Source organism: Pinus tabuliformis, chromosome X (assembly GCF_031772625.1).
Source record: "Pinus tabuliformis cultivar Carrire ecotype Pingquan chromosome X, CPIR1, whole genome shotgun sequence".
Taxonomy (NCBI): Eukaryota; Viridiplantae; Streptophyta; class Pinopsida; order Pinales; family Pinaceae; genus Pinus; species Pinus tabuliformis.
The window spans coordinates 691,033,387-691,105,475 of record NC_142308.1 but is presented as its reverse complement, the minus strand read 5'-3'; the positions used below and the strand labels follow the sequence as shown (position 1 = coordinate 691,105,475).

General features: G+C 38.1%; 1 protein-coding gene across 1 annotated transcript; it reads left to right on the top strand.

Annotated features, from left to right (window-relative positions):
* Positions 1-14,989: 14,989 nt before the first annotated feature.
* On the top strand, positions 14,990-48,296 carry LOC149141858 (protein kinase STUNTED-like). The gene is made up of 8 exons (XM_089451350.1): positions 14,990-15,541; positions 45,694-46,120; positions 46,249-46,497; positions 46,669-46,829; positions 46,982-47,058; positions 47,150-47,297; positions 47,400-47,549; positions 47,756-48,296. The coding sequence occupies exons 1-8, from the start codon at positions 14,990-14,992 to the stop codon at positions 48,026-48,028; spliced, it is 2,037 nt and encodes a 678-aa protein (XP_089307476.1). The 3' UTR covers positions 48,029-48,296.
* The last annotated feature ends 23,793 nt before the right edge of the window (positions 48,297-72,089 follow it).

The window sequence follows — 72,089 nt, the reverse complement described above, 5'->3', positions numbered from 1 at the left end:
TTTCAGTGTAGTTAAATAGAACTCATGCATTTTGGAAACACTGATAACTAATTCTGCAAAGGATTATTCTGACAATGTAAAAGAAACAAATTTGAGTATTGCTTACCCAAAGGATACAACAGATCAAGGCATCTATATATGGTTCAATCACAGAGGACAATTTGACAGTTTTCAAAATGCATTTCCATGCATGGAGTTATATTTACTATATCTATAAAATCCGTGAATTCAATGAATATACTCCAATTAATATCTCTTATCATCTCCATCAAGTTTGCATGTGGCTCTTGGATCAATGATTTTCTTGAGAAAACATTGACCCAGTTGGGTTGTCATATTTAAATGCAGATATGTATCCATGGACACTCTTACCTTTGTTGGTTTATTGAACCTGGCATGCTATATGTTTTGTCACTAAAATTTTTATAATTTCAGACCTAAGCAATTATGCTAGTTTGTATTTTATTTCTCTCTTTGTAGCTTTACAACTAGATGTTTCAGAGATGCAATGAAATAAAGATGCATTTTCATTACCCTGGAATTTTTGCAAACTATTATGCTAACTCATTTCAAATCAATACGTTGAAACATGGACGAGAAGAAATTCCATCAAGAAAACTTGTTGGCTATTGTTTGTAAATGATTTTATCCCTTTTGAGAAGAAATTCCATCGAGAAAACTTGTTGGCTATTGTTTGTAAATGATTTTATTCCTTTTGAGGTGGACCAGTACTTGTTTAAAATTGGTTTGAAAAGAAATGAATGTAGGAAGATAAAGAGTTTTATTCTCTCCCTTTAGCTCAATTTCTGCGTTTTAATAATCACTAGTGAATTTATTAGTGGTTTTGTGTTCTGACGATTTATTTGGCTTGCAAGTCTGCCTTTGAAGTGCACATTTTATCTTTCTGGATTTGTGAAGTGGATTTTTGTTGGGCATGTCCTTCTATGACACATACATCTGGATTTAACCTATTCAATATTGGTTCTTAGTGCAGTTTAGGTATCATAAATTTTGTTAGACATATAATGTTATGTCTTATATGTGTGAGCTTAGTCTCTTGATTATTAGCTTCTTATGCACTCAGTTGTAATGCACAACTTACTGGAGTTTGCTGACCCAAAATAGTGATGGGTTTACTTGATACCTTTTAAATTGTTTGCTTTTAATGAAGTTTTCACTTCAAACCTTTGAAATTGTTTGTTGGCAGTCATTGTGTCGGCCTTAGGGCCCAATGCTCTTATTTGATAGATTTTTCGTTTTGTGGTCGAGTGTGGAAGGAATCCTTTGACATGGTTGACTAATGTGAATTTAAGGTTGTCAAAGTGTTGCATATGAAATAACAATTCCACAATTAACCCTACTTCTAGGACTCGCAAGTTTTTCCCACATTGTAAGGTTTTGGAACCAGTGCCATTCCCTTTGTTTGGAATTTGTTGTAGCAGCAAGAGGGATTTTGTTTCAGCCTCTAATTACTCTTTATACCTTTTTTTTTCATCTCTTTTTCAGGTTTTGTCATGGTAGGCTTTGTTTCATCCTTGAGGGTCTCAATATGAATAGGTCAATTTGTACACAATATCAAAGTTGTTCTTGCCCTCTTTTCATCCTTTGTAGGGAAGTTATACCTTGGCAATTGAGGTTACACTAGACGCTGGTAACTATGTGGAACAAGTAAAAGCTCATGCGCACCCTTTGGAATGGACATTTAGGTGGACATTAATGGGCAGAACTTTTAGTTTTTCTTTCTTTGAATAGTAGTAATATTGTCACGTGATAGTTCTATTTATTTCAATTTGTGATACAATATACATGACAGAGGTATGGTAGGCCATGTTAGAAACTTTTGGATGGAAAGGCGACATTTTGATAGATTTCTTCTTCATCTTGTATTACACCAATGTATGGTTGTGTGTTAGTTTTTGTTCTGAATGAAATATGAATTATTGGTTGAAATAATTTAGAAATAGAAACTTTAACATATTTAAATAAATCAAGATGTTTTGATGATTCATTTTGTGCAAAAAGCATGCTTACAAAAAAAGCTAAATACACAAATGTTTCGGTTCGCAAGAAGTTGCTATCGAAAGAATGCTCAAAAATCCTAATATCATAGAGTGAAAGGTTTCCATTCCCTTAGGGCAAGGCTAGCAAACAACCATCCAAAAAAGAAATAGAAATTTGATTATAACTTTATGTAAGAAAAAAAAAACATGTAAATGTTGTAAAAATGTTTAGGTTTTGTTGTCATTCAAATTGTATAGACACCACGACAACCGCTCAGGGCGAGGGTGTCACTCTGATCCCCACCCACTCTGTTCTAGTTGTCTCCCTACAACAGGCTATGAGGGGTAGTCCCTATGGAAATGAGGTGAAGGAAACAAGTTGGGAACCAACTTATTTAGGAGACACGAATGCGTGGCCTGCCTACTTAGTTAAATTTAGTAAGATTAATGATTAGATTAGATTTTATGTATGAGACCAGTGCCTTATGGAGTCACAATTCTTTCTTAATATAAATTAATGCCAAGTAACTAGATGGAGACTCGATGTTTGATATGATAAACTAACTTATATGGGGTGCAAGTCTTAAGAGCTAGGTGTGATAGAAAAATGTCGGTAAATTTTAGATTAAATGTCTATTCTAAGTTGAATCTCTCCCTTAACTATTTTGAGAAACAGTCTTCAGAGTAGATTGTGGGATGGAATCCAATAGGAAGCAGACAAAGCCCTGATTAATGATACCTCCCCTTGTTCCAAGCACCCAGTGCCTCTAGCGCTATAGAGACTGTGGCTTTGACGACTGCAAGGTCACTGTGTTAATCGCTAAGAAGGGTTGAATCCTTCAAGTTAATCAGAAAAGAATTTCCCTAAGAGTCTATCAACCTAGCTTATGATAGGAGGTAAGTTTTTAGTGCAAGTTAGATCCTAGAATTCTCGTACAAAGATGATGAGTGAAATTACTTGAGTTAATATTGTTCAAGTAATCAAATTATGATTACTCCTTATGACAACAATTAGAGGACAATCTTAATACAAGGCAAGTGCAAATGAATCAATCGAAAAGATACTTAGAATAAATTATCCAATTTGTCAATTATCCAATGATTACACGATGCCAATAAAATTTACTCAAGATGTTCTTATCATAATGCCAATTAGATTCCAAGTGTCAAAGCAACTTAACCAACCACAAAATCAGAAATTTAGAGCTTAAATGTATGAGTGCTCTAAGTGTAAAATTCAAAAATTCTTGTGACTTGGAGCCAGACAAACAAGTGTTAGATCTCAAATATCCAAATCAACAATAATATTTCAGAAAATTCCAGCACTTATTAGACTTATGACAACAACAAGAAAATCACTTTAGATCATGGAATTTACCAAATATATTAAACATAAAATTTCCTGTATGATTAGCAGATGTAAACTTATGAATTTAGCCCACTTTAAAATGGAGCATTCAATTATATGTCAGATCTAAAGTAACTTATTACAACAGTAAACAAATCATCAGATCAAAAAGTTAATGATACTACAACAAATGCCCAAAACTAGGAAAAATTTATCAAAATTGAAAAAATCAAGTTTTTAGGGTTTCTAGAGTGATATTCAGAAAATATCAAATTTGAAAAAACATATTACAGCAGTGAGGAAATCAGAAAATTAGCGAGCTATTAGTACTTGAAAAAATGTCAAAAAATGCCCAAAATTTGGAAAAATTTGTCAAAACTGAAAATTTGAAATTTTGAGCCTTTTAGGTAAATTATTTAGAAAAAGTTCAAATTTGATATATTCAATTATGCAGTAAAATTTCAACAAGCAAAAAATCAAATATAGGCTAGATAACCAATGCTCAAAAGGCCAAAATTTAAGAAAATAAAAATCATGCTAGGGAAATCAGTGCTATTAGGAATGAACATTCCAACCACCCATTGAAGATAGGTTGCAGAGGTTGATTAAGACCATGGAAGTTGATCACATACAACAAATGAAAATTATGAAATCGATACATGTTGATGAAATTAATGCCATATGAATTGAACATACCACTCTTCAAAGTAAGCTACAAAAGATGGAAAAATCATAGGTTGAAGAAATCCATCCAAGAACAAAAGATCTAATGCATGAACCTCCTAGCTTGGCAAAGCAACTTTCATCTTATTATGAAGAATTCATTGATTCCATTGAGAAATGGTTAAACGGGGATGATACAGACATTCCAAATCCTCTGGACAAGCGTTGTCCAACTTAGATAGAAAGTTGCACACCGATCACATCAACATCAACATTGCATCCTGCTGAAAGCAAGCATAAAAGCAAAAGAAAAGAAAGAAGAAGTTTGATGCCTTTGATGATAGGGAGCAGCTCGATATTCAGATGAGTAAAAGTCCTAGCATTTTCAACCAACCCACGGACTTGCCAGAGGGTCAAAAGATGCTCAATATTCCCTATGTTGAAGACATATGATGCCTCAGGGCATCTTTGTAAAGTATCTCTAACCCCACTCTTTTTTATTTCATGTCATGAGATAGTTTTATTTCACGCATTTATATTATTTCTTTTATATTTCAGTTTGTTAGACTAGATTTTTCTATTCCAACAACATTTTCTATGTATACATGATGATTTCGATTTTGAATGGATATCTATTTGATGGACTTATGTTTTCTTAGATGCGGGATTTTGGGGTTCTGACGTTACTTCATGGAAGCAACTTGTTCCCATATGGAGCCAAATGTTGCACTCAATCTGTCAAAGTTCCAAGGAAGCAAAAGTACAATTTTTTTTCAACAAAATCAGATCATCTATCAACAATCTTATGTGTCTTTGGGGTCTAAGCCGAACTGGTGTTCCCTCTTTGAGGGTTGAATTGTAAAAATTATTATGTAAAAAGCATTTTAATACATGGTCCCTCATACTTAGACACCCTGGTTAAAATATTAGAGGATGAAAAAAACATTAAAAACCCTCAAGTTTCATTTAATTAATTTTTCTGACAAAATTAATTAAATCCTATGCCAGAAAATTAATTAGTTAGAGTCAAATTAATTTGTCTTAGGAAAATTAATTTTCCAAGTGGAAAAATTTGTGGGTCTTAAAAAAAAATAAAAAAATTAAAAGTCCTCTACCAAGGGAATATTGTATATTTCAATAAAAATCTGGACCCTTGGACTTTGGTGGTTAAGTCAAAGTCAAATTTTTTAGGAAATTACCTCAAAATGATTAATTTTGAGCTAATAAAAATGGAGTTAAATGATAAATTTAAAAATTCCTCAAAAATAAAAATTCAATGGCTAAAATTAAAAGATCTTCAAGAATTTATTAATAGTTGAGATTATTTTGACAAGAATCAAAGAAACTAACCGTTATTTTTCCAATTGGAGGATTTAGCTATAAATTAGAGAATCATTTGAGTCTCTAGCACAATGATATTTAGCTAAAACATTGTTGTTGAAACTTTCATATAAACTATTGTCCCGCTGGGAACTATTTTTTCTATCATAATACAGACTTTGGGGTGCAATTTCAAAGTGTTCTATGTTCATGATTTGTGGCATGTATTGACTACGAGCTTCCCTATGTTGTGTTGAATATTAGTAAGATTTGTTTTCATTAGATGGAGATAAAATAATGTTATTGATAGTTTTGGGCCAATTTTATGTGGTTTGATTCCCCATATGATTAATAGATTGTCTTGAGATAAATACATAGTGTTTGTAGGTACTTCAGTCTCTGGTCTCCAAATTCATAAACTTGAGCAGAAATTATTTTGCTTGGATCCCAAATATTTGTATGGTGGATTTAATTTTCACTAAGGCTATAGCGTGCTTTGGGTTTCTAAAGTATTTTTAGTCATTCATCAAAGGAAAAAAACTCCATAAAAAATTATTTCATTTTTTTTTCAAATCCCTTGTACATTTGTAAATATTGTGAATAGATTTGTAAATTATTTTTGCTAATTGGGGTTTTGAAATTTAATTTTTCTTTTTTGGGTATTTTGGTTTCTATTTTAATTTGTTTCAGAATTGCGGAAGAAATTGACATTGGAGACCTCAAAAACCCTAGACATCTAGGGTTTTCAGGTTATTTTGGCAGGTTGTGTGTTTTCATATTAGGGAAAAACCCATTTTCTTAAGGCCTTAGCCCTTACCCAACCTAAAAGACTAGTGTCTGGGACCTATTTTGCAAGCATTAAGAATGCCATAAGCCTTACAAGGGCTAGATCTCATTGCAAACAAAAGTTTTTCGAAGGATTGACATTTTCTCTAACAATTTGCTTTGCAGCAATTTTGAGGTTAACATTGTGTTTTCATGTAGTCATCTTCATTGGAAGTTTTCCTAGCCATCTACAAGGCCCCAAGGCCTCTTGGTTTACTATTTGAACCCTAGCTTTTCACTGTTTTACCACTTCTATAATTTTTATTTTTAACAGTGATATATAAATTCTAAAATCACATTTAATTTGGTTAAAATAACTCAAAATTGCAAAATTTGAATTTCCCTAAATTTTGGTCATTTGAGCATTGGTTATCTAGCCTAGATCTATTTTTTTGCTTGCTGGAACTTTATTGCATAACTTAATATATCAAATCTGAACATTTTCTAAATAATTTACCTAAAACGCTTAAAATTTCAAATTTTCAATTTTGGCAATTTTTTCCAAGTTCTGTGCATTTTTTGGCATTTGTTCAAGCACTAATAGCTCATTGATTTTCTGATTTCTTCACCACTGTAACAAGTTTTTTTGATCTAATATTTTCTGAATATCACACTCCAAAAACCCTAAAAACTTGAATTTTTCAATTTTGATAAATTTTTCCTAGTTTTGGATATATTGAGCATTTTTTGTAGCATCATTTAACTTGTTGATCTGATGATATTGCTATAATAAGTTACTTTAGATCTGACATATTATTGAATACTCCATTTTAAAGTAGAACAAATTCATAATTTACATCTGTTAATTATTCGGAAAATTTTTTGTTTCATATATTTGGTCAATTCCATGATCTAAAGTGATTTTCTTGTTGTTGTCATAAATCTAACAAGTGTTGGAATTTTCTAAAATATTACTGCTGATTTGGATATTTGAGATCTAACACTTGTTCGTCTTGTTCCAAGTTATAGGGATTTCTAAATTTTACACTTAAAGCACTCATACATTTAAGCTCTAAATTTTTTATCTTACGGTTAGTTAAGTTGCTTTGACATTTGGAATCTAATTAACATTGTAATAAGAAAATCTTGAGTAAATTTTATTAGCATCGTGTAATCATTGGCTAATTGACAAATTGGATAACTAATTCTAAGTGTCCTGTGGATTGATTCATTGGCACTTGTATGTTTAGGCACTTGCCTTGTATTAAGAGTGTCCTCTAATTACTATTAAGTACTGTTATCATAAGGAATAACCATAATTTGAGTACTTAAACACTTAAACAATCTTAACTCAAGTAATTTAACTCATCATCTTTGTACGGGTATTCTAAGATCTAGCTTGCACTAAAAACTTACCTCCTAGCATAAACTAGGTTGATAGACCCATAGGGCAACCCTTTTCTGATTAGTTTGAGGGATTCACCCCTTCTTAGTGGTTAATACAGTGACTTTGCAGCCGTCAAAGCCACAGTCTTTGTAGCTCCGAAGGCACTGGGTAGTTGGAACACAAGGGGAGGTATCGTTAACCAAGTTTTTGTCTGCTTCCTGTTGGCTTCCATCCCACAACCTACTATGAAAATTATTTCTCAAAACAGTTAAGGGAGAGGTTCAACTTAGAATATGCATTTAATCTAAAATTTACCAACGTCCTTGCATCACACCTAACTCTTAGGACTTGCATCCCATATAGGTTAGTCTATCATATCAAGCAACAAATTTCCATCCGGTTACATGGCATTAATTTACATTAAGTCGGAATTGTGACTCGATAAAGCACTGGTCTCATACTTAAAATCTAATCTACTCATTAATCTTGTTAATTTTACCCAAGTAGCTAGGCCACCTATCTGTGTATCCCAAACAAGTTGATTCCAAACTTGTTTTCCTTCACCTCATTTCCATAGCGATTTCTGCCCATAACTTGTTGTTGGGAGATAGTTAGAATGGAGTGGGCGGGGATCAGAGTGACAACCCCCACTTTGAGCAATTGTCACAGTGCCTGTACAATATGAGCATTAACAAGTTTAAAGGAAGTTACTATGGAAAAAGCATTCAAGGTTTCCATTTACTGAGGGCAAGGCTAGCTAACAACTATCCAAAAAAGAATTAGAAATATAGTTATAACTTTACATAAGAGAAAAAAATACTTACAAATGCTGTTAAAATGTTTGGGTTTAAACGAAGGTGTGGAAAAAACATTCAAAATTTCTAAGTCAGATAGTTAAAGGTTTCCATTCACTCAAAGTATGGCTAGAAGGCAACCATCCAACCAAAAAACTGAATTATGATCAAAACTTTGAATAAGGAAAAAATACTTTTAAATGGAAATCAAAGAATGCATAGGTGGAATGATTTGGAGGTTGTGTTTTTAGTTAATTCGCTCAAATAGACTTGTCTGGTTCATTCATCGATGGTTATGGGACATGCATCGGAACATTTAACACCTGAACTGGAACCAAAAGATGAGTACAATATTTCTTTGGAGGATCACTTGAATTCTTTGAGAACGACAAGACAAGATCGAAAACAATTTAAGTTGGAGCTGATATCAAGGAATTTATTGTGTTTTTTTCCTGTGACCAAATCAACCAATCTGTTTGTTACCATGAAATCATAATTTAAATTCTCTCTCTTTAAGGACGACAAATATGTCAGGACCCAGGCAAGTTAAATTATTGTATGCATTGAAATCTTAATACATGCACGTGCAGGTTGTAAAGTACCTAGAAATCCTCATAAATAGCATCCACAACATCCTTGTTTCAAAATGTTGCATAGCTTATACTACATCTCCACCCCCTTGTTCTCCATTTTTTAATAACTTTTCTCTTTTTGGGTTCTCCATAAACACATAAGAATGAATGAGAGTGAAGGCTATATACCTGTTCCTTAAACCAACTTCAAGTAGCAGGACTATTTGGCTTTTGTGCGTTTGAAAATTTAATATTACAATACTTTATATGCAATGGAATGGACACTGAAGAAACGAGTTGTATTGTGTAATCGAAATGTGTCATCCCATCTTTTTGTTCTCTGTCAAGAATTGCTAAAGGTACTTGTTGGTGTGGACACAGATTTCACTGAAAATCTAAATTTAATTGTTAAAAATTAATGCATGCTTGCTAATAACTACATCATAAAACCTAGAATTAAATCAATTTTAAGTTTAGGGTTATACATCATAGTGCATATTCATTAACAAATATTGAATCCAAAAATATAGTGTATAACCAAATAATCCTTTTAGGGTCATAAACATTATAAATCAACCATTCTCCAAGCTAAGCATACATGAAAATGTCTACCTACCATATTATCCAAAGAAGGTCTAGACAAACCACTCTTTGTGAGGTAGAGATGAGATTGCATAAGAAGAAGAAGGCACCTTGGCCCACTCTTCCGTTGTGGATTGGGTTATATGAGATCCGGAGTATCAAGCAAGCGGATGTCGAAGAAGAACAAAAGAGGAAGCATCATTTCGACCTCCGAAGCTTCAACTTGTATGACCCACATTGCATTGTGAAGGATCACAACGCAAGAGTTCAGTTCAACTGGATCCATGGGGCATGTCATTGGGCCGAGGAGGACTCATGGAGGTATTGCTACAATTCCTCCAGACCCAATGAACAGGTTGGCTTCACCATAGAGTGGTTAGCAAAGCGTCATGAAGTAGCACCATAGAGAGTACCAATAGTAGTAGTAGTAGCAGCAGAGGCAGCAGAGCCAAGCATATCTATGCACGACAAAGGGAAGAGGAAGATTGTTGACTGCATGGAGGAGGAGCAAAGCTGCAAGTTTCGAGTAGAACCACTTGTAGAACAAGCAACTATGGCTATTCAGGCGAAGAGGCAGTAGTGTGACAAGCGAATCACACGAAGGAAGAGGGATAAGAAGAGAATGGAAGAAGAAGAGAAGGAGTTTCATGAGCTAAGGGAGCAACTCTGGAAAAAATAGGAGCTGCAGCAACAGGAGCAGGAAGCACAACAGCAACAGATTCAACAGGGGGCACATCACGTGCAGACAGACAAAGCAACGCCCGTACAAGTAGTTTATTCATCTGAACAGCTAGGATAAGGCGAACATGGTGAACCATCATAGGGGCAAGACTTTTCTCATGAGATAGAATGGGCACTTGAACAGTTGGATGCAGACATGGAGCAGCAGGAGTTGGAACAGGACACTGACCTCATGCCTCAAAACAAAGAGGTCGACTCACCTGCTTCATTTCATCGCGATGATAAGCAAGTCTCTAATGAACAAGGCAGCATTGAGATCCTTGGTGGTCAACCGAAAGCAGAGATGCACAACATCTCCTTTGATGAATCTCATCATAGAGTTGTGCAGTCTCAGAGAGTACCGACTCCAGAGGACCAAACATCCCCTGCACAATTTGAAGAGCAAGTGATTTTGATTGATGTGCACAAGCATCTAGCTACTTTGGCCAATGCAATTAGACTGTATGTTGAAGCCACCAGCTCAAGTGTTCGTTTTCTCATAGCCGAGAATGAGAGAATGGGGAAGGAACTACAAGTGTCCAAGCAGGGAGGAGACTTGGTGACAATGTTCACCTGAGCTGAACTAAAGAAGTCAATACTAGATGAATTATTGTCCTTGGACATAGTTATGCGAGCATTGTACTCCAAGTTTGGTACCATGCATCAAGCATTCGTTCATCTCCACGGATGGCAACAGCAATTTGCGAGAAGAGAACGCATCTTGAAGAACATACATGCTGTTGTTGATAACATGCAAGCATGGATGATGAAGTACAAGGGAGCCTCGCTTCACTTGCCAAAGATGATGAAGATCAATGTGTTTGAGCTGCAAGCACGTATCCAAAGTCAGATCCAGAACTATGAAGACCTACCACAACTCATCACTAACATACAGGCTTCCCATGCACGAGTATTCAAAAGCATGGAGGTTAGAGTGCACACTCATACGATCCCATAACTTGGGACTCTCACCCAGGCAAAGACCAAGAAGCAGGTCCGACATGAGCTTGACTCATACTTCGACGAGTTGATGTGCACCGTCACCAGCCGAGACTTTCCTATCAGTGCAGACATCATGCACAAGTACGTTGCTAGTCCGGCCACACTAAAGACAATGATGTGCATGCTCACAGACGAGTTGGACAGAGGAGCTCAAGCAGTGTACCCAGATGCTATGGAGGAAAGGTTTAGGTTTCATATGGATGTCATAGCAAAACACACGGACACTCTCAAAGACTACCAATCTTGGCATCAATATGTCATTGTTGATCAGCATGAGGATGTCGAGTAGTTGGACTTCTATGGTTGTCTAAGTCCGAAGGATGTCTAATTTGTCTTTTCCAAGCCATTGTTCACATGGGTACATGTGTATTTGAGTCATGTCAAGTGTAAGTCAAGTGTCAAGAGTGGATGTAACAGTCATAGAGTAGGTGAAGAGTCATGAGTGTAATTGAATGGTCACAAAGGGGAATGTTGAGGGTCACCCCACCCTTTGCTATAAATAGTCCCTCATAACTCATTGTATAGGCTTTTTGGTCAGCCAAACTTCTACTAAGGTTATCTTGAAGAAGGCTTGGACAATATTGTAATGCACCTTGGCTTCTGCACTACACGGAGCTAGTACATCTCTTTGGAGGAGCAGGCAGATGTGGCTATAACGTTCCACTATCGGGGCTAGCAAGTTTACATGGATGTATTGTATGATTGTGACTTACACTTCTTTATATAATAAGAGCCAGCACATTTTCATGCATAAGTTGTTATTGTAGTTGCACTGCTCCGGTTGCTTTAATAATATATGTTGTTTAACTTACGTACTTGTGTGTGAACTGATTCACATGCAATTATATGAATCTTGTTGTTAATGTGTTGCATATGTTGTTAATGATGTCACCGTCTGTGTCGACTGCTCTGTAGGACATCAGACAGACCTTTCATTTGAACCTTGCCATAAAAACCATCGCACTCATCTCAGACTGATTCAAGAGTGTTGTACGTGTTATCTTACCTTGTATGATGTGACTTCCACATCCGAGTGGACTGCTCTGCTAGAAGCCGTGCATGTCCTTTGTATTGTGTGTTCCTAGCCGAGTTGGGACTGATCCCTTTCAACTTGGAACTCACCTTCACCTCCTTCCCCCTTTGAAGTGTTGGAACCTCTTATACACCTTCCTTGACTCACTGCATCTGTCACACCCTTGTTGCTGACAAAGTTATTCTACTTGCCTCTGTGCGACATTGCGGTCAAGGCATTACCTTACGACCCACTGCTGGGACTCCTACACCAAATGGTCTGAGGTCTAATTGGGACTTCTTACCAGGGAGATCCCCTTGACATGTTGGCGGGTCTAGCGCCATCGAAATTTCTGGCACTAGAAGGAGGGCCTGATGATAAGCAGTTTCCCCTCATCCAGTTTTGAACCTTTTCATATCTTTCATGGAGTCTTGCATTCTTTTTCCCTCGAGGTGTTTTTTGAACCTTGAAGATGTCTCCATCTCGGGGAAGCTTTTTGATCTCTTGTCCACTCACACGTATGGTGGTGAAGGCCAAGTGGCCTGGCCTGAGCACTTACATAACTTTCTTTCCATGATTCATGAGGAAGATGAGTTTTCTGACGAACAGGCTAGTTTGTTTCTTACATACACGCTTCGCAAATCTCCATTTCGTTGGGTGCTCAGCCTACCGGCTAACACTCATTTGAGCACTTTTGTGATCTTATTGAAGACACGTTCTATCATTTTGATCTAGACCATTATTGATTTTCAACAGTGCTTCCATGACTTGCATTTTCAAGCTTCAAGGAACCAGATGAAGTTTTCTTATCTTTGGGACTGGTTCAAGTATTGCCTTAAGAAATCTGCCCGTTCCAAGAGGAAGCTTGATATCAAGCCTCACTCAACATTCTTCATTGATGGAACTGCACAATCTCTTGTGGGAGCGAGCACTGTCTCAATTAATTGTATGCCTCCCTCTCATTCAACAACTCCACCATTGCCTAGTGATGTTGAGGATCATACTCACACACCTGTTCATCCTTCACACTCTCCCAACATCACTCCACTCAATTTTCACACATATGTGGTTGTGAGTCCTTTGAGTTATCATATGCTTTCTTTTCTTCGACCTTCATCTTCACACTCAGGTGTTCCTCCAGATGTTGTTGTCTTGTGTTCGTCCATTTTGGACTCTTCACTTGTTGTGAACGAGGAACAACCCACTGATGGAGTTGGTGTTTCACAACCAACATGCATTGTCATTCATGAGGAGTATGAGTGGGAGCTTGAACACCAATACTCAGTGAAGGATGACTCCCTTCCGTCTGAGCCCCCTCCGTTATTTCCTAACCTCTTTGGTGAACCTGCCATCCATGATTTTGCATGTGCATCTTCATCCACGGATGCACCCATTGTTGATCATTCGCAGGATTCATTGAATGTTAGTCCATCATTCAACAATGGAGAGGATAAGTTACTCATTGAAGATCCACTTGATCCTTCATCTGTCCTTTCCAGAAACACAAAGACCAAGTCCGTTCGCTTTCCATCTACCCCTCTGTTTGATTCATCTGATCATGAGGATGCCAAAGAATTCATTGATTTTTATGAGTGTGGCGGTCGTGATCCATTTGCTTCCAATTTTGATCACAATAATGAATCTATCACAGTTGATATTTCAAAGCCACCGGTGTATGATGTTCTACCTGATGAGGAAGTTGAGACACCCAAGGCTATCGAGGTACTTCAGCCTGAGCTGATGGTTATGTCAGGTCCTCGCTCTCTTGGGGTTAGCCTCACTTCCGATCATGAAATTTTTCAATCACCCAAGGCTCCTCATCACTCATCTGTATGTATTGAAGATCCATCTCACTCACAGATCACACTTCCTCCACTCGAATTGTACGATCCCATTGCTCATGCATTGGAGGAGTCTTACATTGCAAGCACTTGTTTGCGACACGAGTTATCTTTGTTTCTTTTGTTTGCTTACATGTCATATTCAAGAGTGTTCTTATGCTTCAAAGTTGCACGTAGTGTCACACAACACCACAATAATTCCACAGACCACCCGTCATGCACATGCACTCACTTATGTCCCGTGGGCACCTTGAAACACGAAGTGTGGTTGTCTTCATTGTTATATCTTTCTTGCTCACTAGTTCGCACCACTAGGTTGCTCGCAAACCAAGCCTTCACCAACATGGGTCTACCAATGTGCTGGTGGCTGCATTGGAAATATCAATTCACGTGATCAGGCCCATGCACCATTAGTGTAGGAGTAGGAGTAGTGTTTTCTTTCAATTGTTTGCTTGTATGCTTGTTTTCTTATATGTTTTGTTTTCTTGCTTGTTAACTTACGTGCTTTGCTTTCACTTTAGCTTCTGCTTTTGCTTTGCTTTCATGTTTGTTGGTTCGTTTGTTTCGTTCGTAGGTTAGCCTTGCATGAAACCATGTATCACCCCCTTGAAGTGAGTTGGGTAAAGTACAAGGGGACTTGTACAACTATCATTACTTGGTTATTTGTCATACTACCTTTGTATGATGAGCTTATTACTCTTAGTCCATGATAAGTCGAAGGAAAATGTGTACTGTTCGAAGTGAATCTTGGTGTAAACTCAACATTTGCACGCTAACTAGTGTCACCTTCTCTAGTCGATTGCTTTTAGGTTAACCCTTGTCAGCTCAGTCAAGTAGTGTAAGGTGAGGGGGAAAACCTTAATGGGCACATCAAAGATATAATAAACTACTTCTCTGCTGGAACAACCTCCTATACTCTCAATAAGTCAAGATCCCTCTTCCACCTCTGAAATGAATAAGTGCTATGCATAGTGAAAATGAAAATGAGGTCGATTCTGGAGATGGCTAGGGTTTCTGATCTCCCCTGCGCCGCAGCCGTCACACTGCAGATCAGCAAAGGAGCCGAGAATGCAGGAAGGCCCTGCAGGATCTCGATTGCTGGAATAGCCAAATCGGTAACTCTGTCAAGAATTTGCCCCCGTAATGAACCAGATCACAAACCTCCCATGGTTGATCGATCCCCTGCGGCAGATCGACCCACGTTCAAGCCACGGACGCGATCTTCTTACCTGTATCGGGGTTTTTATCACTGGGTTTCCCGTGGATTCACTGCAACTACATATGATATGAACAACACTCCCCAGCATCGACCAGATCAGCAAAATAATAGCAATTTCTTTCTCGGGTTTGATCTTCGTGCCACGCTTAAGGACGAGGAAGAAGGGCTCTGGCCGGAAATAGCTGTACGAGCAAGGGTAGAACAGAATGTCGCGCCCCTGCCTCCCACCAAGTTAACGAGGGGCATGCATCATCGGCCAGAAGGGCGAACAGAGCTTGGCACGACAGAGCCAGAGCACACGGTCCTGATCTTTAAGGTAGATTGACAACATAAGGGATATATGTGTGATACCGGGTTAGGCGGATCAGGATCACAGCCAGAACCCAGGCAACAGGTAACATCAACTTGTTTTCAGATTTTTATAAAACCCCCTGTGGGGAAAACCAGTCTAGTGTGGGTACATGCAGAAAGCACCATTATGCAGTTGAAACAACAAATATGGGCATTGATGGGATACCCTGTTCAGATCAAACATTTGGTGAGTGATAGGCGGTCCCTTCAGGACAATAGAACCCTGAAAAGCTACGATATTAGCCCAGAAACAACCATTGCTTTAAACCTTAGGCTGAGAGGAGGTGCTCTGCCCCAATGACATCCAAGCTCCTCAGGAGGAGACAAGGGGAAAAAGCCAGCAGCTCAACATCAACCCAAGGGAGGCTCCTCTTACAAAAATATCTTACAGGGTAACAGAGATCCAGGGTCCCCTCCAGATCAAGGTGGATATACACCTAGGCCATACATAGTAGATTAGCTAGGGCAAACCCCAGCCCTAAACTTTGATTCTACAGGACTTGAAGATTTCGTTAATTCATATGAAACACAGGCCCTAATCTGCCGATTTAACAGTTTTTGGCCAAAGCCAATGGATCTATTTCACTAGATCTTCACCAATTGGACCATGGAATGTGATATACATCTATGATCCAAGGGGTTTTTCATTGTTAAATTCGCATCCACGGAAGTCAGAGATACAATCATCAGTACAGGGCCTTGGTTTTGGGGAACATCGGGTCTTTTTATGACCCCATGGTTTCCAGATTTTGATCCAAACAAAATGACTGTCTCCAAAATGCCGGTCTAGGTCCGCCTATATAACCTTCCTCTTCACTTTTGGAGTGAACGAGTTTTGGAAGGAATTGGGAACAACATAGGGAAATACATCAAAACAGATCTGGAAGGACTGATGGGAGGATCTACACCTTTGCACGCATTTGTGTGGAAGTAGATCTAAGTAAAGGACTGCCGGAAAGCATAAGGCTGGTATACAAGCAACAAAACTAGCTGCAAGGACTAGACTACGAAAACACTGCTTTCAGATGCAGGAACTGTAGGCTGACAGGACACTTGCAAAGTACATGCCCAAAAGCCAAGAAAGCAAACAGTAAAAAGAAGCAGAAAGGGAAGCAGAGGAAAGGGTGGAAATTCCCCCCTCCTGACTCAGAGGACGATGAATCAGAAGCAGAGGAGGAAGTTACCCCCACAGAGAATACTGAGCCTACCCAAGGAAAGGAGACTCAAAAGGAAAACATATCAGCCAACAAGGTTTCACAACTCCATTCAAATCAGGCAGAGAAGACAAGCGAGGATCTGAGTATGGGAGGGATCAAACGACATCACCCCTCAGACACTTCAGACTCAGACAAGGATACAACTCCACAGAAAGCAGAAACACAGTTAGTCCTAGCTTCGATCGAGCCCACCCAAGGAGAGTGGCGCAAGGTCGAAAAGAAGAAGGGGAGAAAAACTTGAGGTGTGAGTCCTCTACTCACTCCGGGGAACCAGTTTTTCTGTCCTTTCCTCCTCTCTTTTTTCTTTTCTCTCATTCTTTCTAAATGCACGGTAGCCTCGCTACGTTGCATTGTGTGCGAAAGCACACGAGCCCAATGGGAAACTTCTGGAAATTCTTCAATGCATATGCTTTGTGTAACTTTTCATTTTTTAAATAAAAGTTTACCGCTTTTTTCCTGTGGAAAAAAAGTGAAAATGAAAATGAAAAAATGAAAAGTAAAAAAGTGAAAAATGAAAAATAAACAAGGTGAAAGAAGAGAAAGGCTTCCTACGTAGGGAGGTGATGCAAGTAACTCCGCTAGGGTACTGACCAGGCTTGCTGGCATCGGAGCCGTGCCTGTGTTCTTATGTGACTCCACCAGGGTACTGTCCAGGGCTTCTGGCAGTGGAGAAACACCAAAGATGAAACTAAGACTCTCACGACTATATTGCTTGTGCACCTATATACCCCTCAACCCCAATCGAAACCACTGTGTTTCCTTGGCTTGGAATTTGTATCAATCGACCAAGGGTTTGGCAGATGCTACATCTTACAATCAAGTTAGTGTGAAACCAAGATGAGTTGAGAACTAGACAATACTTCCGAAGTTGCTAGACTTGCTTTTCACAAACAAGGTCTATGCAGAGAGTTGGAGTTCTACCAATGTGTCGCCAAGTGTTGTAGAGGCTACAACGACCCTCCAAAATTTTTCCTTATCATGTTTTGGAGCCTCCCTACCAACCCTACGTAGCACTTTGTCTTTCTTCGTTGAGTACTCAACATTCAGTGTTTTCCTCGCACAAAGGCAGCCTGTCAATCACAGTTGATCCATTCCCCTCACATGCTGGTTACCCGGAATTGATCTAGTTGCAATTTGAGCAGCTTCTCCTTGAAAATTGCGCATTTCTGGAGGGCAACCAGTCTTCCCTCCAGGAATTGCGCAAACCTCTCTAACAGCCTACTAGGCTCAAGGATTGGATAATCCTTCCAGCCAACCCTCCTAGCAGGATTTGCCCAAATTTTCCCAGTAGTTGTCTGCTACCAAAATTTGCGCAAATATGGGCAACAGACATCTACTCTACCCAGAAATTGCACAAACCTCTCAGGCAGTCCACCCAGCTCCCAGCCAGGAATGTGCATTTTTCCCAAACAGTTGAGCACTTGCATGCAAGGACAGTCCGGTTGACCAATTCCACCCAGGACTGGGGAAACTTGACTTGCATGCATGACTTGATCTTCTCGGAATAGAAAGAGACAACATGCAAAAGGAATCCCATGATTTAGGGAGTTATTTTTAGTAGTTAGGGGTTACATGCAAATTTGTTTTAGAAGTTTCGCTCCAAGTGTCACTTTTTCCTAGATTTGTGGCATGCGCGTCATAAGACCAAACTTATTTATTCGACGCATCAGAGCTCATTCATTCACATCGATCTTGGAGCTCTGACATCCCACAACACATCCAGGACTCTTCAACACATCTGGCTCAGCTATTCATGGGTAAGTGGCCTCAACTTGTCTTTTTCAACATTTATGTCGCTTTTTGTGTATTTTCTTGTGTGAGTGTTGTTTTCTTGATTTCTTTGAATGCCTACTATCGTTTACATATATTCTAGCTTGTCCTATCTTTGTTTCAGTTTTCATTGCTATCTCACTGTTGTCACATGCATGAAACTGTTTTGCACGGACGTTCGCCCATTGACAAACTGCCTCACCCACATGCGTGTTGATTTGTCTGTTGAATCTTTCATTCATGTTTTGCATGCATTGTCAATCACTTCTGCTACCACTTAGTGTCACCATGCATTGCATTGTCTTACTTGCTTTAAGTTGCCCATCGGTGAGTCGGGCCAACCTTAGCCCGGGCTTTGCCTTCACCAAGGCTACATTGCGCAGTCTAGGGAAGGAAGGCTCACCTTACTCTCCATATTTGCGCATTCTTGACCAGCACTGGCCTCCAAGACTGTTTTGCACATTTCTGGAGGACAGTGGCTGCTTGGCCCAAACATTTGCACAAATCAATGCTTGGGCCAGTAGTCCTTCCCCGCTGGAATTACGCATTGCACAATCTCAGCAGCTAGCTGCCTGACTGGATTGCACATTTCGCAAATCCAGCAACCAGTCCAGCCTCCTAGATAGCCCAGATTTCCTTTTGCACAGTTTTGGTAGCTATTCACCCAGCCCCCAAGTGAAATTTGTGCAATCTTGCTCATTAGTTCCCCAGGTACGTGTTGTGTCCTTCCCCGGATTTGCTTTGTTTTCACTGACATATTTCTTGCCATGCATGCTGCTTGTTTCCAAATCTTTTAGGTGTTCATTTATCTCAATGGATTCCAAGAGAATAGGATCTCAGGACACTGATGGTATTGCAGTTGGAGCAGCAGTTGAGTAGGTGTCCTCTAGTCTATTGATCTACGAAGATACGAAGTTGTATCTAGATAAGGACATCAAGCTGAAGTGTCAAGGGGTGAATGAAACATTCGCAGGTATTTTTTGGGAAGACCTTGAATATCGTCATGTGTACGTGAACATTCATAAGTCTAGCTTGTACTAGATTTCATGCAGATACCCCGCGTCCCATGCACGGACATGATTCACTAGATCGTTTCTCACACTAACCCTGAGACGATGACCTTGAGCAGTGTCAGTGGGATGAAGCTTGCAACCTTTTGGGCATGAGATTATGATGAGATGTATCAGATGACCGAGCCCATGACTGTCATGACTCCTCCATTCAGCTTGCCCAACAACAGAGCTCACTCTAGAGACATTCTGAAGGATTGGGTAAAGGAGCCAACTCGCTTTAGGATGACACCCAACTAGATCTACAAGACAAATATATTGAGGAAGGCGTACCAATACTTGGTAATATTCGCATGTCAACTGAGTGGCCAAGCAATCACTGAGACCTTCCCTCAGAGTTGGGTGATCACGTTGGACCAACTAGCTAGAGAAGGAAGACTATGCAATTGGTCCGGCATACTCGATCACCAAGCTGAAGGAACAAGTCACGAAGGCTCGACAGTCACCCGATGGTATGCATGCATAGATTTATATGTTCGCTTACATTCTAGATGCAGTTTGTGCCCGACATGAGTTCCTGGGCTTGGATTGGGCATGGTCACTGACGAAGATTGTTGTGAACATGTATTTCAAGTTGTTGTTCAAATGCAGCTTCAAAGGAGTGATCATATGGTTGTCCGACCATTTTGTCACCCTTATGTAGAGGTTGATATTCAAACAGGATCCACCCTGCATGTCAGAGGAAGTGATGAAGGCATTGTTAGGCATTGCAGATTGGTATGCCTCACCATCTGGCAGGTTCATTCAAGTGTTTAGTGCGGAGAAGTCTCCACATGTTCTGCCAAAGTTTGCCTTGGACATGCTTGTCATGAAGGAAATAGTGTGCCACATCTCGCCAGGATTGATAGCTAGACTGCAATGGAAGAAGAAGGAACCTTGTCCTGCTCTTCCGTTGCAGATTGGTTTATATGAGATCCAGAGTATCAAGAAAGTGGATGTAGAAGCAGAACAGATGACGAAGTATCCTTTCCACCTCCAAAGCTTCAACCTGTATGACCCACATTGCATTGTGAAGGATCATAATGCGAGAGTTCAGTTCAACTGGATCCATGGGGCATGTCATTGGACCGAGGAGGACTCATGGAGGTATTGCTACAATTCCTCCAAACCCAATGAACAGGTCGGCTTCACCATAGAGTGGTTAGAAAAGTAGCATGAAGCAACACCACGGAGAGCACCAATAGTAGTAGCAGCAACAGAGGCAGCAGAGCCAAGAATACATGTGCGTGACAAAGGGAAGAGGAAGATTGTCGACCAAATGGAGGAGGAGCAAAGCTGCAAGTTTTGAGCAGATCCACTTGTAGAACAAGCAGCAATGGCCATTCAGACAAAGATGCAACATTGTGACAAGCGAATCGTACGAAGGAAGAGAGATAAGAAGAGAATGGAAGAAGCAGTGAAGGAGTTGCATGAGCTAAGGGAGCAACTCGGGAAAGAACAAGAGCTGCGACAAGAGGAGAAAGAAGCACAGCAACAACGAATTCAGCAGGGGGCGCATCATGTGTAGACATATGAAGTAGCGCCCATACAAGTAGTTTATTCATCTAAACAACTAGCATCAGGAAAATAAGATGAACCATCGCAGGGGTAAGACTTTGCTCATGAGATAGAACATGCGCTTGAATAGTTGGATGCAAACATGAATCAAGAGGATTTGGGATAGGACACCGACCTCGTGCCTCACCATAAAGAGGTCAACTCACCTGCTTCATTGCATCCTGATGATGAGAAATTCTCGAATGACCCAAGGAGGCACTGAGATCCTTGGTGGTCAACCAGAAGCAGAGATGCACAACATCTCCTTTGATGAATCTCATCATAGAGTTGTGCAGTCTCAAAGAGTACTGACTCCGAAGGACCAAACATCCCTTACGCAATTTGAAGAGAAAGTGATCGTGACTAATGTACACAAGCATCTAGCTACTTTGGCTGATGCAACTAGAGTGCATGTTGAAGCCACTAGCTCAAGTGTTCATTTTCTCATAGCTGAGAATGAGTGAATGGCGAAGGAACTATAGGTGGCCAAGTAGGGAGGAGACTTGGTGACAATGTCTGCCTGAGATGAACTGAAGAAGGAAATACTAGATGAAGTATTGTCCTTGGACACAGTTATGTGAGCATTTTACTCCAAGTTTGGTATTGTTCATCAAGCAGCCATTTATCTCCACGGATGGCAGCAACAATGTGTGAGAAGAGCACACATCTTGAAGAACATGCATACTATTGTTGATAAAATGCAAGCATGGATGATGAAGTACAAGGGAGCCCTGCTTCACTTGCCAAAGATGATGAAGACCAATGTGGTCGAGTTGCAAGCACATATCCAGAGTCAGATCCGTAACTATGAAGACCTACCACAACTCATCACTATCATACAGGCTTCCCATGCACGATTATTCAAAAGCATGGAGGTTATAGTGCACATTCATGTGATCCCATCACTTGGGAATATCTCCCAGGCGAAGACCAAGAAGCAAGTCTGACATGAGCTTGATTCATACTTCAACGAGTTGATGCGCACCGCCACAAGCCCAGACTTGCCTAACAATGCAGACGTCATGTGCAAGTACGTTGCTGGTCCGGCCACACTGAAGACAATGATGTGCATGATCACAGACAAGTTGGATAGAGGAGCTCGAGCAGTGTACCTAGATGCTATGGAGGCAAGGTTTAGGTTTCAGACGGATGTCACAGCAGAACACATAGACACTCTCAAGGACTACCAATCTTGGCATCAATATGTCACTGTTGATCAGCATGAGGATGTCGAGCAGTTGGACTTCTATGGTTTTCTAAGTCCAAATGATGTCTAGTTTGGCTTGTCCAAGCCATTGTTCACATGGGTACATGTGCATTGTAATGTTGATTCATGTCAAGTGTAAGTCAAGTGTCAAGAGTGGATGTAACAATCATAGAGTAGGTGAAGAGTCATGAGGGTAGTTGAATGGTCACAAAGGAGAATGTCGAGGGTCACCCCACCCTTTTCTATAAATAGTCACTCATAACTCATTGTATACGCTTTTTGTTCATCCAAACTTCTACTAAGACTATCTTGAAGAAGGCTTGGATAATATTGTAACGCACCTTGGCTTCTCCACTACATAGAGCTAGTACATCTCTTTGGAGGAGCAGGCGGATGTGGCTGTAACATTCCACTGTTGGGGCTAGTAGATTTACATGGATGTATTGTATGATTGTGACTTACACTTCTTTATATAATAAGAGCCAACACATTTTCATGCATATGTTGTTATTGTAGTTGGACTGCTCCGGTTGCTTTATGATATATGTTGTTTAACTTACATTCTTGTGTATGAACTGATTCACATGCAATTATATGAATCACATTGTTAGTGTGTTGCATATGTTGTCACCGTCTGTGTCGACTGCTCTGCCAGACATCCGACAGACCTTTCACTTGAACCTTTGCCATAACAACGATCGCACTCGTCTCGGACTTATCCATGCGTGTTGTACATGTTATCTTACCTTGTATGATGTGACTGCCGCATCCGAGTGGACTGCTCCGCTGGAAGCTGTGCATGTCCTTTGTGTTGTGTGTTCCTAGCCGAGTTGGGATCGATCCCTTTCAACCTGGAACTCACTTTCACCTCCTTCCCCCTTCAAAGTGTTGGAACCTCTCATACACCTTCCTTGACTCACTGCATCAGTCACACCCTTGCTGCTAATAGAGTTATTCTACTTGCCTCTGTGCGACATCACGGTCAAGGCATTACCTTACGACCCACTGTTGGGACTCCTACACCAAACGGTCTGAGGTCTAATTGGGACTTCTTATCAAGGAGATACCATTTGCATGTTGGTAGGTCCAGCACTGTCAACAAGATTCTCTCAAGTTGAGGAAATTGACTTTGAGGAGAACTTTGCTTGAGTAACTAATATAAATTATAAATTAATTAATTAATTAATTGATTGATTAATAAGGAATTAGAAATTAGGGCTTAATAAAATTTGGTGAATAAAGGAAAATATGGTAAATAAAAAAGGAATTATGAATAGAATTAAATAAAAATAAAATTAATTTATTAATCAATAAAATTAAAACTAATTAATAAAAATTTAAATTAATAAATTAAAACTTATTTTTTGAATTAAAATAGGAATAATCAAGCCAATTAATTAATTTAATCAATTAATTAAAATAAAATAACAATAAATTAAAATAAATAAGGTGCCGACTTCTTTATAAAAGTTAGGGTTCTTAGTTTATTTATACCCAAGTCCTTGGACTCTTCTCTCAATAAAGCTTTCATTCTTCTATCTGATTTAGTCCTGATGATGGACCCCCTTTGGGGTTTGAAACGTCGACATAATGAACACGAAACTGTGGATAATCCGGATCATGCCACTGCAAAGAACTACCACAGAAGCCTAAAATCTAACAGAAGCTAAATTATTGATTATTGTGTTATATTTCGACGATTTAATTTTAACGGGTTATTGTGTTATATTTCAACGATTTAATTTTAACCGGTGATGAGAAGTTGATCAGATCTTGCAAGGAGGATCTTGCAAGAGAATTTTAAATGAAGGACATGGGACTCACACACTCTTTCCCTGTTTTGGAAGTATGGAAAGGAGATGGGGAATTGTTTGTCTCTCAAGGAAAGTATTTCAATGAGACAATGGAGAAGTTCCACATGGAGAGCAACAAACCCATGGAGTCTCCTCTAGCAGGGAATTGTAGGAAAGAGGATGTCACTTGAAGTGAGGAAGTGGAAGCTACCATTTATCAGTAGCTTCTGGGTCATGGAAAATTTTAGGGGCAAATGTTCGCCCTTAGGCGAAATTAAGGGGTTTTAAATTTTTAGTGGGCGAATATTTTGTATCATAGTACATTTTTACAAATCGCCTCAAATAGCCCACCTTATTTTAAGGGAGAGGGTAAAAAAGGTAAATTTAGCCCTTGAAATTAGAAGTTACAACCTTCCATTCGCCTTAATTTTCAAGAATAGGTTTTATTTAAGTGAATCTTATGGGCCAAATACCATATTTATAAAAGAGGTATGGTAAATTAATAAAAATATAAATAAATGAGAGGTACGGTAAATAAATAAAACATTTTTTATATTTACTCCATAAGTCATCTTATATGCATGCAAGGGTGTAAACAAATAAAAATATAAATAAAGTGGAGGTATGGTAAATAAATAAAACCTCTTTTTATACTTACTCAAAAGGTGTGGTAAATAAATAAAAATATAAATAAACTAGACGTATGGTAAATAAATAAAACGTCTTTTTATATCTAGTCCATAACATTCTTTCTATTTATGAAGGCTCAAAAAAGAGCTTTATTTGAGTGAATCCTATGGGCCAAATACCATATTTGTAAAAGAGGTATGGTAAATTAATAAAAATATAAATAAACGAGAGGTGTGGTAAACAAATAAAACATTTTTTTATATTTACTCTATAAGTCACCTTATATTTACAAACATTCAAAAAATGCGTTATATTTAGGTGAAACCTATGGGCAAAATACTATGGGCCAAATACCATGGGCTAGATTATTATTCATACCATGCAAAAAAACATTATTAACCCTAATAGTAGTATTAATAAAAATAAAAATGGCACATGGTATTGACCCATGGTATTCACGTGGAATGTATAGCGTATTTAAATGGAGGATTTAAACCAGCATAGATCATCTTTACTCTCGATCTACTAAGCCACGAGAGGGATCAAATATCGTGATATGCAAACTAGCATAGAGTGAAAAAAAAATTGATCCCTCTCGGGGCTTGGTGGGTCAAGAGTAAAAATGGATGTTGTAATTTAATGTATGTTAAACATTTTAACTCGGTCAAAATAAAAAATAAAATAAAAATCAATTATTAATTTTTATAAATTATTAATAGTAATTTTTAAGCTGCAGGTTCATGATAACCCATGGTATTGACCCATGATAATACCATGGTATTCATGTGAGCATAGGCTATTTAAAGGGGAAATTCTATCATCTTAGATCCATATTAATTCTGGGTCTACCAAGTGCTCAGAGGGATAAATAGATTTCATCCCCCTAAGAGTGCTAGATGTGGAGTTAAGATGGATATAGGTTAGATTTTATGATAATGAAGATATTAAATAGACTTAGGAAATTATATTGTAAAAACATCTTAAGGTGAATGGTTAAAGCTACATTTAGTCACTTCACAAAATTTAATAAAAAATACCAATATCTCCATTAAATATTGGTTTTTAACTTTTTCTGATTTAACAAAAAAAATTCAAAACAATGAAACCTTATCACTCTTTTCGCATCACCCTCACAGATGATTTCTCACTATTTTTCAAACATTCTCAATATGATATCTTTATGAAAAAGTTTAGGTACTGATGTTGGATTAGTTGTTGGAAAAATAAGCTGGTTTGTATGACCTTTAATCTTCTGTGCTATTCTTAGTTTTTCCTAATGATTTGTAGGGGTTGGAGCCACTGCACCATATTTTCCTAAAAGGTGGAGATTGTTCACTAAAAAGGAAATTAATTTACATGTTACAACGCTGTTAAAAAATGCGAGACCTATGAGGGTAGTGAATTATGCTAATAAACAATTTAGATTGGGAGAGATGTAATTAAATTTTATTATTTAATTGAAGATTTCCAATCTTAATTCTGGGTCTACCAAGTTCTCAGAGGGATAAATAGATTTCATCCCCCTAAGAGTGGTAGATGTGGAGTTAAGATGGATATAGGTTCGTTTTTATGATAATGAAGATATTAAATAGACTTAGGAAACTATATTGTAAAAACATCTTAAGGTGAATGGTTAAAGCTACATTTAGTCACTTCACAAAATTTAGTAAAAAATACCAATATCTCCATTAATATTGGTTTTTAACTTTTTCTGATTTAACAAAAAAAATTCAAAACAATGAAACCTTATCACTCTTTCCGCATCACCCTCGCAGAAGATTTCTCACCATTTTTCAAACATTCTCAATATGATATCTTTATGAAAAAGTTTAGGTACTAATGTCGGATTAGTTGTTTGAAAAATAAGTTGGTTTGTACAACCTTTCATCTTTTGTGCTATTCTTAGTTTGTCCTAATGATTTGTAGGGGTTGGAGCCACTGCGCCATATTTTCCTAAAAGGTGGAGATTGTTCACCAAAAAGGAAATTAATCTACATGTTACAATGCTGTTAAAAAATGCGAGACCTATCAGGGTAGTGAATTATGCTAATAAGCAATTTAGATTGGGAGAGACGTAATTAAATTTTAGGATTGAATTGAAGATTTCCAATTAAAATAATAATAAATCTACATTTATATATTCATATATTGATTGGAAGGATTCTCACAATGGTCACTTCTTTCAATTAGATCCCCTTCAAGCCTTTGGGATACCTAATACTTTCTTATATAATATAGTTGGGGCTTGCTACTTGTTGGCATATTGGGGTAAAAAAACTTGATGTGTTTTTTTTATCTCACAGTTAGAGTCCATGGAATAAGAAAGAAATTTGATAACTTGAAAAAAGTGGTAGCTTGACAAAAGTTGTAGAGAAAAGATTAATCTCTCCTACCTTGACAAAACTCGTTGTCAATATCAATACCTACAAGAACTTTGTTGTGGAATATTATCAAAACTAATAGAAGGATATGAAAGACTGTACTGTAAGAACCTTGACAAACATGGCCACTGAAACTTGGAACATTGTTTGTAGGAAGAGAAAATTATGTTTCTTTTTTCCAAACATGTATGTTAGTATATTACAGTTTTAATGAATATGTTTTCTTATTATCATATATGGTTTCATACTTTAACAAAACATTCACCAAGACTTCACAATGTTTTATTATTCAGTAAAAGATTTGTTAAGATCTTACAAGATTTTATAATTCAGTGAAAGATTCTTCATCATTGTACAAGATAATATAATCTGGTGAGAGATTCACCAAAAAAATTATATATACATATTATATTATTGATAAAATCACCTCCCATTTTTCCAATGTATCACGGGGATTAGCCCATTTATTATACATATAAATTTAGGGTGGTTCTTAAAATTTTCCCTGTTCTGGGTTCACTAATGTATTTGGTGAGCACACGACTAGATATGTGCCATACAATCAACCATCTTGGTCAATCTATGGTTAGGCCAACCAAACTATATTGGAAGGAAGCAAAGCATGTGTTGTGGTGCCTTGGAGGCACCACCCAGTTTGGACTATGGTACAGACAGACAAATGGAGTGAAGCTTCAAGGCTTCATAGATGCAGACTGGGTGAGGAGTCCATCAAAACGGAATAATACATCAGGAGGAATTTTCAGTGTTGGGTCTGTAGCAATTTCCTGGTACAACAGGAAGCAAAGATCAGCGGCACTCAGCTCAGCAAAAGCAGAACACATGGCCACCAGTCAAGCAGCATGTGAAGCAATCTGGATGAGAAAGATGATTGTTGGTTTATTTGGTCAGATGATGGATCTTACTGTGATAATCAGAGTTGTATCAAACTCTCTGAAAATCTTGTATTTCATGATAGATCCAAGCATATCGATATCTAGTATCACCATCTACGAGATTGTGTGTAGAGGCAAATTATGTTGTTGGAATACATTCCTACAGAGGAACAAGATGCAAACATTTTAACAAAGGTTTTGTCAAGAGGAAAATTCGAATTCAATAGAGGCAGGATAAGGGTAACTGATAATCCCTTTATTGCTGAGAGGGAGTGTTGAAAATGCTGCAAGAAAATCTCAGTTTGACTTTGCCTTGGTCAAACTAGAGAGAATTCAAATGTATATTTCAACAGAAACCTTGGAGGTAGTTAACTAAGGTGACATGGCACTTGTCACTTAGTTAGCTCATTTAATTCGAGTTGGAGGAACTTGAGTTCAATATAGTATGATTGATTTCTAATTTCTAGCAAACCATTTCAGTTAAATTGAGTTATTGTCAGTTAAACTAGTTCCAACTATTAGAGGAACTAGCGGAAGGTCAAGTAATGGGGTGTGACTTCAGTCACATCCAGTGATCATTCAGTTAACTAATAAATCAACCCAAAATAATCGATGCATGCATAGAACTCAAGTTACACAGTTGAGATATAGGTTCAAGCGTAGTCTACTATTAGTTGTAGACTATTCCAAGTTGTACAAGTGGTGCATGCAGTCATAGGATGATCCTAAAGGATTGCACAATTCCAATTGAGGAATTTCTAATTAATAGGGGCCTAATTATTCAAGGAACAATGCAAGGAAATAGGAGCTTGGAGGGCTTTAAAATTAGCTAAGTGTTTCCCAAAGTCAGTCAGTCAAGAAGAGGTATATACTATACAGTTGCAGGTTCTACCCAGGCTTGAGAAAGCATTGCATTTCATCTCTATTATTTGATTAATGCAATACAAATAGGAAGGGGTTTTGAGCAGTTGCTTTCCCCTATATAAATCTCTATGTATGTGGGATAAATATTTGTGCATGTTTATGATTTGTGTTCTCAATCGTGAATTAACTTCCGCAATTGAGTAGAGTATATTTGAGTCTTGTGTTTTACTAAATTACATGAGAGGTTTCAGATCTACACATAATTTCTAAAATATACAATGGATTTTCCAATTTTGAGAAAAATAAATGAATTTTTTTGGAGGTGTAATTTTCAAGAGGTGAACTAAAACCTTAAAATTAAAACTAGGTTGAGTTGTTATTATGTCAAAATTAGGGTTAGGATACTTCATGAGAAGTCATTCTTTCCATTATTAATGTTACTCAATTGAAGATTGGTAGTGGAAATATATTTCTAAGCATTTATTAAAATATTGGTTGAGATGGGGCCTTGTAGTATGATAGTTGGCTTATGGAGTAGACCTTCATTATACACCTCAAATTTCAAATAGAATATGTATCAATTATTTTTTCATCTTTGTGTGTGCACCCTTGATAGCCTAGACTATGTTCATATTATTGTTGCTACTAACCTTTTCCATAAAAACATCAACTCTAGAGTTTCAAAAGTCGTTCTAAGGATTAATGATCTCTACTTGATGACTAGAGAGGCATTTATTTCACGCCATATTGAATTAACCCCTAATGTTCAAATGATTATTGATTAACATCAATGTTAGGTTATTGATTTTTAATTTTCCTAAAATAGTTGTGTTTTGTATATGAGATTTAATTGTTGTAAAATTGCTAGTTTATGCACGACAATCATGATTTGAAGAATAAAAATGTATAAGATAATAATAATATATAAGATAAAATTGCAATGGGATACGAATTAGATGAAACCTTATCCATATGAGAAGCCTATAAAATGGAAGCATAATTCAAAGAATTCCCAAAATCCTTTATTTGGAACAACACTTGAAAAAGTAAATTATAGACAAACATATCACTATTCCTATGGCTCCTAGTACAAGGAAAAATGCTAACTTAAGACAACAAATAAAAGCATAAATATATGTGACCATGCAGATGCTACCTATGCCTCCTTGTATCTAAAAACGCAAAATAGTTATTCAATACATGCTCTTATCGGCGTCATCTTCAGAAAGAGTTACAAATAAGCATGAAAAATATAGATTGTGATCACTAAAGCCTTCCTCAAACCATTGAAAATTTGAGGCCACAATGTTTTCCCAATCCCATTCTAAACAAAGTCTAGATCTTAATTCTAGGCCTTCTCCTTTAGACCATCTAGAAATAAAGGAAGTGCCACATATTTGTAACAACTCTCTTTCATAAGATTCTCTTCAGATCCTCATCCAAAATAATGTTAAGGAATGTATTTCAGTGCAAATATAGACAAATCAATATTGGAAATCACTGGGAGAAGTGGCCTCTATTCTACATGATTAGCACCTAAACCCCATAATTTCTTCTCCCTCAATCTCCGCCCCAACTCCCCTCTTTTCCCCTTTACTTCGTCTCTTCCACTACCACACTTAAAGCTTAATTTCAATGGTGGCTTAAAACGAAACCTAGGACCAACAGGATTTGGTGAAAGCTTCAAAGATCACTTAGAAAATCCTATTTACGTGTACTCAAGTCCCATGGGACACAACAACAACAATGAAGATGAGTTAAATTCCTTAGAAGAAGGAATAAGGATTGCTCAAGCAATGGTTAGACAAAATTAATAGTGGAAGGGGCCTCACACATAGTCATAAACATGATTCATAATATCCTTAATGACGGTCTACTACGAAAAGTGTCTCGCATTTGGAAACTCGAAAGCCTTCTTAATAAAGTAGTCTCCCTTCTCCCTTCCATTCATGTGATCATTCCCACCCACATTCAAAGAACCATGAATAAAATAGCAGATAAGATTGCTAATGAATGATCCTCATCTTAAGCCTCTCTAATCTCCACCCCTTGGAATTCTCTCATATATTCTCCCCTCAAATAGGAATTTTTGATCCTAGAGAAATAGGACACAAATCCCCCAATGGGGTTCTTGAGAAGCGAGAAGGAGGGGGGGGGGGGGGGGGGGTGGGTTGTCATCATCCCATGAGGCCACATGCTAGTGGGGCATGATGACATGCCCCTTAAATGTTTAGCACATGACTTGAATAGTGCATGAGCCAAATTTTTGCTACACCACCTCATGATCCACACCTTTTTGATACTCCATGTTATCTCCCTCACCATCCACTTGACCTAGGATAACTCTGGGTTTATCAAGAATTTTCAAGTAGTTAGGTCAGGTTCATGAAGAAAATTGATTTTCCTAACAAAGTCCCAAGGAATCCACCTACGTGTGGTTTCAATGGTAGGAGGCACATGAAATTGTGATATGGATTGAATCCTCTCCATGAGTGGGCCTTTTCATAATCGAAGTGTAAATGACAACAAGAAATAAAGTGAATAACTTTGGCACCCTCCTATGGAAGGGGTCATAGCTCTTCGCAGCCTCACTCAATGTTTAAGAATAACTTTTGTGGCTGGTTTCAGGCCAAGGTGGAATTTAGTTTACCCATTAGCCTAGACTACTCCTTTGGTGCTCATCACGTTGCAACAAAGAAATCAAGTGCATCATGAAACAACTTACTATTAGGAAAGGGGGGGCAATTAGACTCAAGTGAGAGTTGAAATATTAGCTATTGGATATAGAGAGATCACTCCCAACCATTCCAAGAGTAAATCACTCAGTAAGAGATGGAACTTGTTGACAAGTGATGCACTATCATAGATATTGAAGTGTTGGCAAAAGTACCAGATTAGGTTCCAAATGCAGGGGACATTAGAGGTTGTTATAACTATTACATGTATAAGGTGGGCATTTACTGGCACCTAAGCTTCCTTCTTGGAAATTTTATTGTTGACATAAATGAAATCAAGGAGGACATTCTTTTTACTCTGAATCAGATGGAGTGGAAAATGATAGCAATGTATTTAAGGATAGGTGTTCTGCAGAGGCACATGGGCATACCACCATAACCAAGGTTCTCCCAAGGTAGTAATAAGGAGCCCATTCCAGTTGAAGCCAATAATTTGAATAAGTCACTCTAAATGTCTTTTAGTTTCTTTGTTTTCAACTAATTTATGGTTTAGTTTTGTAATTTTCAGTTAAAAATTGGCCCAGTAGACCCAACAATTAGCCATAGTATTTTGCAAGAACTCACATTAGTACCATATATTTTTAAATTTTGAAATAGTTGAAGTTTTGTACTAGGTTAAGTCTCCCCAATGGCAGAGTAGAACAAGATATATACAATTAGTTTGTAAACCTATGATTCAAGGAAACAAAAAATTATTTACTTTAATAAAAGGATGGAAGTTAAAACAAGGGTTATGTGGTTGGCCTAAGCAGATTAGAACGCCAAGTTGTTACATAATTTTTATAAAACTAGCAAAATGAGAAGTATCATTTGGGAAATTCTAGAGGATGATGAAAGTAAGTCTTAATATCTCAAGGAAAAATATTAATGAGATTATTATACTTTAAGTAGTTGTTTAAATCTCTCGATATAAAAATATAGTTTGGATAATTAAAATTGCAAATCACTTTCTCTATTTTGTTCATCAAGAATTGATTGAAGAATTGTTTTATGGAGTGTCTAGAAAATATTTACAATAAGTCATTTTCTCATCTAGAAAGGAAAAAGTTCCTAGTTGGAATGGTTGGTCAACTAATTTTTGTTAAGGAATATTAGATTGGTTAAAGGACATAGCAGTTGTTGTTGGAGAATTGGTGAACTCAAAAACGTATTTGGTTCTGTAAATGTTATTTTTTTGTCATTAAACACAAATAAATATAATTCTTCTTAATTCGAGGAATATATACTATATCTCTTTACAATCTATATATAAGATCATTTCAAAGTTGATTACAAGGAGGTTGAGGTGAATATTATCTTAAGCCATATATTTGGAGAAATTTGGTTTTAGAAGATATATCTTCATGGCATTATTGAAGTTTCTCAAGAAGGGTTGAACTCGATAAATACCAATAATATTTATTCAAGATTAATTAGATTGGACCCATCAAATTCATATGATGGGGTTAACTAGTTATCTTGTATATGTCAATGAGGTTTGCACACTATAAATACTAAAAATATTTCTTTGATGTTTACCAAATTGGACCTATCAAAGACATATGAGGGAGTTAGTTGGTCATTTTCAAGATTTTTACTCATCCCTAGTGGTTTTTCTGCCCTTCTATAATTGGATTGAAGGTTTTGTAACCTCGTCATCTTTCCAATATCTGTATAAATCATTCTAATTTTTGTCCCATAGAGGACTCAAACAAAGGTGTTCACTATCCCCCTTTTAGTTGTTATAGAAGTTTTGATTTTTATTACTAGCGCTTTGAAATAAATGGAAGTATATATGATATTAATATTGGGAGGGAGTTGTGATAAACTTATTTTTTGTTTATGGATTTTGTTATGTTATTTCAAGTTGGATTTGTACGATAAATAGAGTTTCTAAAGGAATCATTGGATTTATACATTATGGAAACATGTATGGAAATAAATTATCAAAATCTATATATTTCCTTTAATGACATGATTGAGAGGAAAATAAATGATGTTATTCAAGTATTTCCCTTTCAATTTTATGAATTTAACAAATGTTTAAAGTACTTGGGGTTCATTCTTAAAGCAAATGATTATGTCATGTTTGTACTTTGTTGCCTTTGTTCTACTTGTTAATGGAGCATCCCTACTTTCTTTATACCCTCAAGAGGGATTATACATGGTTTCCCTTTGTCTCTCTACTTATTCTAACTAGTCATTTAGGGAATTAGGATATCCATATAGGAGGCCTACCAATTCCAAGGTGTCATTACATGTTGTATATTGTTTAGATTACCAAGAGCATGTTACCCATTGAATGTTTAATTACGTTTTTGGAGTTGCAGTTGTAGCTGTCCATACACTTTTCGTAACCATATAAAAATATATTCTTTTCTCAAAATATAAAGAAAGTCGTCATCAATATATACAACAATTTTTCCAATTTTGAGAAAAATAAATGAATTTGTGGGAGGTGAATTTTTCAAGAGGTGAACTAAGGTCTTAAAATTAAAACTAGGTTGAGTTGTTATTATGTGAAATTAGGGTTGGGATACTTCATAAGCAGGAACCCTTTACATTATTAATGTGACTAAACTAAAGATTAGTAGTGGAAATATATATCTAAACCTTTATCAAAATAATGGTTGAGATGGGGTCTTGTAGGATGATAATTGGATTATTGAGTAATGACCTTCATTATACACCTCAAATTTCAAATAAAATATGTGTAGGAATTTACAAGGTAAGTTCCTCAGATAGAACACAAAAGGACACCGCTCACAAACAGGTCACAAATCAATACACCAATATTCTTGACGTGGTTAAAACCCTCAAAGAGGGAAACACTCCACGGCCTAAGCCAACGCAGCCACTTCAGGCAATATATTAATAAAAGAAAGAAAATTTACATAAGCTTCTCTCATGAACGGTCACCCTACAAATGACCCTCCATGCTCTTTAAATAGAGATCATGGACCAATCGGGTGTTAAGCCATGGATCAAGTGTTGGTAATATTGAGGAGAGAATGAATCGTTAGATCACTTCATGTCTAGAACATATCATGACCGTCAGATTGTAAGTTACAAATGTACATAGTAAAGAAACACACTTTACCTAACTCTACACTAGACCAAGTTATACTTAACTATTTCCTATGTCGGAATATCCTAATAATATGTATCAATTATTTTGTCATCTTTGAGTGTGCACTCTTGATAGCATAGACTATGCTCATATTCTTGTTGATACCATCCTTTTCCATAAAAAACATCAACTCTAGAGTTGAAAAAAGTTGTCCTAAGGGTTAATGATCTCTGGTTGATGACTAGAGATGCATTTATTTCATGCCATCTTAAATTAACCCCTAATGATCAAATTAAAATTTATTCATGTCAAATTTAGTTTATTGATCTTTATTTTCCTAAATTAGTGGTGTGTTTTGTATAGGAGATTCAATTGCTATAAAGTTGCTAGTCTATGCATGATGATCATGATATGAAGAATAATATGTATAATATAACATTGTCACATAAGATTTGGAACATGTATAGAGAATCACTAACCAATTTTAATCATTTTTTTAGTCTAATATTTATTTCATTGATAATATGGATATCAAGTATTGGTATCCATCCAAGCATGTATTATGGTTTGTAGGAATTACATTAAGCCAAGTGTTGACATTGACATGTAGGGAATGCTTGCTTTCGGATTCTTCAATTGCATATTTCCATGGACATTGCATGCCCATTGGCCAATTAAGCATTGAGATGATATGTGGTTTCTTGAAGAAGATTCACATTCACAAGAAACACATTATTGGTCCTCTATGTCTTAATAGTTAGCTAAAATAGTCCAATCCATAGTTTTGAAGTTTTTCCAAACTTGATTTATGGTCACAATGAATGTAATGTGAGAATGTTCCTTACATTGTTACAATTGATCCATTCTTATATACATGACCAAAGTGAAAATGGAAAGGTTAGGATATTTTTTTGGCTAGAGTTCATATTAATTGTCTTGGAATAAACTGTAGAATATTAACAATGTTAGGTCCCTATAATACTAGTGTAGACCTCTTATTGCTATCGTTAGTGTAGTCCCCATATTGTTATTGTTGTGCCCTTACATTATTATTGTTATGTAGGCTCTAATTTTATTGTGACCCCTTAGACTCCTATATATACCATGGAGGTCTTGTCATTTGAATCATACAAGAATTGTTCATTTATGTGATGTAAAGGAGATTTCACCCTTGAAGAAGATAATTTTAAAGTCGTTGATTTGTCTTTTCTTCTATTTTGTGTTCTGGTTGCATAACATTTGTATCAGAGCCTTGGATTCGAGGGTTTTGTTGCTTCAAACAAGTCATCTTGGAATTTTTTCTATAAATTCTTTTCTATGAAGCTTCAAAAGCTGAAATTTCTACCATGTGGAGCTAAAATCTTGGTGAATTTCTTGTAGAAATTTCAGATATGGTCCGAAGAAGTTAGGGTTTCTGCATGCTCAAAAATTCAGTCTGAAACAAGTGACCTAAGGAAAATTGTCGTAACTTTCTTTTCAAGCATTAGATTTGAATTCTGTAAAAATTGGCTAAAATCACACGGACTGTAGTTTTTTGTGTATCAATTTTAGGGCCTGGAATCCCGTACAAGTTCGCTCTACTGAACTAGTCCATAATCAGGCCATTGTGGGAGATTTGGCATAAATTTATATTGAAGAACCCAATCTTGGTCTAACTTGTGCCATTGGAAAGAAGACTTAGAGTAATACCACAAAACTAAATTTTGGACCTTAAGGGGGCGAAATTACAAAGATACAATAATTTCAATATCAAGCTCCAAAAAGAAAGAAGAAAAAGGTGTTTATTTTTTTGAATTTACATAAGTTTTGTTTGAAAAATCAGTTAAAAGTAATTCAAAGGTCATAATAAACGATAGATATCATTATTTGGTTCCAATATCCCTCGAAACAAAAAATGGATATTCCCAGTAACTGACCTAAAAGCTCTACTATGGCACATGAAGAAGGGGAAGAAATGTAACATGATATATCAAAATTACAGGACCGAGTGCGACAAATTTTTCTTTCACAAAGAGTAACCAAAAATGAATTAGAAGTGATGATGAATGTTAAGATGGATGGTTTAGAATAAAAAATAAAAGTTGATATGGAAGGTTTGAAAGATGGTTTAAAAGCATATATGGAAGGTTTGACAAAGTTGATACAATAAATTCTTACTAATGGCGAAAAGGTATTCCATGAAACTCATGATGAGAACAAAATGAATGTTAATCATGATTTTAAAGACTCTAACTTTGGATTGAAGAGCAACCACATTCCAAAGATCGATATGAGGAAGTTTGATGGAAAGGATCCAGTAACATGGATATTATAGATGGAGCAATATTTTAATCCACGTGATGTGCAACACACACAAAAGGTACACATTGCATCTTTATATTTAGAACCCAATCAGTTTGTGTGGTATCAATGAATATGTTCTTGTAAACCACTTGCCATTTGCGGAGGAAATGATAGCACATTATGAGGATACAAAGAGCGAAACCTTATTTAGTCAATTGATAATACTCAAACAAAAGGGTTCAATGGTGAAGCAAATTGGGGAATTCCAAAAATTTAATATCAAGGTAACTGATATCCCATAGGAGTATAGGATTGATGTCTTCATAGGGACTTTAAAGGATAACATCCAACATGAGGTTCACCTTTGGGAACTTGATTCAATGGAGAAGGAATTCAGGGTGGAAAGAAAACTTGAAAGAAAAATTATGATACAAGGAAGTCTACAACTCACAACTAAAAATATGGAAGTGTTGTTGATCCTAACCTTCTTCTTCCTACAAGGTTGACACCACAACAATTGGAAGAAAAAAGAGAAAAAGGGCTTTGTTACAGTTGTGATAGAAAATATACTAAAGTTATATTGTAGTGGCTGCAACACCCTCCAAAATTTTGGCTTGCACTCAAATTTCAGAGCCTTCCTTAGTTTTTCCTTTGATGGTTGCAAACACTCGAGCTCATTCCTTGAGCTCTATCAGAGTCTTTTCCACACTTTTTTCTTACTTAACCAACTACCGTCTTTTGGCATGTTGATTATTTTGTCATTCTTGCGATCTTGTTCTGGTCATTTCAAAGGTTTTTATTTGTGTTTTTGGGTTACCCTAGCTATGTGAGAACCTGTCACACTCACACACAAAGTTGTAAGAATTGTTGCACAAGTGTCGTCATGGTCGTCCAAAGCTCTATCTTAAGTGTTTCATTTGTCGCTTTCACCTCTAGACAGTCCCACAGAGGGTCATGCTTTGCTATGTTGTCCCAGTGGTTAGTGTCATCATGTTGTCGAAGTATGCTAAGTGTGTGATCACAATGTCGAGTCCTCATGAGTCCACTTTCCTTTCATACTTAGCCATTTTCCTGAAAATATTTTGACAGAACAAATCCACTTCACCAGACCCTGACTGAGCTGCACTGCACAGTCTCAGCCCTTAGTGGTGTTGATCCAGGTGGATATTGGTGACCACCCACCTATTCCACGCAGACCCCCACCATTGTTTCTTTCAATTTTTCAGTTTCCTTAATTGTAGCATAATTTACTATTTTTGGCAGTTTTTCGGGTCCTGAACTTCTAAAGCCATTTTGAGGCCCTAAAATATGTTTTTTTGGAAATATCAAAAAACATTGTTTAGGGCCTCAAAACGGCTCCGGAAGTTCAGGACTTGAAAAACTGCCAAAAATAGTAAATTGTGCTAAAATTAAGGAAACTAGAAAACTGAAAGAAACAATGATGGGGGTCCATGTGGAATAGCCAGGTGGCCACCAATATCCACCTGGATCATTCCTCCCCTCTTAGGAAGCAATGGTCTCCATTGCGTTGAGTTCCTCCATGAGATGAGGAAACTTTTGCTAAACTTGGTCCCTGGTGAGCCATTTTCTTTGGTGCAAGAGTTGGCCGGATTTGACAACTTGATACAATTGGATCTTCTACTGGAAAGTGTTCTTGATCTGCGTGTCCATGATCCGATCAGTTTTATCTTGTTCCATGCAGTCTGGATTTAACTCTATTGGTGTGAGTTGTTCTGCAATGTCAGATGTGTCTAGTAATGGTGGAAAGTATGGCCGAAGGTGATCCACATTGAACACTGGGTGCAGGCAAAGGAATGGGGGAATGTTGAGCTCAAAAGAATTATCTCCCACAACTTTGTTGATGGTGTATGGCCCATATCAAAGCAAGCGAATCTTGCGGTGGGGCCCAACGAGGCGCTCCTTCTGCAAATGTAGCCAAACTTTGTCGCCCACCTGGAACTTGTGTGGCACTTGATGTTGATCATGCCACTACTTGTACTTAGCATTGGCTTTGTCCAATATGTCATGGACATGTTGGAAAATGTGTTGAATGTGATCAATTAAGTTATTTTCCTTGTCGACTTCGAACTGGACATGAGCCGAATCTACTTAAGTCGCTCCAAATTGTATGGCCACATTAATGGGACATAGTGGCTGGAATCCCAAGCCCACTTGAAAAGGGATGTGGCTAGTCGAGTTGTGGAGAGCTTGGTTGTAGCTGTGCTGGACATAGGGGAGGCTCTCATCCCATGTGCGTGGATGCTTTGAGTTGTACATGTGCAAAATTTGTACGATCATCCTGTTGACGACCTAGGTCTGGCCATCAGTTTGGGGATGGAAAGTTGTGGACTTAGTGAGCTTGGTGTCCAGCATTGACTAGAGACTAGACCAAAATGTACTAAGGAACCTATTGTCCCAATCTGAGATGATACACTGTGGCATCCCAAAGTGTACCCACACTCTATCAAAGAAGAGTTTAGCAGTGGCTTCTGCTATGATACTCTTCTTGCAGGCCGCCATAATGGCCATCTTCGAGAATATCTCGACGACCTCAAAAACACAAATAGTGCCATGCTTAGTAGAAGGAAGGCCTGACATGTAATCCATGGAGATGGATTCCCAAGGTCGACTAGGGGTAGGAAGCGGAGTATAGATACCTTGCTTCTTGATGGTCAGTTTGGCAATGGCGCGGGTAGTGCATGATCTGATGTACTTCCCAACATCCTGTCGAAGATTCAACTAATAGAAATATTTTTGCAGTACTGCCACCGTTTTCTCAACCCTGAAATTCCTAGCGGCCCGACTGTAGTGCGCTTCCCAAATCATCTTCGCACGTTCACTTGGAGGAACACAAAGGTGTCCCAAGTGGAATAGCAAAGCACCCTAGAGCTAAAAATCTGGAACTTGCTGACCCTCCAAGAGCATATAGTAGGTGTGGCCAAATTTTGGGTCACTTTTGTAGAGAAGTGGCCAATCAGAAGTCTCATGCCCACAAGATTTGAGCACGGTGGTGAACGCCATGATCAGTGGTCGGTTGAGGTAGTTTGCAACAATATTTATGTTTCCCTTCTTGTACTTGATATTGAAATGCAACTGTTGCAAGTATGTGGACGACTTCTAATAGCGATCATTCTGCAACTTCCCTTGCATTTGTATGAACTACAGGGGTCGGTGGTCTGTGTGGATGATCGTTTCCTTCCCCAAAATGTAATTCTTCCATTGTCAGCAGGCTTGACCAATGGAATACATCTCTTTGTCATAAGTGGGATACTTCCAGACTATGTCTAAAAGTGTCTTGCTGTGATATGCCATTGGATGCCCCTGTTGAGTAAGGACTGCCCCAATAGCATAGTCAAAGCCATTTGTCTCATCTCAAATGGTTGTTACAAGTGTAGTAATGTGAGCACCGGTGTAGAGCATAGGCGATGTTTCAACTTTGTGAATTCCTTCTGTTGAGATTCAAACCAAAATAAAATTTCATTCTCTCCTCCTTTGGTCACTTGACTCAGGGGCCAAGTGATATGAGAGAACCTCAACACAAACCTACGATATAAATTGGCAAGACTGAGAAAGTTGCGGAGCTCCATTAGAGTGGTTGGGGTTGGCCAATCCCGAATGACTTGGATCTTGGCTGGATCCACATGCACCCTGCGTTCATCAATAATGTATCCCAGATACTGAATATAGGTCACTTCAAAAGTGCATTTCTCAAAATTGGCACACATCTTTTGTTGCGGCAGTGTTTGGAGAACCTGTCGGATGTGGTGGAGGTGTTATTCCCAACTCTATCTGAAGATCAGGATGTCATACAAGTATACCACTACAAATGAGTTGATGAATAGCTGTAAGATATCATCCATAAGCCTCATGAAGGTTGCAAGAGCATTCGTCAACCTGAAAGGCATAACCAACCATTCAAAAATTCCCTCCTTGGCTTTGAAGGAAGTCTTCCACACATCAGAGGGTTTGATTAGTACAAGGTTAATTTTAGGGGCGAATAATCGCCCAAAGGCGAAATTTAAGGTTTTTTATATTTTAATGGGGCGAATTTTTAATTAAAATAATAATTTTTTTATATATAATTAGCCCATATTTTATTTAAAAATTAATTTATTTTTTTATTTTAGCCCAGGGCGGATAAACTAACCGAATCGTATTTGATCAAAATCGCCCCATTTTGATATTTGCGGAATCGTATTTGATCAAAATCGCCCCCATTTTGATTTACAGTTTGGGTTTTCTGGTTTGGGAGTGGTTTGTGAGGGTCGATTTGGTCCCGGGAGTGGTTTGTGAGGGTCGATTTGGTCATGGGATGTTAGATTTATTTTGAAATGGAGGGCGGAGCGAGGGCGGCTCCCTGTTTTGACGGATTCAGCCCGCTGTTTTGGTGTATATGGCTCCCTGGGTCCCTGTATAAAAATGGTTTTGAAATAGGTTTTTTCATCCTAGTTCACAAATCTAGCAGCAGCACTTTCGGTGGGATATTCTTGCATTTTCAGATTTCAATCCACTTATTCTTCTCTGGTTTCGGTATCCATTGTTTCTTGGATTTGAACGGCTCATGCCACTGCAGCAGCAACAACAACAGTCGGTACTTGACCGAATTGTTGGCTGAGCGCGAGAAATTAGGCCCCTTTATGCAGGTCCTGCCATCTGTAGCCGACTTTTGAACCAGGGGAAGTTGGCTTCATATGTCTTGTTTTTACAGATTATCAGTTGTTCTGGAAGGCCAAATTAGGTGGATTCATGCCTCTGCAGTTGGAACAGGGGTGATAATCACTTTGCCAGTGAACGTTGAATGCTTCCGTTGGTTTGGAAGCAAATATAACCGTGGCTCCAAATTGTTCTCACAAACCCAGAAATGCAGACTGCTAAAAAATATTAGATTTGTGTTGTCTAAAATGTGGCGCAGTAGTTATTTTTATTGGCAAAAGATAGGGTTGTAGGGCCCTTAAGTATATGGGAAACATACAGCATCTGGACTTATGGAAACATGGAGCCTGGATCTTCCAATAGGTGGATCTGGGAAAAAATAGAAGAATTCTTGATTTCCCTTCCCAAGCAAAAAGTGCGAATGGCTGTTAATAGCCCCTTGCTGTTCCAAACATCATTTTATTTGCTTTACTGAATGGTCTGATTTATATTCCAACCTTTCTTTTTCACTACATGCTCCTTTTTCCAACCAAGATCATGTTACTCCACATCGTTTAGTCGATGCAAATCATATATATATGGCATTTATTTCATGTATATTGGCAGTTGAACTTTTGCCAATATTTCTACGACAGTTATTATTGCTGATCAGATCTTGATTTAGGCCTAAGCGTATCAGATCTTGCTGATCAGATCTTGTATACATTTAAAAAAAAATACAAACCAGTTACCTACTAGTTCCTTAACCTCTGAGGTCTCAATATCTCAGTTCTTCCTAGCTTTACACTTGGTTGGTACTTCTTTAATATGCTCCAATCCTGTATTCCGTTCTCAATCTCTTTCTCTCCTCACTTTTGGTATATTGCTGACAGTTATTATTGCTGAAAAGTTTTCGAGGCAAGAAATCTGTTGTATTAATATTGTCTGATTTGTAATAGAGAAACTGCTATGAGGTGCTTTGGACTACTTGGGAATGAATTTTTGTCTCAGATGTCGATAGTCTGTACTTTGGTAGACAATAAGATGATTTCTTTTCTCAGGGATTGCAATTGCTTTCCGGAAGATGGGGTATACCTGTTCATGGTACTTCTTTCGACATCAAGTTGATAAACCTTCCCTTAGACTTGAGTTTTGTTTGGTTCTTGTTCGTTGGGTGATGATAAAAAATGTAATATTCATTTGTATTTGTTGATTTTATACTCATGGAACTTGTTTCAAAAAATGTAATATTCATTTGTATTTGTTGATTTTATACTCATGGAACTTGTTTCTTATTGTACTCAGTTCTTTTGATGCAAGAAAGAACAACAGACTAGTTTGAGCTTGAGGTACTTGAAGCGGCAGTAGCTCTCTTCTCAAGCGGTATGTGTTCTAGTTCTCAAGTGTAATATGAGTAAATTTAGAATGTACTGCCGTTTGACAATACTTGTAAGCACTTTGAAGCAAATGCGGCCTGAATGCTGTTTGAAACTGGAGATACTGATGACCTCAATGATGTGAAAAATTGGAGATACCGTATGGCCTCAATGGTGTTTGTAATCAAAATCTGGATTGAACACAGTGTCTGTATAGACTGTTGTATAGACTGTAGTCTAATTATGTATAGACTGTTGGTCTTAAGAGCATGCGATCATTGATCAAGCCATCATGACCCATGGCAGCTTTGAAGGGATAAAAGGAAGACGTGTTGAAGCCAATGCTGCCATTGGAGTTTGATTCTTGAATATCATGGAGATTAAGAAGAATTATGTTCCATGCTCAAGGTTAATTACATTAACGTTTTATGTGCTTACTCTACAAATGAATTTGAACAAGTTTTTCATGGAAACCTTTCGAAAAGAGAAAAAAGACCTTGCATTATAGTTTATTGGTGGATTCCTATATTTTCTTGGTTGTTGTTACATGTTGACTATTGGAAGATTTGTTTATATTACTGAGAATCTTTCACCTGAAAATGGAGCAGTAAAGGACATATTAACTGTTATACGCTTTTGATTTTTCTGCCTTTGAGAACCTTGTGAGTTGTATGTCATTGAAGGGTGACTTGGTTTGAATAGTTAGCTTTGGAGAGCAGTTAGAGGAAGAAATAACTCAAACCCAAACTCAACAATGGAATTTTTATCAATGTGTCCATTCCAATAGATTATTATTCTAAACCTGGATGATGTGGCAACAATAATTATATATTTTTTGGAATGTACCTCAGTGAATGATCACCTTTTGTAATATTTTAAGTGCCGCTACATAGAGATGTTATTTCTATGCTTAATTAATTGCATTGATGTGCCATAGAGCAATGCAATGCATCTGGATACTTGAAGTCTTGGAATTGCAGAGCAGCATTTGCTTGATTCCTTGGTAGCTGTTTGAAGATCCTAACCAAACTGATGTTTCTTTCAGAATTGTGGTTCTTTGTCATAGTAGTATAGTACGCTGTTCCTGAGATTACCTTTGGTTCTGTTCTGAGATCTGTAGAGAATTGTTGAGCAAGGGGGAGGATAGCTTCATCTTAAAGCATCCCTCTACCCAACGTTAAGCTTGATGGGAAGAATTATCCTATCTTCAAGTGAAGGGTGCTAAACATATAATTGAAGAATTGATTGTTAAGACTTGTGGAGGGTAAGAAGACAAATTGCACTGTTGCTAAAGAATTAGTAAAGCTATAAGACAAATTGCACTGTTATATAGAGTGTCTATACAACAGTCTATATATTACAACTAAGTACAATGAGTCTCTCTTTGTGGTTAATTGTACTATACCTTGGGTGCCAACATTCATAATTCTTGTTGTTGAACCAAGCTCTCCAGTTGCAGCAATAAGCTCGACACCTTTGTCTTATTGATTGCATTCTTTGAACAATGTTACTCAAGCCAGTCCTTAAACCTTGGATTGATCAACCGATCTCTAAAGAACATTGCATCATGATGTTGTTCATCCCCTCTTCTACAATTTCTCTCTTATAGATGCATTCTTTGATTGTTCAAGGCCTCCTCCTTAATGACATTTGAGGGATAATTTTGCCTCCTTCCTTGTCTTAACATAAACTTGGTTTTGTTATCCATCTTTCACATGGCTGCTAGGATCCATGGTCACTTCTGAAAATTGCTTGCAAGGTTATCTTGGCTTCATTATGCATTGTTTTTTCCTTTTGGAAACTCATCCTTCCTTGAGGATTGTCTAGCATCTACTACCTCAATTTGGATTTCTTGGATCAATTTAGTGCTCTCGTTCTCCTTTTGGACCAGTTGTCCATTCTCCTCACATGCAAAGCATGCATTCACATAAAATTCACCAATTTTAAAAATAAAAGGTTACCTGGCCTCTTCTGATGCCTCCAACATCAAATTTTGTCTTCCTTCCATGCTTTAGGAAGGTACTCCTTCTCTTTCTTCTATTCTTATGACAACTATGAATGATTGTCCCTCTTGAAAATCCTTATCATCTGCATCTATACACATAGCTTCAGTATCATAATCACCAAGCTCTTTAGCCCCATATGGTATATATGTTACGAGCACTTATAGCTAACCTCCCATGAGACTTTCATTTATTGTCTCATCGACATCCTCTTTGTGTAGCTCCCTCTACTGTTATGATGCTTTTTCCACCATATCTTCTATCAACAAATCCATATGTTGATTTGAACTCTTTATGCAGTCCATGAGACTCTCTGATAGTCTCTCTTCAACATCTTCCTCATCATCAAGGACTATTCCCTGCTCTGGTTCAAAATAGTGAACTAATTCAACTTTAGGCTCAACAGGTGCTTCATCTTCCTCCCTAGCTTTCTAACTTTAGGGGTCTTCCTCTTAAAATCTTTTTTCTGACAAGTAATTTGGCCTTCTTCCTTAGGTCCCATCTCTACCTTTGGTATTCTCTTTCAAGCCTCATTTTGACTATGTTGAATCTCTCCTTCAAATCATAAATCTCCTTTTCAATTTCTTCTTTACTCATGCCATTTTCCTTGGCATGCTTCTCCCTTTTGTTATGGCATCCATGAGAACTGGTTAGTAGTGGGTAGTTCTTAACCAAAAGGTTCCCAAAAGGGCGACTTCGGGACTGATTACAGAGAAAGGAGAATCAGTACCTGGATGGCCCCTCTTACGTGGAGCCGATTCACTGACCAAGCTTCCTACTCCACAGTCTACATCAAAACAAACATCTGCAGTTGAATGGGCACTACAGTTGCCAAATAGGCTTACACAGGCAACTGGAGAGCTTCATTTGAAAGGACAAATTATGCAGAAGGTTTGCAACTATGAACATGAAGCTCGGTCTTCAAATGAGGTAGCACCAATTGAAGCATGCTCTAAAGAAGAAGGGTTTCCTTGCAGTCAGCAGAATGATTCTGATCGAGAAGAAAATTGTTTGGAAAGGAGATTAGAGTTCCTTTGTCAAAGTAAAACCTGCAGGCATTTTACATATCAGGAGTTGCAATCTGCTACTTCTGGTTTTTCAACAGGTTGCATTTGTAGTTTTCCTCATGGAGTTTTTCATTTCTGTGCTTCTATTTTGAATGGGAAATTTCCCTTGAAATGTATATTAACCTTGTGAACTCAATTCAATTATGTAACATCCTTATTCTTGCAGGGAATTTTATAGGAAGAGGAGGCTGCAGTAAGGTGTACAGAGGATTTCTTCCTGATGGACAATCGGTGGTAGTGAAAATCTTGAATTCATCATCCAAAACAGAGCAAGAGCTTCTTTCTGAAGTTGAGATTCTTACTCTATTGAAGCACAACCATGTCATTACACTTATCGGTTACTGTGCAGAAGGCCTTAACCGCCTTCTGGTGTATAATTTTGTATCCAGAGGAAACCTTGAAGAGAATCTCCATGGTATATACTCAATAGTATTGCATTTTAAGAATCATGAAATCGTGTAGAAATATTAAGCAGTAGTACGTTTTAAGCATCATAGTGTTATGTATTGTATGGCAGGGTCTTTCATTTTCTCTTTTCTGAGATTTGATTATAGTCCTAGCTATTGACTATGTATATATTTTTCAGGAGGAGAGGAAAAGCCAATACTTCCTTGGAAAGTGCGATTAAAAGTGGCTGTAGGAGTTGCCGAAGCATTAGATTACTTGCATAATGGCTTTTCTCAATCTGTCATTCATGGAGATGTAAAGTCTTCCAATATCTTGCTTTCTGAAGAGTTTGAACCACAGGTATAAATCTTTTTACTGCAAGAAGAATCAAGACTAAATTGCACAATTCAGTATTTGAAGAGATCTTAGTGATCTAGACTTGTAAACTGAAACTTGGAATTCTGCACTAATGAAAAATTTCAACAGAATTAATGTGCGTGTTATTATAATAGTTGTCAGATTTTGGGCTAGCAAGGTGGGCACCAACATCTTCATATATCACTTGCAGCGATGTTTTAGGAACATTTGGGTATGTAAGCATCTTCCCAGTTTCGATTGGCCATTTTCAGATTAAAGCTATCCAATTTGTAAATTCACTAATTGTGATTGTAGTTTGACAGGTATCTTGCTCCAGAATACTTTGTTTATGGAAAGGTTAATGAGAAGACGGATGTGTATGCATTTGGTGTGGTCCTTCTTGAGCTAATAACTGGAAGGAAGCCAATTGATACAGCAAGTCCCAAGGGTCAAGAAAGCCTGATTATGTGGGTAAGTCTTGGTTTTTACAGTTGACTCTCTTCTTCATGTTTATTTATATTGATTATCCTTATTAGGGGCTCATGTTTAACCTTCTGTAAATGTTGAAACCAGGCAAGACCACTCTTACAGGATGGGAATATGGAAAGTCTTGCTGACAAATGTTTGCAAAATGTTTATGATACAAATGAAATGCATAGAATGATGCTTGCTGCTAAGCTTTGTCTAAGGGAAACATCTCATTACCGTCCTTGCATGAGCCGAGTAATTTATCTTCCTCTATTCATTTCTATATGCTTCAGGGGCTTGTTTTTACTACCTCGTGTGTTTTTTGAGGGTATTCTTTACCTGCAAAAATTACTTTAGGGTGCAATTTCTCTTACATTTTCTTTTAGCTATAAAACACTCTATGTTAACCACATCTGTTCATCTCTGCTTACCCTTTAATACCAAGATATGATTAATGGCAGATTTTAAAACTACTACAAGGAGAAGATGAGAGGACTGACTGGGCGTGGTGCCAGAATACAATGATCAAGGATATGGATACTTCAGATGAGGATGACATTGTAGAAAATCAGGGGGGGCATGATATACAAACCCATCTCACCCTTGCCATGCTTGGGGTGGATGATGATACGGTATCACTTAGTAGCACAGATCATAGTGTGGGCATTTTGCCAACAAACAATTCTTTGGAAGATTACGGACTGCGCCGATGTAGCAATTCATCAAGCTTTTAATTCAAGATTAAAAGAAGTGAGTTTTGTTGCCAGCAATACATTTGTTTATGGTTGCTTTATAAGTTTCCCATGGCCACAATGGTTTCATATTCTTATATGGCCAGGAATGTGACGTATTATGCTAGACCTCAAAGAATAGCTAAGGATTGTATGAAAACTAGGGGATTGAACAATAACATTGACTTCGTTAAAGCATTCCTTGAAGTTAGAAGCAAGCTCATGGGCGGAAAGGAAGATCAAGATGTCAATACTCCATTATCTTGGCTGCAGATCTGAGCAATGTTTGACTAGTTGGCATCTTTTGTTCGCATGCTGATTTTTTCAGTGTCGTGTCCACATTTCTACTTTTTACTGTCAATCTCATGTAAATAGTGAAAATTGATCTATGGTGTTCATTACACTGCTCTGGGTAGACAAGTACCAAGAAGAGTAACTTTTTGGTAATGCTACTATATTGTCAATTCAGAAGTGGTGGAGAGAACCGTAGAAAGAACTACCCACTACTAACCAGTTCTCATGGATGCCAGGTTGATTGATCAAATGGATCAAATGTGCTGAAGCTTGAGATACTTCTTTGATGCGCCATAAGGGCCATGCCTGATGCGTTTTTGGTCTAACAAAAGGACCAAGGGTTCAAATAGTTAATGGTTAGCATTCACCAACTATTAAAACAGAGTAGCCATGTCTAATTTTCAAATTTCATTTATAACACTAGCAATTTTTATTGCATAATATCAGGAATGAACAGATGCAGGGTTTTCAAGATTCAGGTTGAATATCACAGAAGACAATGCAAAGGTGTACCGGTGAATACTATGGTATTAATGAGAATCAAAAGTTAAAAGCTACACAGTAGAATGCATTTATTCATCTTCAAGGATATCACAGCACACACCACACTGCATTTTCACTTTTCATCCATAGAAATGTTTCCATCGATGGAAGGATTTATGGTTAACAATAGCAATAACTAAAGACCTTGTCACCATACTAATGTGCATATTCATCACTTATTGTAAAGGACTGAACCTAATTCCTTTTTATTTAATTACCAAGCCATAATCATGACAATATCCACAAAATTCAATAAGAATGGTTTAGGTTGTGTAAAATTCCACCACTATATGTTCGTGGGTCATATTCCTTCCATGGTACCATTTTGCTACATAATAACATGAAGAGACAGGTACCATTCTGCTGACTTAACAACATACTAATCTCATCACTAAAAGAATAATAATTGTAAGAATCTAACAGATTTTGCAAATATATGAGCTCAACTTATAATTATATAGTATTTATATTTTGGCAATTTTTTATTGCCATGAAACACTGCTTCTCGAGTTCAGGTAATTGCAAAGCTGTTCTATAACGTTACACCTTAAAAAATTCAGCCTTCAAATCCAAAACATTAAAACTATCCTACATCTCTAACTTCAAAATTTTTAATGCCTACACCTTTTGTAGGGAAAAAAGAAAAGGCAAGAAATACAATATGAAACCCAAAATTTGTTCAAGAAAATAAAGCTATAATCAATAATAAAAAAATAAAGCGTATGGCATGGTCTGCTGAATCATCTGAGGTGCTCAATTATCCTCAGCAGCTTTGGAAGTCTCAGATGCCTGTAATTCACCATCATTTTCCAGCTTTTGGACCTTATTTGATCGTTCATCTTTGGCAGATCCATCATCCTCTTCAAACCGTCTGTGTTTCTTCTCTATGCTGGTACCATTCCCCTTTGTAAAGGGCTTTCGACTGTTAGATGAGTGCCTGCCTCCTCTACCACGACCACCTCTGAAATTAAGGGTGAATGGTCCCAAGTAAGTAAGTTATTTTAAAATCAAGTCATCATCAGGGAAAACTCTAAAACTCCTACCATTGAAACCCAATATAGAGACAGTTTTTAGGAAAATATTTTGATGGACAGCATTGTGGCATGTCATAAATAAGCATCCACATGGACTTGTTCTAGGGTAGTTTAAAATAACTTCTTGTTTCTTTTGAATAAATCTTCTTGTAATACTAGAGAGGCCACTCAGTTTTGGTGATATTTTCAGTGCTTTGTTTAGTTATGTGAATTCGTTAGATGCAAAACAAGTATTGGTTAATTTCATGAAAACCAATCTGCAGAATTGGAAATGTAAGCATATGTGCATGAATGTAGTAGAGAAAGGGGTACTGTTCTAATTGAAGTGAGAGTGAAAGAGACCTTTTGAAAATGTTATTGTTTCAAGCAGTTGGAACGGTATCAGTAGGAATCAGTATGCAGAAATTAAACAAAATAAATGGGAATCAAGGCGAATCAAGCATTGTATTGCATATCAAATCTAATAAAGTACCAATGATTCTACAGCTTTGGTTAAGTACTCAATAGTGCTTCCAAGGTTGCAGAACTTCAATCTACAGTCATAGATATTGAATGGGTGTTTGCAGTTATTGTTCCTCTGCCAAGAACTCTGCTCTTTTGGACCTCAATTCCCCTCAAATAAAAATGTTCTGTTTAATTGGAACTTATTTACATCCTAACATGCAGGTCGATTTCTCCAAGAGAATGTACCTGGGCAACAAATGATATCCAAGTTGAAATCTTAACAATGGAATTAACTAATTATTTTCAATCGATTTCCTTCATTGTTGCTAGTTGATTTTTCCTGGGATTATCGACATCTCATTTATTGGGTTCACCTCACCCTGATTTGAACTTCTTTCATTTGAATCAACTTCATCTCTGGTTAGAACATTTTTTGATTGATTTCATTTTCCAACAAATGTGGTATTTAAGTTACTTTCTTCTTGCAAGTCGATTTTACCGTTATTAGTACACTGCTAGTAGATTTGTTTGACATGATCATTTTCTTCAATTTCAGGGTCGACTAGCTTAATGATAGTGTCCTTTTGCTTCAGCTCATGTTCATTCATCAGTTCTCAATTGATTCTCTCTGTGTTCAAAATGGATTCAAGTAGCTTAGGAATTACATCGATTTCCATGTTCATTCATCAGTTCTCAACTGATTCTCTCTGTGTTCAATGGATTCAAGTAGCTTGGAAATCACATCAATTTCCTTTTATATTGTATTAAAATGTACAGGAATGTCATAGTGGAATTGCTTTCCACAACAATACTTCTTTGTAACTATGGACTTTATCTCAACTCAACTGGATTTCATTTCTAACAAGAGATTTCCTTAATAAATTCCTCTTGACAAATTTTTCTGTTATAAAACTTTGCAAAAGCATACCCTTGGTATAGCTCACTACACAAGAAAATTCATTTTTGAAGCATAATTCTTATACTTGCAACTTTCATTTCTCTGTATAGACTTTCTAGAAAATAAATTGCATGTAAAGAGTCTATATTCCACTCTTGGATTCATTTTGTTGGAGAGTTATGTGAAGGACTAACGAACCTAGTAGTCACAGGACGAAACAAACCCTGAGGCAGTAAAAATTTGTACATGGGTCCACATTTGCTCCCGTTATGGTCCTTACAGAGAGTGCATTGAAGGTAGGTATGTTGCAGTTGGTAGAATATGACGAATGTGCTCCCTTCATGTTCTCTAAGACGACAACTTACAATTATTTGACAATTTCCTCATCCAAATGATTTTGAATGAGTAATTTCATCTAAATTTAACTGATTTTCAAACTGGGATTTAGTCTTCTTAATTTAACTTATTTTCAAACTGAGATTTAGTCAGTGTTATTGAGGAGTGAAATAGAAACTGATTTTCTCTTGCAGAGAATAACAAGGATTGGTGTGAGCTTATACTCTGCCTTATAGACCTTCAAATACAAATAAGCTCTTGTATCCCTATTTCAATCACATAATTTAAATGAATATAATGTCATTTTATTAGAAAAATGCAATGAGTATGAAATAGATCATCAGAATGGCCACTGTAGCCCAGGCTGGTGAGAACTTGAGTATTTTATATCTGACTAAACACATGCACATGAAAAGAAACATCACCTAACACAGACATGAACAAGATAGAATCTAGATATTAGAATTTTGGGGAAAAACAATTGCGCCTTAACAGAGAGCTTCTTATCCTACACCACACATTTCACTCTTTCAAGGTGGAGTTACAAACTGAACATGCAATGACTGAGCTGCATGGTCACCAAAGTTGTAACACACCCAAAAAAACAATGCTTCATATCGGCTTCTCAATTATGTGTGTTTAGCATTAGTGATATAGTCTCTTCTGAACTTTTATTTCAAGTAGAAATTTGATTAAATTTCAGAAGTGCAAGAAATCACAGAAAACCCTCCGGCAGTAAATTGATAGGAGAAATCTTCAAAAAAACCTGGAAGTTGTCCTGTTCATATTGTCCTGGACTTTTCAGCCAAGTTAATATGTCTGTAAAGAATACTACTTTATCCTGAGAAAAGATTGACACTTTGTTTATCACCAGATGAAAATAAATTAGAAGCAAAACATCAGGTTGGTGACAAATCCAAAACAAGTTGCAAGACTGTAACCCAATCTGCAAAACATCAAAAAACTGATTGTCCCAGAGTGGGATGCACTATGGGAAGCTGTGCTGTCCCATCTTTTACTAGTGTCAGCTTCATAGCACCTGCTTCCATTTCCAGCAGCTCTGTCTTTAAGAGAGCATCGGCCTCTATCTTGATAGTGTTGTCATCAAGAGATTTGTAGCTGATTTCCATTTTTAATCTTTATGGCAGCTGTTTATAGTCCTGTAGGACTGAAAGTATGGATGTTGCAAAGCTTCATTAGCTGTTATTCTTTTGTTTCCATCCACTTGTAACATTTGTTTCAGCAAATCCACACCTTCTAGACACCCAACATTTTTAACAAATCTTGTGAGGGATGGGAAAGGCTTTCCTGGATTTGGAAATATGATATCCAACTGCTCCTTTACAGATTGCCCACGAAATAGCGGCTCACCGATGAACAATTCTGCCGACATGTTATTTGTTGCTTTTTTCTAGACTAGCTCTCACAAAGCATTTGAGTTGTTCCTGTTCCTGGTTGGTTTTTTTATAATTTTATAGACAAGTTCCATGTCGTGGAAATGTGAAAAAAGATAGTGATATTGCCACCATGTGGCTCTTATCATATATGGTTTTATACTTCTTCAAAAAATTCTCTAAGAGTTCACAATGCTAAAATTCACTAGGACTTTACAAAGTTTTATTATTTAGTGAAAGACTTGCCAAGTTCTTACAAGATTTTATAATTGAGTAAAATATTCGCCATGCCTGGTGAGAGATTCGCCAGAAAATTATATATACATATTATATTATTGATAAAATCGCCTTCCATTTTTCCTATATACCATGGAGATTCGCCCAATTATTATATTTATAAATTTGGGGGGGGGGGTTCTTAAAATTTTCCCTGGATTAGTACCTGGTGATATCTAGACTTCAAGTCGATCTTGATGAAATATTTTGCCTCCTTGAGTTGGTCCAGAAGGTCACCAATCCGCGGGATTAGGTACTTATTATGGACAATGATCTTGTTCAGCGCCTGATAGTCGATACAGAGTCTCCAAGTCCCATCCTTCTTCTAGACCAACAAGATCAAGTTCCCACAAGGTGATGAACTCAGCCGAATGTGAACTTTCTGCAGCATCTCCTGAATTTGCCTCTTGATTTCATCGTTTTCTAGAACAGAGCATTGATAGATTGGTCCATTGGATAATGGCACATCTGGGGTCAGATTGATGGAGTGGTTGACTTGACAATGCAGAGGCACCCCTGGAGGGGAGATGAAGATGTCCTCATACTCCTCCACGACCTTGTCCATCTACTGTTTTCATGCGGAGGGGCCCTGTCTAGAGGTTGTGGCCATTGTATTCTTCTTTCCTTGAGGGCGTATCATTAGGAAAAAAAATTCCCAGTTTTTGAAATGAGATTACTGTATTGTTTTACAGTAACCAGAGAGATGGCAGTAGGCGGTGCTATCTCTAGTATCATGTACAACTTATTTCCCAATGTAATAATAACAATGCGAGGCCTTGACTCATACATAGCATGTCACTTCCACAAGTATGGTTGGCCTAATAATACATCACAAACATCAAGGGGAGAAACGTCACATAATACCACATCCTTGAAGGGCTTGATGTTATATGGAAGGTGACATTATTGGCTCACGCCCAAATCTCTTCCTAAGTGAAGACACTCGATGGTGTACGGTCGTGGGTGTGTTTTGGTTGGTAAGTCCAGACGCTTCATGACCTTTGCTGTAATGAGGTTCTTTTGGCTTCCGCTGTCGACAATGAACTGTAGGGGGAACCCTTTACCCACATCTGGGAGTGGAAGAGATGCTCCTCCTCCTCTGGATCTTCGGGTTCCTCCTTATGGATATTTGTGGTGGTGACAGTGGCATTGGTCTCCGCATCAATAATATGCTTCCCTTTGTCATTCCCCTTGTCGGGTTTTGACTCAGAGTCGGAACATGCATATGATTCTGAAGCCTTTAGTTTGGCCACTAGTGACTGCTTGGCCTAACACTCACTTGTGTTGTGGGTGGAGCTCTTATGGAACTCACACCACTTTCCCGTGTACTTCTTCGGCTTTGCAGTGTTTTCCTTTGCTTGTGGCCTTGGCGGCTTGTCCTGTGCCATCCCGCCTTGGCTTTATCCTTTGTTTTGCGGTTTAGGGGCACCTTTCCCTTGCTTCAAATTCGCAGATCCAAAGTCTCGCTTCTTCTGTTTAAACTTGTGCTCGATATTGACGATGTATTGGTACACCATGTCGGTCGAGGATATGTCCAGGAACTCCATCTCATCCTGGATGTATCTATGTAGGCAGCCATGGTACTTGAGTGCCAAATGTTTCTCACAATCCTTGATACCCAATTTTGTGCGAAGGGTATGAAAAACATTGGTAAACTCCGGCACATCTTGGTCCCTTCCCTGCTGCAACATGGTCTACTTTATGTATTTGTCCTCATAGCTCCCGACAGGGTAGTACTATTCCTTGATGGCATCCCAAAATGAATTCCAAGTGGGAGCGACTGAAAAAATTGAGGTCGTACTTTCATCCTTCTGCTCACAATAGGTTTCCCACGAGTCCTTAACATGGGGGTGGCTTTAAGAAGATAAAAAGTAATCTTTCTTGGCTGGAAAAATCATCAACAAAAAAATATCCTTCTAGTAGATTCAACCATTTATCTACTGTGTTTGCATCTATTTGGCCCTCAAATATGGGAATGTCAAAGTTTACTTGTACCTTAAAAGGTGTGGAGCCTCCAGAGTGGCTGTTGGATGTGGAGGCATCATCGGTGGACAACTGTTGAAGGATCTGGGAAAAGTTGTCCATCATCACGTTCCTTTGTTTCTCGAGGGCCTCCTCGAGCAATATTTTGATCAGATCTCCTGCTCCCTCATCTTTCTTTTCTTCCCCCATGGGAGGCCGTCAGGATTTCCGAGGCTGGTCTTGCAAAGGTTCGACCAGTTCGAGCCCTAACTCCTTATATCCCGACCTCGTTGGGGACATGCAAAGAAAAACAGAGAAAGAGAAGACCACTCTGATACCACTGATTATATCTATATTTATGGTTATATCTGTAATTTGTTGCGCTCCTGTTTAAATTTGGATCAGGTGCTGCTCTATCTCCTGGAACTGCATAGTGCCTGAGGTTGTCCTCTGGGCCAGTTGTATTGCGCGATCCCAAAAGTGAGAAATTGTCTTCCTTCCAAGAATTGTGCAGAAAATTGCCTCATAGCCTATCCGAACTATGCATTTCCCAAGTACAGTCATCAAGCCTCCTTCTTGCCTGCTTGGAACCCCGCATTAGGCAGAGCCCTGAGCCTGCACTACTCTCATAAATTGCGTATAAGTGTCCTCCTAGTGACCTCCCTTAGCTAGGAATCACTGTTCTAAAAAAATGTGCAGACCTGTCCTCTGGTCCCTCTATTGTCCTGCCTTGTCTTCCTCCTGGAAACTGCACAGAGGTATCCCTCAGGGTCCCACCTTGCACCTGCCACTAGTGTCCTTGACTGTGCAATTATGCCTCCTAGTGGCCTCTGCGCAGTTTTCCCGTACAGTGAAGACTATGCCCTGGAGTTCCTTGTTCAAGCATGAGCTACGCTCTACGTAGTATCAGTGACCAGTCCTCCCTCCCTGTCACCTGGAACTTCACACTGCATATTTTTTGGGCCCTCTCCCAGCCTTTCATCTGTCTTGGGCCCGAAACACATAAAATAATGCACCATTCTACACTAGCATGTTTTGGATTTGATGTCGTATCGTCATGAGTGAATTGCAGGAACAGGTACACTAATAGATCATGGTGAGACAACGGACAAGATTAAGAAGGAGCACACATGCTAGAAGACTTACTTGCAATTGGACAGACGAAAAAATCACACCAAGCATCAAGTGAAAGGAACACATGCATCGAACCATCTTACAAGACCAAGACCACCAAAGACCCCACAACAACAAGCCATGTAGAGGAGAAGACAAAGTACACTTGAGAGTACATGGACACCACAACTAGCCAATACATGTCAGCAGTGTCGTGTCAAGTTGTGTCATGAGTTTTCAAAGCCACATCACCACCATTGGCCATATCTATTGTAAATGAATGTAATGTAAAGTGGAATTCTAACTGACGCACACAAGAAGTTGAAGAGTCATGTCAGTTGAAAATTCATAGGAAGTTCAATGGTCATGACGGTATTCTAAGAGTCATAAGGGTCAAGCATCACCCTTGGATATATATACCCCTCCCATGGTATGAGAAATGACTTTTCACCTTGCCTGCTCCCACTAGGGGAAATTTTAAGAACCACCCTAAATTTATATGTATAATAAATGGGTGAATCCCCATGATACATAGGAAAAATGGGAGGCGATTTTATCACTAACATAATATGTATGTATGTATATATATATATATATATATATATATATATTTTGGCGAATCTCTCTCCAGATTATATTATCTTGTAAAGTCATGGCGAATCTTCCACTGAATTATAAAATCTTGTAAGATCTTGGAAAATCTTTCACTGAATAATAAAACATTGTGAAGTCTTGGTGAATGTTTTGTTAAAGTATGAAACCATATATGATAATAAGAAAACATATTCATTAAACTGTAATATACTAACATACATGTTTGGAAAAAAGAAACATAATTTTCACTTTCTACAAACAATGTTGCAAGTTTTAGTGGCCATGTTTGTCTTGGAAGAAGAGGTTAATGTTTTCTCTACCACTTTTGTCAAGCTACCACTTTTGCCAAGCTATCAAATTTCTTTCTTATTTCATAGACTCCAACTGCGAGAAAAAAAAAAAAAAAAAAAAAAAGAAGCACATGCCAACAAGTAGCAAGCCGCAACTATATAATATAATGAAGTAGTAGGTATCCCAAAGCCCTGAAGGGGATCTAATGGAAAGAAGTGACTGTTGTCAGAAGCCTTCCAATCAATATATAAATATATAAATGTAGATTTTTTATTATTTTAATTGGAAATCTTCAATTAAATAATAAAATTTAATTACGTCTCTCCCAAGCTAAATTTGTTATTAGCATAATTCATTGCCTTCATACCATTTTTAACAGCGTTGTAACATGCGGATTAACTTCCTTTTTGGTGCACAATCTCCGCCTTTTAGGACAATATGGCGCAATGACCCAATCCCTACAGATCATTACGACAAACTAAGAATAGCAGAGAAGATGAAAGGTTGTACAAACCAACATATTTTTCAAACAACTAATCCAAGGTCAGTGCCTTAACTTTTTCATGAAGATATCATATTGAGAATGTTTGAAAAATGGTGGGAAATCTAGGTAGCAACTATCTCTCTTCTGCGAGGGTGATGTAGAAAGAGTTAAGATTTCATTGTTTTGAATTTTTTTTGTTAAATGAGAAAAACCAATATTAATGGAGATATCAGTGTTTTTTACTAAATTTTGTGAAGTGACTAAATGTAGCTTTAACCATTCACCTTAATATTTTTTTTACAATATAATTTCCTAAGTTTATTTAATATTTTCATTATCATCAAAACCAACCCATATCCATCTTAACTCCATATATACCACTCTTAGAGGGATGAAATCTATTTATCCCTCCCAACACTTGGTAGACCCGGAATTAAAATGGATCTAAGCTAATAGAATTTTCCCTTTAAATAGTCTATGCTCACATGAATACCATGGTATTACCATGGGTCAATACCATGGGTTATCATAAACTTGGAGCTTAAAAACTACTATTAGTAATTTATAAAAATTAATAAAATTAATAATTGATTTTTATTTTATTTTTTTATTTTAACCAAATTAAAATGTTTAAGTGACATTAAATTACAAGATCCATTTTTACTCTTGATCTACCAAGCCCCGAGAGGGATCAAATATTTTTTCACTCTGTGTTAGTTTGCATATCACGATATTTGATCCAGAGTAAAGATTGATCTATGCTAGTTTAATTCCCCCCTTTAAATAGGCTGCATTCCATGTGAATACCATGGGTCAATACCATGTGCCATCTTTATCTTTATTAATACTAATATTAGGGTTAATAATGTTTTTTTTGCATGGTATTAATAATAATTTGGCCCATAGGCTTCACCTAAATATAACACATTTTTTGAATGTTCGTAAATATAAGGTGGCTTATGGAGTAAATATAAAAAATGTTTTATTTATTTACCATATCTCTAGTTTATTTATACTTTTATTAATTTACCATACCTCTTTTATAAATATGGTATTTGGCCCATATGATTCAATTAAATAAAACCTCTTTTTTGAGCCTTCTTAAATAGAAAGAGGGTTATGGACTAAATATAGAAAGAGGTTTTATTTATTTACCATACATATAGTTTATTTATATTTTTATTTATATACCATACCTGCACTTTATTTATATTTTTATTTATTTACACGCTTGCCTGTTCATAAATATAAGGTGACATATGGAGTAAATATAAAAAAAATGTTTTATTTATTTACCATACCTCTTTTATAAATATGGTATTTGGCCCATAGGATTCACTTAAATGAAACCTTGTTTTTGAGCCTTCTTAAATAGAAACAGGGTTATGGACTAAATATAAAAAGAGGCTTTATTTATTTACCATACCTCTAGTTTATTTGTATTTTTATTTGTGTACCATACCTTTGGAGTAAGTATAAAAAGAGCATTAATTTATTTACCATACCTCCACTGTATTTATATTTTTATTTATAACTATCATAAATACATTTTCTTGAAAATGAGGGTGAATGGAAGATTGTAACTCCTAATTTCAAGGGCTAAATTTACTTTTTTTACCCTCTCCCTTAAAAGAAGGTGGGCTAACCTCCATACCTAATTTTTTTATAAAATAAATTTGAGGCGATTTGTAACAATGTACTATGATACGCCCACGGGGCTTTGGATTGACGGTGAATGGGTGCGCTGTTAAGGCACTCCTTGCAATAGGTCACTGGTTCAATTCTCCGTGGGTACTTAGTTTAGTCTTAACCGAGAAAAACAATGTACTATGATACAAAATATTCAGCCAATAAAAATATAAAACCCCTTAATTTAGCCCAAGGGCGAAAATTCACCCCTAAAATTTTCCATGCCTCCCACATAGCCTTGAGAGTAGACAATCAGTTCTTTGAGGAGCGAGGAGTGGCTCCAACATCCCACTACTGGGACTAGTGATGTATGGTGTACAGATGTGTCTTGGGACTTTTTCTTAATACAAAATCTTGTTAAGGCCAACACATTTTCATGCATGTTTTGTAGATGTTTGTAAGACTATTCTTTCAGCGTCTATAATGCATGTTTGTTTCACATGTACTAAGATAGTTGAACTGTTTTGGTTGTTTTAGTACTGACATTGTTGGGAATGTGTTGTACTGGTTATCATCGTTGTCTCATCTCTGTGGACTAATCCGAGGGATACTAGACACACCACCTTTGTGTACTGGTTAACACCATTGTCTCATCCTTATGGACTACTCCATGAGATACTAGACTTACCACCTTTGTGTACCAGTTATCACCACTGTCACATCCTTGTGGATTACTCCACAGGATATGCAACAAACCATCTTTGTGTTTTTCTTACAATGACTCTCACATCTGTGTGGACTACTCTGCTGGGTGGTGTACATGTTGTCCGCTTCACTTCGGTTTTAACGATTACCGCATCCGCTTTGGACTATTCTATTGGATTCTAGATATACCTTTTTGGTTCGCATGTGTCTCTTCCTGTGTGGTACTATTACATCTCACTTAGAGGCTCACTTTAGTCTCTCCCTTTGTAATAAGAGAACTGATGCACGAGTTACATTACGCACTCACCAGGCATACTCACCTCGCTTTTTGAAGACACCAACATAACAATCTCATCTGTTAACAACAAGAGCTAAGGAAAATATCTAAGTAAATGGAAACCAAGCCATCATACCGGATGGGACTCCTACACCAAACGATGTGAGCTCTAATTGGGAATTCATACCTTGGAAATCCCCTGAATGTTGGTGGCTCCAAAACTTTCAACATTTATGGTGCTAGAAGGAGGGTCGCTAACAATTTATGGTTGATTGTCCCATCGACCCAACTCATCCATCATCTGGTCAAGGAAATAACACTCACTCCCTCTCACCTACACGCAACTATGAATTTGACCATTTATCACCTCCCAGACCCGAATGTGAAATTTTGTATCAGCATATCCACGTTTTTTTTCCCATCGTCGGTAAATTCGCTAAAGTTGTTGGACTGATTCCAGGAGTGTACGCTCTTCCATATTCGCAGAGGAAGAAAAATACTACTCCCACAGGAGTGGTAGTCTCATCTGTGGAAGAAGCAATCTTCACCACTCTTGAAGAGCTGGCAGAAGTTGTGGAAAAGGAAGAGGAACCTCCAATCTTTCGAAAGGAAGAAGAAGACAACCTCTTACTCTTGGGCTCAAGTTCTGGTGTAGGAGGTGGAGAGGAAGGTAGCGAAGGAGGTGGAAGCGAAGACAAACCAACATATTCAGAGGAAGAACCATGAGATTCTGAATAAGAGGAGGAGGATGAAGAAGAGGAAAACATGGAAAAGAAAAATTTGGAATGGATGACTCAAGGCCATTGGCACTTCCAGGTGTCTTGCACAAGATGTCGAGAATCTTTTAACGAAATATGACCCTAAAAGAATAATGAAGGCAAAATATCACTTAGACACATTCTACCTACATTTGTAGACACTCGAGGTATGCTCTAACGACATTGAATGTATATTGTTTCCATGTAACTTGGATGGTAGATAAATTGTATGGTATCACAACCTTCCACCAAATACCATCCAGAACTGGGGGTTGTTCAAGAGAATATTCCTTGAGAAGTTTTTTGAAGACAAGACCCCCACCATGTTGTTGAAGGAGTTGGGGTAGTCTCAAGATGGAGCAGAAAGAGAAAGTTAAAGATTTCAATCAGAGGTTTAACGCCATTTTGAAAAAATTCTTAGAAGACACCAAACCTCATAACTCCATCACCATTGACTACTACATGTATGCCTGACCAACATTGAGCAGTTCATCAAGCGAGCTGCGAGACCAACTTTATCAAAAAATTGTGAAGAGGCTATAGTCGTGGAAAAATACCTACACAGTATTCGAGTCATTGCAGATGATGAATCCACTAAGGACTCTAAGGATGGGCAAGAGGTAGTAGGCCTCCACGAGTAAGGCTAAGGAAAAGGAAGCAAGTGACAATGAAAGCCTTACTCATCTCCTTAATTCCCTGACTACTGAAGTTGTTGAACACAAACAATGGATGAGCGAGACAACCGTGAGCAGCAACCTTCCCAGGTACCCACTGTAGAAGAATGTGGCTTCAGGCAGTAGCCAGCCAGCCAAATCTGCGTAGAGCTCCAACTTGGTGTTGAACCTTGAAAATCTCGCAATAGACTTATATTTCTCATTCCACAATGAAAACAATTATGAAATAACGTGCTCGGATTGGAACCGTATGATGAGAAGAATAGCCACATAGTTGTCCAAAGGCAACATGGTTAATGAGCAGGTTGATCCTGTTGAATATGAAGAAGATGTTGTATCTGATGAAGCCCGTACAGTAAACATGTATCAGTGTTCACGCATATCCCAGAAGACTACCACCAAGAAGGAGCCTCCGAGTGACGGTGTGACCCTGAAGCAGAACAATCGGTACAACTTGAGAATTCAAGGGGTCCCCACTGTGATTGAGATACTGTGAGACAAAATAATAAAAGACATACTAAAGATAGTATATTCTTCGGTCAACTCAACACAGAAAACTCAGATCAAGTCCGGGAAGAAAACTATAGTAAAGAGTAGATTCGTGAGCAACAAAGACAAGAGCAACTCACCACGCACCACGAACACAAGTCTACCACCGGACACCTCGGTGAGTCTCCCCACTTTAGATTACACCATCGTAGAAGACATGAAGAAGACTCGTGCAAACATATATCTGTATGAGTTAACCAAGATCACGAGTCAACAAGACCTTCTTTTAAACGCACTTGGGAAAACCTCTACAGGTGATGCTACCTCTTCTAGCAAGGGAACAAGTAAGTCTCCTGACGCACTTGCATCCGTGCTTAACGCGCTCTGTATGGAGGAGGCAGAATCCCTCTGCCCACCTTTCCTGTTATCATTTGAAATCTTCAATTTTAATGTCCACAATTATTTGGTTGATTATGGCACATCAGTCAATTTCATGCCACTCTCCATCGTGAATAAGATCAATGCCTAATGGATCAAGACAACTACACAAATCATCCAACTTGACAGAACATGTGTGCCGGAAATTGGTGAACTCCAGGATTTGATCATTTGGTTATCGTCTGACAGACAAGTTCATCAATGCATCAACATTATAATTGTGGATATCAAATAAGAATATGGCGTATTGCTCATTAGAGATTGGTCAAGCAAGCTGCAATGATACTTTGCCAATGACTAGGCACACTTATGGCTTCTATACTAGGGAAAAAACAACCAAATCCGAGTGTTGTCAGAGAGATACATGAAGCACAATGTGACCCCCTTGAATGGATAAAATGAACCATTAGCTTTCGCAGAACTTATGTTCGAAAATTTATTTTTGGAGACACAGTTGGGGTGCTATCTTGCACAGCCATCCCTGACCCCACCAGACACACAATTGGGTCTCCTTCCATGCCCAACTGGCAAAAATGAAACTTGTACAATACATTGTAACAGTAGTAGTAGTAGTGATAGTAGTACTAGTGCAGAAAGCGGTCCTTGTACAGATGATATGTGGACCATGTACTTTAACGGTTCCAAGACGCAGGAGGGCTTTAGAGTCAGTTGTGTCTTAACAGACCTGCTGCAGAGGAAACACTTAATCTCTAGCCGCTTGGATTTTGAGTGCATGAACAACACCGCCGAGTATGAAGCACTCATCTTGGGCTTATAGAAAGCCATCAACCTCAACATTGTTGTTCTAAAAGTGGTAGGTGACTCAGAGATTGTGGTGTGTCAGGTACGTAACACCATACACTGTGTGTCACCCCATCTTAAAAGTTATCAATAAGAGGTATGGTGACTCATCTCTCAATTCCAAGCTTTCAATATTATTTTTGTACCAAGAATGCGTAATGCAGCTGTAGATTCTTTGGCAAACGCAACTGCTAGGATGACATCATTAAGGGATAGATTTTCTATTTAAATTTTATATAAGCCATTTGTCCTGGACAACATCACTAATTTATGCATTTTTTATGATGATCAATAGATACTGCATTTCATGGATAACACTGACGTCTTCAAGGACGCAGTAATAGACGAGGACAAGCAGTCTTTGCAGGACATAAATGATGTAAGAAAAGGTAACTTCATTCCCAAGGGTGTGGTATCACTTAAGAAGCTGTATGACTTACAGAACCACTTTTAGGGACTTGTCAATGCCAAAACCCACAGTTCTACATTTTTGCATGAACATATTAATCTGGGAATGGATAAGGATCTGAATTTTGTGAATCTCGATACGTGCTGCACACCTCAAGAGTAGTAAGCTTTCATTTGCCTCTTCAAGTAGTACCGAGATGTGTTCACATGGACGTGTGAGACCTCAAGACATATGACACACGAATAATCCGGCACGTCATACCAATCAAGGAAGGGGCCAAGTCTTTTTAGCAGAAGCTAAGGAAATTTTATCCTTCGCTTGAGCCCTCATACAGAAAGAATTGACTAAGTTGTTGTATGCTCAGATCATTTACAAATTTTGGCATTCCACGCGGGTTTCTAACCTAGTCCCTATTAGAAATAAGTCCGGTGAGATCTGCCTGTGTGTATATTTCTGTATCCTCAACCATGCCTCGGACAAAGGCAACTACCTAGTGTCTTCCATGGGGCATATACTGCAGATAGTAACTGGATCAGAGAAGTTTTCTTTGCTTGACGACTTTTCAAGATACAACTAGGTTCTGGTAGTAGAGCATGACAGACTTAAAACAACCTTCCATACCAAGTGGGATACATTCGCTTTCCGAAGGATTTCGTTTGGAATTGTGAACGTAGGCGCAACCTTTCAGCACGCAATGGACATCGCCTTCTGTGGGCTCTATTGAACCTCAGAATTACCTTCTCCTTGACATTTGTTTTCACCTTTTTTTCTCATTTTCTCATAAGACTACAGATCCAATCAATGATAAATGCTAGGTTTTGTCTTAGGAAAGCATTAAAATGATCACCATATTATATTTTCATATTCTTGCTTTTTAATATATTTTTTTCAAATTAGCTACAAAACGCAGCCTATTGTACAGCTAACTATGGATTCTGTAGCTACTCTCATGGTTTGGCAGGGTACAGGTGTCAAATGAAGAACTGGGCCACATGGGCATTTCCAAAGTCATCTCCACATGGATTTTATCCTATTCACTCAGTTCAGATCGACAGAAAAGTGTGCCTAAAGTCATGGTCAAATATGGAGTCAAATATGTTATCTAGAAGCAGTAAGACTCTTGATTTGCTCTTTCGTAGCTAATCAAGAGTCTAACAGTTCTGTTGAAGAATTAATTCGAATTAAGCCACCTGTAGCTTATCAGAATTTAAACAGTCCTATTACAATTCGAATTAAGCCACTTGTAACAAGTTTTTCTCATAAACAGTCATGTTAGAGTTAATTCGAATTAACCACTTGTAGTAACTTTTTCTCTTGAACAATAATGTTATTTTCCTATAAATATCGGTTGCTTGAAATCGTGAAGAAGTTAGAAGCTAGAAGGAATTATAGGCTTTTTGTTGATACTCTATATTTAGACTTCGTTTTGTTCATAATACAAACTATGTTTTGTCAATGGTGGTTTAAAGTGCATCTTTAACTAGCTAGCATTCAGCCACATCAGTTGCAAAGGGCCCCTACACTGAAGGAGGTTTTTCACTTGTTGTTTTCAGTGTAATTTCTTTTACTCTGTTTTCCACAAGTCTGTTTTCTCTAATTTAAAATGATGTTTCATTTTAGTTTGTAACCAATAGTGTAAGGATAAAATCACAACTGTGCAGCCTTGTTCTTCTAAGATATTTTATGGAAAAATGATTGAATGAAGATTGAAGTAATAAGAATACACAGTTGCTTAGTTTTCTTATTATTTTGTTACTCATTTTCTTAGCATAGAACTGTCAATTAGTTATATTAATAGATGTTCTCAAAACCATTTCAAAATGATGAAGATTCTAATTTAAATGGTTAAATATCTAATTCATGTAGTGATTGAATTTACTCAGTACATTGCTAGTTTTATATGCTTTTACCTTTTCTTTTCTACTTTCGAGTCCTTACTTAGTTGCATCACTTGACATTCCAAAAAATCATTTCAAGGAGATAGATTCCATCATATTCCAAAATTGAATGGTTAATGTTTAAATGAATGCAATTACTAAGTTACCTTCTGCATCAATATCACTTCTGGTTTTAAGAATGATCCAAATTGGATCCATGAAAATTATTAGAGTTCTATGATTGTTTCAAATCATGACAGACTTCAAAAAAATCTTATGAACAACGAGCTATCAGGAAGGACCTCTGGACAGTGGCAGTTTGTAGCCAGCACGGAACAACGAGGACCTCGGTCAAAGCGCGCTGACTGTTGGCCCATGGAGACCGCGCAGTGGCATGAACTAGCAATTGGGAAGACTAGATCAGAAAATGGAGGCCGTTTAATCGCACATTGCTGGGAAAAACCCCTCGAGAAGGAAAAGCCCCGAGTGCACAGTCACAAGGGAAATCGAAAAACCATGGGAAAAGTGCTAAAACAGAAGGCGGGTCCCGTGCTCCAAAACCGGCGGAATATCGGAGGCATTTCGGGCGGTAAGCAGATTTGTCAGAGGACCAAGCAATTCCATATGTTGAATGACGCGTGTCCGGCAGATGAGAGAGAAAACCACTCTCATCGCAGGTTAACGTCCGAGCAAGTCAACCGTGCGACAAGAGCGATAACTGTAGGATCTGGAGGACCCAAATCTAACGGCAGAGATTGCACCCGATGGGAAACTAGATTTGGAGGGGAGAATAAGCTAAGGCATATAAAAGTTTGAAGTCCGATTTGATCGCTGAGCTGGTGGATGAATCATTTCACAAAGTAACTGAAATAATGAATCATTCGAGGAAGAGCTGGCGCTTAGTTCGTGAGAGGACAAGTGGCCACCTCCTGTGAAACGTTACACAATGGCAATGACACAGAAGCAGGGAATTCCAAGCGAACAGAGGCAGGCAAACCGAAGGGACGTGAGAGGAAGTGAACAGTCAAGGGACGGATTGGCTTTAAGCCATGAATAGACAGAGAATAGATGAAGGGGGACAGAAGAGACAGAACAGAGAAGAGCAAGAAGTAGAGAACAAAAGTCAAGCTGACCTGCAGAGCTAAGGCAACATCGAGCAGATAGAACCAAGAAGGCTTGAGAGGTTCGAGCAAATCCCTGTGAGGATATCAGCCGAGAACTGAGTACCAGATTGGACTCATCCCATTAAGACCAGTTGAGGTCGAGACTTGGTAAGGGGGAGTCTGTGTACTCTAGTGGCTTGGGGAATCCAAGTACCACCCTACTAAGCATCATCTGCTACAGGAGACTCACATTGAGCTCCTCACTCTAAAAACTCTGCTTAAAACACAATAAAACAAGGCCACCACTAAAAGCTGGACCAGGAGACATAGCCCAGGAGGATTGGGTGAACTCCTTATTAAATTTTTGTGTTTTGCATTTGCTTGTTGTGTTTCTCTTACTGTTTTCCAATGCCTGTGTATTTCGCAATCTTATCGATCCGTTGCTTAAAATAACATAGGCATATCACCAGCACAAGTCTGTAATACCTACATTAATTAACTGAGATCATAATTAAGTGATTTTCAGATTAAAGAACTAGATCCATGGATTAAGACTAATGATAAGATAAGATAGATGCTCTGTTTTCTTATTAGGTTCTAACTAGTTAATAGTTCTTGGTCCATTTTTAGGAGATTGGACTCACTTAGGAACCTTTCCTTTCATTTAAAATTCATTAGATCCATTTAAATCTATCATAGATTGTATATTCCTAGACATCAAAGAACATAAACCCCAAAACAAACATAAAAATACAAAACAACGAAGTAAGAGAAAAGTTAACTAAGCACATATAGTGCATCACACTTCATCAGTCTACAAAACTCAGTTGATAATTCATTCAAGCAATTTAGGACACTAAATTGACTAAACAGGCTCATCGGACAGAGCATGGTGGTCTACCTTGACAACGTGGCAATATTCTCAAGACAACGATCAAACCACCTGCGCCATCTTAAGAAAATCTTTGAGCGATGTCGAAAATACGGGATATACTTGAATCCCAAGTAGATCATCTTCATTGTGCTGGAGGGAAACCTGTTTGGACACATCATTACCAAGACCGGGATCAAGGTAGATATTGCCAGAGTTTGGACCATTACGCATATTCCTTACCTCATGAACAAGAAAGTTATGCAGTCTTTCCCAGGGAGGCTCAACTTCCTCAAAAATTCCATCTCTGATTATGCACAGATTGTCAAACCCATCCAAGAGATGATCAAGAAGGACACAGTCTATCATTGGGGAAAGAAGGAAAAGGATGCGTTCGCCCGTATCAAGAAAGCTACACAAGAAGAACCCACACTATACAACCCAAACTTTAGCAAAGATTCTTTTTGTATACCTTCGCTTCTGACACTTCACTTGTTGTTGTTCTCACTCAAAAGGACGAGTTGAACAATGAGCGACCCATCTCCTTCATGAGTGTGAGCCTGCAAGGACCTAAACTCAACTATCCCACCATGGACAAAAAATCATACGCAGTGTACAAGGCAGTGAAGTATTTCAGACCCGACCTCCTGAAGGATCATTGCATTGCCTTTATGTCGCACCCAGCAGTCAGAGCACTGCTTGTTCAACAAGAGCTGGGTGAAAGGAGGACAAACTGGATGACAAGATTGTAAGAGTATGATCTTGAAATCAAGCCAGTTCACACCATTAAGGGTCATGGTCTGTGCGGACTAGTAGCGGAAGAAGTACAGGTGTGGGAGGAAGAAGAAGAGCTCATACGTTGGGAGAAAGAAATAGAAATGTACAATGTTGAGTGAGCCTCACCCACTTCGTGCAGAGACTCTTGGTACACAGAAGTGCTCCAGTACCTTGAGTATGGCATTTTGCCCTATCATTTTTATATGCAGCAGGAGAGGGCACTATAACTCAAAGATCTATATTACCAGCTAGTACATGGGGTTCTTTATAGAAAGCATCACAGCAGTGTCTTGCTCAAGTCCCTAGAGGCACAGGATTCAGATAGGGTGTTACGTAATCTCCATGATGGACCAGCCACGGGAAACTTTGCGGGTAATGCAATAGCACACAAGGTCATGCGGGATGGTTTCAACTGGCCTACATTGTTCAAGGATTCACATGCCTATGCCCGCAAGTGTTCGGTCTGTCATAGATGCGCTAGTAGAAACCAAAGGTCAACAACCCCATTTTAGCCCATTGTAGTGGAAGAACCATTCCAACTGTGGGGCTTGGATATTATTTTGGAGATTATCCACATTCGTCAAAGCAACACCATTATATTCTGACTACTACATATTACTTCACATGGTGGATAGAAGCACTTCCGTTGAAACAAGTGAACGACCATGAAGTCATCAACTTCCTACAACAAAACATTGTCTCCAGGTTTGGCATTCACGTATCACTTGTTTTTGACAATGCAACGTACTTTTCTTCACTGAAGCTTTATGAATTTTCATTGCAAAATGGTATTGTATTGAATAATTTTGCTAATTACTACCCGCAAGGAAATGGTCTTGTCGAGTCTACAAACAAGAACCTCATCGACATTATCAAAAAGACCATTTACTCTCAACAACAAATTGGCAATCCACTCTAGTGAATGTTCTATGGGCTGACCGAGTCACACCTAAGCCTTCTCTGAATAAATCCCCCTACTTCCTAGTTTACGGAAAAGAAGCCATCCTCCCATCGAACATATACTTGCATGCTGTCCAGTTGTCCCAAGAATCCCAAGGAAAGATCTGTTTGTTAATATGGCATAGGATGGACACACTACATAAACTATAGGAAGAAAGGATGAAAGCAAAAGAAAAATTTACACTCCACCATACCTATATCAAGAGATGGTTGGAAAGAAAGTCTGTAGGGAGTGTTAGCTTTAGTGTGGGTGACTTAGTCTTGAAGTGGGATAAACCCCATGAGGAAAAAGGCAAGCACACGAAGTTTTAGTCCCTGTGGATTGGTCTGTTCACAGTTCATGAGTAGCTCAGACAACACGTGTATCATCTTCAATCACTTAACAGGAAGATTGACACTCTCCCTGTCAATGGATAAGACTTAAAATGTTATTTCTAATGATCCGAGGTCGTGCCCTGCGCTATGTACATAGTATTTTCATTGCTTGTTCTATTGGTTTCTTTGATATTTTGCTTTGATTTGTTGTTCTATTGTTTTTCTTTGTAAATAAGTGTTTTCCTCCACTGCATTTTGGATTTTGAATGTGTATTTGGTTGAATTTAAAAGAGTCTTGTGATACTGCAGCGCTTGGCCAATCATGTGTCTGTCTTCTTTGTTCTTGGTTGTAACTTTTGGCCAATGAAGTATTGACGGAAAATACGATCCGTCTGTAAGGATATTTTTGGCCAAACCATGAACCTGTGTCCAGTCTGGGAAACCTCATGCCTGTACTCAGTCTTCTGCTCTAGTGTGTTCAAGCTTATCCAACTAGTAGAAAAGGAGAAGGGGAAAATCTAAATGAGAAAACATGAATCAGAGGTATTTACATGCTTCCGTGAAGGAACAACCTCTCCTTCTCTCAATAGGTCGATATCCCTCTTCTGCCCCAAAAATAAGTAAGTGTCTATGCACAGTTCTCTTTAAAAAAATAACAAAGGTGAAAGAAGAGAAAGGATTGCTGCGCAGAGAGGTGAAGCAACCAACTCCACCAGGGTACTGTCCAGGCTAGCTGGCAGTGGAGCAATACTTGTGTTCCTGCGTGACTACACCGGGGTACTGTCAAGGCTTGCTGGTAGCAGAGCAACACCAGAGATGAAAAACTATACTCTAAAAATCTTAAGCTCGCGAGCCAAATTACCTTTCCCGATTTGAAACATTGTGATCTAGCTGAATCTTATGTTGTGTTCGACTGAGTTGGTACAAGGTGAACCATGTTTATCCATGGGGTAAGTGGGGAAGCCGAAATGATCTGCACGATGAATCAATACTCCCCAAAGGACAAAGGCCCTGCACTACAAAAAAACCAAAATAGAGAAGCTGGTATTCAACCAGTGTGTTGCCAAGTATTATAACAGCTGCAACGCCCTTCAAAATTTTGGAACCTTCCTTAGTTTTTCCTTTGATGGTTGTAAACACTTGATCTCATTCCTTGAGTTATGTCATATTCTTTTCCGCCCTTTTTTCTTTCTTAACCAACTACGTCATTTGGCATGTTGATTTCTTTGTCATGCTTGTGATCTTGTTTCGGTCATTTCAAAGGTTTGTCTTTGTGTGTTTGGTTTGCCCTAGATATGTGAACACCCATTGCACTCACACACAAAGTTATAATAATTGTCGCGCAAGTGTCGTCACGATCATCCAAAGCTCTATCTCAAGTGTTGCATGTGTCGCTTTCACCTCTAGATAGTCCCACAGAGGGTCATGATTTGCTATGTTTTCCCAGTTGTTAGTGTCGTCATGTTGTTGAAGTATGCTAAGTGTGTGATCACAATGTCGAGTCTTCACGAGTCTACTTTCCTTTCACACTTAGCTGCTTTCCTAAAAATATTTCGATAGAACAACTCCACTTCACCGGACCCGACTGAGTTGCATTGCATAGTCTCAACCCTCAGTGGTGTTGCTTTGTCTCTTGGAACTACGGAGTGCTTGAGGTTGTCCTTCAGGATAGTTGCACTATGCAATCCGAGAAGTGAGCAGTTGTCTTCCTTCCCAGAACTATGCAGAAAACTGCCTCATAGCTTATCTGAACTGCACATTTCCCAAGCACAATCATCAAACCTACTTCCTGCCTGCTGTAACCCCGCATTACGTGGAGTCCTAAACCTTCACTATTCCTAGAAATTACGTAGAAGTGTCCTCCCAGTGACCCCCCTCAGTCGGGACTCACTGCTCTCAAAAATTACGCAGACCTATCCTTTGGTCCCTCTATTGTCCTGCCTTGTCTCCCTCCTAGAAACTACACAGAGGTGTCCCTCAGGGTCGCACCTTTCAACTACCACTGGTGTCCTTGACTGCGCAATTCTGCCTCTGAGTGGCCTCTGCACAGTTTTCTTGTACAGTGAAGATTGTGCCCCAGAGTTCCTTATTCAAGACTAAGCTACGCTCTATCAAGTCTCAGTGACCACCCCTCCCTCGCTATCACATTGAACTATGCACTGCGTAGTTGTTGGGCCCTCTCTCAGCCTGCCATCTATCCCAGGCCCAAAACACAGAAAACAATGCATCATGCTAGACTAGGAGGTTTTGGATTTGTCGTCCCGTCATGAGTGAATTGTAGGAATAGGTACACTGATAGATCATGGCGAGATGAAGAA

Bases quoted from the DNA above. Each gene is read 5' to 3' on its own strand.
- LOC149141858 (XM_089451350.1), top strand. From the start codon at position 14,990: ATGAGGTCGATTCTGGAGATGGCTAGGGTTTCTGATCTCCCCTGCGCC. The intron at 46,498-46,668 runs GTATATACTCAA...TATATTTTTCAG, and splicing joins CCTTGAAGAGAATCTCCATG to GAGGAGAGGAAAAGCCAATA. The intron at 47,550-47,755 runs GTAATTTATCTT...GATTAATGGCAG, and splicing joins ACCGTCCTTGCATGAGCCGA to ATTTTAAAACTACTACAAGG.